The sequence below is a fragment of the Neofelis nebulosa genome, chromosome 12 (assembly GCF_028018385.1).
Source record: "Neofelis nebulosa isolate mNeoNeb1 chromosome 12, mNeoNeb1.pri, whole genome shotgun sequence".
NCBI lineage: Eukaryota > Metazoa > Chordata > Mammalia > Carnivora > Felidae > Neofelis > Neofelis nebulosa.
The window spans coordinates 75,525,420-75,596,596 of NC_080793.1; the positions used below are offsets into that span (position 1 = coordinate 75,525,420).

The following is a 71,177-nucleotide window of genomic DNA, read 5'->3' on the forward strand; positions in this document are numbered from 1 at the left end:
TCAGTTGGTTAAGCATTTGACTTCGGCTCAGGTCATGATCTCACAGGTTCATGGGTTCAAGCCCCACGTCGGGTCTGTCTGCTGTCGGCATGGAACCCACTCACTTTGGATCCTCTATTCGCTTTCACTCTGTCCGTTCACACCTTTCACTCTGTCCCTTCCCTTCTCATTCTCGGTTTTCTCTCTCCAAATACACAAATAAGTTTAAAAAATTCTAAAGACCTGGACTTCAGACCTAAACAGGAAAGACACTTCAGGTAATAAAAGGAGACCAAGCTGAAAGGGTCAGTTCTGGGCCAGGCTTTCAGGCCATGAGAGGAAACTGTAGAACGAAGGGGAATGACAAGAGGGCGTAACTGGCAACAATGATTTCATGCTTTCAGGCTGCACAGAGCCAACAGACCGACGTCAATTGGTTTGGGGATTGCCCTAGCTCAGTTCTGAGAGTCCTTCACACAGCTATAAAGCTCGTTTTTGTACTTCTGCAAAGGTAAAAATGGCGGAAGAGGCCAGAAGGGTGGTACCAAGGATAAGATGTCTTATGCTTTTTGCCTTGGGATGGTTTTCTATTAGAAAGCTTAAACCTTGCCATTTGCAGACCCAGTACCCAAGGCCAGGTGGGTAACAAATATGACCCCAAAATTGGGCAAGGTAGAAGAAAGGCAAATTAGAGCCTTTCTCACCATAACAAGCAGCATCTACTGGTTCCAGACGTTTGTCACCACACCAGGCCGGAATGTTTTACCCCTTCAAGAAAAGACAAGAATCAAGAATGCTCCTTCTCATGATTTTTTAATGTGGCCATTAATTTAATAATAAGTAGTAAATGGTTCAAACAAAACACAACTGAATTTATCACTCTGTATGGGCTTCCAAAACTGAAAAACGCAATCAACATGTATCTCCATGCTTAGAGCTCCTCACCCTGCAAACCTCGGGCAGATGTTGATTCAACTTCCAGAAGCTTCTAGTAGAGAATCAATGCCTAAGACACTTCAGAATCTAGGGAAGCGTTTGCTAATTTGTTCTGGGGTGAAATCTTATCAGTATCAATCAGGCATGAACGTAGGTTATTTTCCAATGGCTGTCAATATAGTCATCCCTATGTTTAGCCAACATTTACTGGATATCACATATGGAAGGTTTGGTGGTCCCTTGACAGTGGGAAGAGGCTAAGAAGAACAAGATACACTCAGGGTTGAAATCCAGCAAGTACACACTCTGCTGCTATACAGTTGTTTACCTACTTATCTACTTCCGTCCTACATAGTTCACTGTCACCATCCAAGCCCCAGCCCTGCTGGCCCTCAGACCCCTGCAGGAAAGGGAGTGCCCCAGGCACCACAGTGGCCAATCCAGGGTGCTCATCCCGCCCCCTGTGGTTGTGGTCACCTGTGGTCAGCTGGTGCTTTCCTGCAGTCGTCCTCATGTGGTCACTCATAGGAACTGCGGCATCATGAACCAACTCTTCCAAAAGAAAATAAAATGATAAATGTTCCCCCCAAAGGCCCAAATGGCTCTTGTCTCTCCCTGATCTCTTTTCTTGATTAACTCCTGCTCTCCCATTCAGATATCAATTCAAATGTCATTCCCCACTTCCCAAACCAGACTGCATCCCCCTGGCATAGAGTCTCACAGGTCCATTCCTTTACTTCATATCTTGTACCCAATTATTTATTTATTGTCTGCCTCCCCTACTAGGCTGTGGGCTCTATGAAGGCAACAGAAAGCAGAATTGATTTGCCAAACCGCACAGGCTTCCATATGGTTTCGGTGTGGTTGGCCACCCACCCTACTATTTGGTTCAGGAATGAGAACCTGACTAGGACAACCCCAGCAGAGCGAGCCTGGACCCTCTCACTGGGGAGGCAGAAACATAGGTCTGTTGTCATCCCCTGGTCAACCTAAGTACTAAGAGCCGATGTGTGGAACTGACATTGCCACAATATTATCATGAAGCAAAGCAGGAAGGTCTAAAGGTCCTAGAAAGGTGAACCCAAAGGCTACACATCATGTACCTCTGGAGCAAACCAGACCTGGTGGGCCTTGCCCTTGAATGTTTCAGTTATGTTAACCAATGGATTCCTTCCCTGCCTTTTTTTTTTTTTTTTTTTTTTGCCAGTTTAGATCAAGTTTTCTATCTATTGTGACCAACAAAATCCTAAATGGTACAATACCTTGATTATTTGGCTTGCCCCTGTCTTCCCAGGAATGCTCATGGAAGACACTGAATTACATATCCGCTGACCAATGTGCTACCAGGAGATGGGAAATGTCTTAAGGGGAAAATGCCTGGGTGATAGTCAGCTGGAGCCTTCATTTGAGCAGATTTCTTTAGAAAGCGTGTAAGATTATCCTAGATTTATTATTTTTTTAAACTTATTTATTTTAAGAGAGAGAGAGAGCACAAGCAGTGGAGGGGCGGAGAAGGGGAGAGAGAGAAGTGCAAACAGACTCCAAGCTATCAGCGTAGAGCCCAATGGAGGGCTCAGACTCACGAACCATGAGATCATGACCTGAGCTGAAACCAAGAGTTGGATGCTCAACCAACTGAGCCACCCAGGTGCCCCATCCTAGATTTAAATGCATCAAAAAGTCAGAAATATTTCCCCCAGTGTATTTTATAGAATGGTTGCTACCTGAGGTTATTAACTTGCTTACCTGTCATTTCCTAAGAACTCCTAAGGATTTCTGCTTCAACCCCTGGACTTTCACCCTAAAGAAAGTGTATTTTTCAAGCGGGGGAAGGGAACAGGAAAAAATATTTAGCTGGCAGCAGCCTTCTACTCTGCTGGATAAGATCATTATTTTTCCTCCCAGAATGACCTATAACCTCTTATGTTTCTTACATTTCAGCTTCAAGTTTTATTTCTCAGTCATTTAAGATGCTTCCGGCTTTTTACCTGCCTAGATGGAAGCCGAGATTTTATTTTTCTCTTGGGGGCTCTTCTGCTAGGCCAGAATCTTCAGAAGCAACCTTAACTTTAGGTTGTTATATGGTATCTTTCAAAGTATAATGAGGCTGTGTGGTTCATGATCCGGCTATTAGATTAAAGGTCTGTGTTGCCAAAGCCCTGTACTTCTAAAAATATTGAGATATAAACAAACTTGACTGGACAGAGAAGAAAAGTTCCACAAGTTGGCCCCTATATCCCGATAAGATTTTTTCCCCTTCTTTCCTGGTTCCCCAAAAAGCACACTTTACCCATACTATTCACATTTCCAAAATACATTTGTTACTCTTCAGGGCTCCTGGGATATATATCCCCAGCTGTTGGCTTCTGACTTCCCAATGTACTTTTTTTTGCACACCTTTGCTTATATTTTAGTGTTTTGTTTTGTTTTTCCCTTTGCGAGAGAGAGGAGTAGGTTGTAGAAATACTGGTGGGACATCAGCAATAAATCACTTTACCTTTTCCATCATGAAGAGCAGAATAGTCGAAATATCTCTCCATGAACTACTTACTAACCACAAAGGGACAAATGATAACTTGGCAGTGGAGAAACCTCATGGCACCACCTTAAGCAAGACACCGGTGAGGCAGATAGACAGCAGGTGCCTCTGGCGAGGACGCACGGAGGACATTGTATCACTTCTGCGGAAACAATCACGAGGAAACAGGACAAACTCAAACCGACACTATCATTTCACACTACACGCAGCTTACACTCTTCACACTCAATAGCATGAAGAACAAAGAGGCCAGACCAAAGAACTGTTCCATATTTAACTGAAACAGACATGACAACTAAGTACAGTGCATGATTGTGGACTGTTTCTCGGGCTAAAAGAAATAGCTATGAAGAATGTGACTAGAATAACTGATGAAATTTGAAATATGGACGATGGATGAGTCAACGGTCTCAATGTTTCATTTCTGATTCAGATCATCGCGCTGTGGGGATAGAGAATGTTCCTGTTCTTAAGAAATCATCACCAGTTGGAGGTAAAGGGGCACAATGTCTCCAATTTATCTTTAAATGGTTTGGGGGAGGGGGGATGTATCTATGGAGAGAGGGGGAATGACAAAGCAAATGAAGCTAAATGTTAATAATTGGTGAATCTAAGTAACACAAGAGTTCTTTGTACTAATCTTTCAACTTGACTGTTTGAAATTATATCTATCTACATCTATACCTCTACAACTATATAGATATATAAAACAAACCACAAAATTCAAAATAAACTCATCACCCAGTGCGGCAACCTAAACTCCAGTCTATTTCTCAGGCACAATTAGGCAATCTGTATAGAAACAAGGACAGGATACCAACAGTGACCAGGTCAGCAGTTTCATTAATTATGGCCCTGTCTACATTTCTAGTACCACAAAGTATGTTTCATTTGAATAAAATGCATAGGACTTCCTTAAACTTAGTGCTAATTGCTAATATGCTTAAACCCTCCAAGTACAAATTCCATACTTTCCCCCAGTGGGGCCCAAGGTTGTCAATATTCTCATGCACTAAATACTATAGCCTAATTACAGAACTTCTGTGCACGCAGAGTTTTTCTAATATGCCCAGGTCCCTATTCTCCTAGAAAATCCAATTTACATCTCTGGGATGTCAAATACCACAAATACCATGCTGTTGTTTTTATCACATCAAATAAACTATTTTATCCTTTACCTTCTTAAGAAGAAATTCAATAAACCTTTGCTCACTGCTGGCTTTTCTACCTCTTCCCCAGTATCTCTTTCTTTTATCAAGCTTTTCCATCCACTCTGGAATAATCCAGAGGTAATTAGAACTTCTTACCTTCTTTAGGCCCAAAAGGAGCCAATTTATCACAAACTGTCATGGATTCCAATTCTAAATTACCGAGAGTCCAATTACCGACAGAGGCAAGGAATCTTCTTTCCAATTAAAGTGATTGATTTCTTCCCAAACCCAGTAGCATTTCACTTTTTAATTATGTTCATTCTGATCAAATGTGAGAAAATTCTTCCTCATTTTATTTTCCTTCCAAAGAACACATTACAACAAACATTAATCATGAAGTGATACGAGGCCAGACCAGCTAATGCCTTCGGCAGAAATGAACATCTCATCTATCAGTGGGTCTTGTCCATTTCACGGGTCTTAGCGGCGCTTTCGCCTCCAAAGGAGGTGGGGGCGACAGAATTATTATTTGTTACATCGCATAGTTCACCAAAGGGCTTGTCAAACCTTCCAGGATCAGCTACATTGTGATGAAGCGGCATTGAATATTCAGATAAACATACAGTAGCGGGGGCATGAAGACCGGGACAGAACACGAATTTTGTTTCTCGTGCGAAGAACAGAACCACAGTGTTGGAGACCAAATCGTGTGCGGAGATAAACACGAAGAACATGGGAACGATTTTTTTTTTTCCTCACTCAAGTGGCATTAGAATGATTTATGTATGGGCAAGAATTTTGAAGGAGAAAAGTAAAACTCCAAGGTCAGTTTGGAGTGAGTAGAATTTGGAGCATCCGGAGGAATGTGAGGACACTATGCCTTACAGATTGACCAAGGCCTGAAAGACACTTGTTTTATCTGCTTTGCTTTTAATCTTAGAGGGAAGACCAGCCGGTTCTGGCTCCTGCAGCCTGCTGACCCGGGAGGCTGCATCCTCAGATCCCCTTTCACCGCTCTCCACGTGCTAAGCAGGTTGGCATCAGTTCATTCACTTGAGACAATACAAAGGGCAAGGTTTTCACTGGACACACACCTCCCAGCAATCGGAGTCCCAACAAGTCGCTACCCTTGGCACTCATACAATGCTATTGTGACCATTTCCCAAAAGCATTCGCAGATTTAGAAGAATGGGTCTGGGAGCCCTCCAAGATTTTAGATCTCCCCATTCAACCACACACCTACTGGATCAGTTTAGCGGAAAATGGAAGTAGGTTGTACCCTAAGCTTTAAAAATAATCCATGTATGTAAGATTGTACCTTTGCCTTTACTCCAGGTTCAGTTTGTGAAACTCGGGAAGACCGATATGACCTTCATTAAGACTTTTCATTCCTTAAACAGACCGTTGTTGGGTCCCTCCTAAGGGGAAGGATGCCGGTGCTGGAAGTAGAGACAAGGCTCCTTCCACGGTGCTCTACGGGGAAAGGGAGATAAGCAGATGTCTCAGGAGAGAATGCAGGTGTGTGATGGGATAAAGGGTCACCCTGGTGAGAACAAAGGAAAGGAGCATTGTTCCAATGGAGGCACAAATAAGGCAGGAACTCTAGGCCATTGTGTATGTGTCACAGCGTGGGAGAACGAATGCACGGACCATTCCAAGAACCATAACTGTAAGAAAGACGAGGCCAGGCCAGATGCTGCGAAGTTACAACGCCAGACTGAGAACCCTGGTTTTTTTTTACCTAGCACGGAGGAGCATGAGGGGAGGTAATACTCCAGCTGGCTGTGCAGGGGTGGGGGCTGGGAGAGAGGAGGCTGCAAAAGCAATCCTCCAAGGGCAGACAGCAGAGCAGGCCACAGCAACAGGAGTGGATAGAAGTGGCCACGAGGGGCACATGGGTGACTCTGTCAGTTGAGCATCTGACTTTGGCTCAGGTTGTGGTCTCACGGTTCGTGAGTTCAAACCCCACACTGGGCTCTCTGCTGTCAACCTGTTGGTGCAGAACCCACTTTGGATCCTGTGTCGCCCTCTCTCTGCCCCTCCCCCGCTCGCACTCTCTCAAAAAATAAAACATTAAAAAAAGAGGAGTGGCATTTGGGAGACTCGGGATTAGTACAAACCACAGGAACTTACCGTCATGAAAGTATGAAGAAGGTGAGGCAGACGCTGAGCACTATTCCATGTGAATACCTGAGTGGCCTCCATGGGCTGGCTGGCTCTCACTATTTAAACATTTCTTATAGTTATTATTCATATCTTGCATTGAGCTCTCGTTTTAAGCTCTTAAACATCTCTGGGACAAGTGGAAGAATTATTTCAATCCTTCTTTTTACAGCTGAAAGAACTAAGACCAGGGAAGCTTAGCCCTGACCAGGGAACCTCAGTAACCCAACCTACTGGTGCAGAGCTGGGATAAGAGATCAGGAGTCCCTATTACACAAACCAACGAAACACAGATCACTCAGAACTGTCCTGCTGGCATGTTTCCGGCCTCCATGTGACAGAGTTCATAGACCTTTATACCAAGAGCTGTGCTGTGAGGTGGTTTCCTGATAACGTCCATTCTAAAAGCCAATGGAAAGCCACCAGTGCATGGAATCATTAAAAAAAAAAAAAAAAAAAAAAAAAAAAATAGACGCACCCAGGTCTCAGGTCTTACACCTACATACCATTGGTGGAACCAAATTACCCTCATCCGATGCTACTTTCACACTCAAGTTTTTCCATCATCAAATTTTTAACAGAACAATGCGCCTAAAAAGCAGGTAAAGTGGGGGCGCCTGGCTGGCTCTCCGGGTTGTAAGTTTGAGCCCCAAGTTGGGGGGCTTGAAAAAATAATCAATAAATAAAAAGCAGGTAAAGAAATTCACTGACGGGGCGCCTGGGTGGCTCAGTCGGTTAAGCGGCCGACTTCAACTCAGGTCACGATCTCGCGGTCCGTGAGTTCGAGCCCCGCGTCGGGCTCTGGGCTGATGGCTCAGAGCCTGGAGCCTGCTTCCGATTCTGTGTCTCCCTCTCTCTCTGCCCCTCCCCCGTTCATGCTCTGTCTCTCTCTGTCTCAAAAATAAATAAAACGTTAAAAAAAAAAATTTTTTTAAAAAAAAAAGAAAAGAAATTCACTGACAAAGGTTTAGGTGTTTTAAGACTTTAATGTCCTCCACATAGTCATGAGAAAATACTGACAACGGATAAACAATAGGGGAAAAGACTCTTCAGCAAAGATCTTCCGAAACTCACAGCATCACTGGTCCAACACTCTAAAGAGAACCGTCAAGTGAACAAAGGAGAACGGAGTTTAACAGAGAATTTTAATTTAACAGCCTCACTGAAAAATGAAGAGCAAAGCCACCAAGCAACCTTCTCTTCTCCCCACTAAAAGGAACGTAAAAGGGAATTTGGGAACTTTGAAATCTTGCAAAGCAGTTTTTTTAAGAGGGAAGAGAGAGGGGAGGGACATACCGTTGCAAGCGTAACGCATACTATGTGAGATCGATGATTCTAAGGTCTCTACATGCATCACTAGGAACCATATTATTAGAAACATGTTGCATAGAATATAAACTATTGGGTATTAAAAAACACACCTTGCTATATAAACATACAGTATATCACTTTTATCTCTTTATGAGAATAACAGTATAAAGAAAGATCCCCAGTTTGCCTTTTAGCCTAGAACCCCTAAACACTCACTACCTGGTCAGTGTGGACTTGGAAGTAACAGGTGCAGAACCCAGGACACCCCTCTGTGTCATTCTGTAAAGGATCAAGATTCAGCACCTAGAGGTCCCCACCCAGCCTCCATGCCTTGTTTTTGTGTTTCCAGAAAAAGTAACTTCAATTTGCATAATTGAGTCCACAGGCGAGTTTGAATACTGAGATCTAGCCAGGAAAAGTAGCAGCAAGGACAAAATCAGCTGGAACTCACTAGGAAAGCAAAAGGTTTTTAAAATGCTTCCAGTTCAAGTCAGAATTAAGGTGGTGGCCATTAAGTCTCCCCAGCTTTGCACAGCTGTGGACATGTTGCTGTTCTTTGAAAAACGAGATCTATGATAAGCATGTTCACCCGAGAAAAATACCGTGTCTGCTAAGTTTTTGTCGTCATTGCCGAGTTACTTTCAATTTTGTACACTGTTCAAGGGCAGAGTACACACTGGTTAAGATGTGTTCACAGCTGATGCATCTCCAGAAAGTTCTTCATGTAGGCAGCCAGCTTCTGCACATCCTCAATCGTGACGGCGTTATACAGAGACGCCCGGATGCCTCCCACAGACCTAGAGGGACCAAAGAGGCCACCATGAAGAACAAAAGCATCCAATTTAGCATCAAGACAACTGTCTTTCCAGTTCCCAGTCACCCGCTCCTGAGACCGACGCAGCACCTGAGGCCAGCATGCCCAACCTGTCACCTGAAAGCCTCACAGATGGCCAGGAGCTTCAAACCTCTCATCATGAGGAAATTCTCCCAAATGCAGTGAAGGACCATCATGCTCACACATGACCTAGATTAACTCAGCTACCCATGGGCCTGCCGGGTAGGGAGGAGGGGGCCAGCAACCACTGCAGGACAGATGTCTCACCTCCCACGTGGCGAGGACACATTTTTTCATAGAGCATGCAGGACTTTCTGATGCCCAGCGGGAGCAAGAGTGATCCTTTCTCACCAGACATGAGACGGCAACCTCTGTGCCGTCATCTAACACATTTTCAAAAGTAATGTTGACAAAAGCCTGTAGATGTGGCTCCACCACGCACCCAGCCAGGGAATCATGCTAAGGGCTCTATAAGCAAGAGGAGAGGGGCGCCTGGCTGGCTCAGCCAGTAGAGCATGCGACTCTTGATCTCAGCCCTGTGTTGGGTGTGGAGATCACTTAAAAATAAAATCTACGGGGTACCTGTGTGGCTCAGTTGGTGAAGCGTCCAACTTCGGCTCAGGTCATGATCATCCCGTTTGTGAGTTTGAGCCCCGCATCCGGCTCTGTGCTTACAGCTCAGAGCCTAGAGCCTAGAGCCTGTTTCCGATTCTGTGTGTCTCTCTCTCTGCCCCTCCCCCGTGCGTGCTCACTCTCTCTCTCTCTCTCTCTCTCTCTCTCTCTCTCTCTCTCTCAGAAATAATAAATGAATAAACTTAAAAAAATAAATAAATAAAAATTAAAAAAAAAAAAAAAAAAAAACAGAACATTACGCCAGTGACCTGAGCTTCTGATCTGGAAGCATACTCACCTATGCCCTTTCAAGGAGATCATATTGAGTTCGAGAGCTTTATCGAGAAATCTTTTTTCTAAAGCATCATCTCCTTTAGCATTGCCAATGCGGAATGGAATATTCATCTTGCTTCTATTCTGGGGCTCCACCGGACATCTGAAAAGCATGTTTATTATTCGCTACTTTTCCAAAACGTGCGACAGCCATTAACAATCAACAGAAAAATTGTTTTAAACATTTTGTCATTACAATAGAAGATTTAAAAAGTCTGCCCCAGGACATTTATAACTTTTACTTAAGGAGATCATTGTTGCATATGGAACAGTGAGTTAGCACTGCCTTGTATGACTTGTACTTACTTTCCATGAGCCTCAGTTTTCTCACCTAAATAATGGAAATAACACCTCCATTTCAGATTAGTTGTGACAGTTCAGTGGCACAACATACAGCCACATGACAATGTGACATTGTTTCTCTACAAGGCTAGAGAGAAAAAATATGTCAGTCCTAAGAGTGGCTGAAAAACTTAATAATGAACAGCTTTCAAATCACTTGTCAACACTGATTGTCCCAAGCCGTGTGACCTTGAGTAAGTTACTAAACCTCTCTGTTGTGCCTCACTTTCCTCATTTATTGAATAGTGGGAAGAGTAATGGAACATACCTTCTAAGGTTGATGTGAGGATTAAGTGAGCCATGACTTATAGGGAGTTTTTGAGGTATACTGAGGTATGTTTTTAAATGGCCACAAATTCTCTAGAGCTCTCCCAGCAAGAACGGGGTGTCTAGCTCTCCACACCTTTTGAATCTGGGCTGGCCTTGTGACTTGCTTTGACCAAGAGACTGCAACGGAAGTGTTGCTGTGCAACTTGCAAGGGGAATGCGGCCTCCATAGCTGTCCTCTTAAAACATGGCCACCATATTAGCAAGCCTGAGCTAGCCTGCTGGAAAGAGGCCCAGGTAACAGCCAGCACCAATTCCTATACATGTGAGTGAGGTCACTGTAGATCACTGGCTCCAGGTGAATGACCAGATGACCTTGAACGAATAAACGTCCCAAGTGAGAGTGGCTGAAGAACCACCCAGCTAAGCCCAGCCCAACCTACTGACCCAAAGTGATGAGCAAAGAAAATGGCTGTTGCTTTGACAACTGTCTTGCCTGATCTGGGATGCCAAAACAGGTAACTGATACAATCCGAAATAGTGCCTGGAACATATTAAACTATACAAGTATCAGTTAAATTCAACAAATTCATCTTTTTATTCCCAGCACCTTGCTCAAGACTTATACAAACTCTCAAAAATGAAATGATGTGTGAATTTTTATCTAGGAAAGTTTAGAAATTTGACTTCGGTTTCAGATTTGAAAAATAAGCAGCCAAGATTAAGTCCCATTGACAATCAAAGGAGACAAATGGAAGAGCTGACATCTAAACCCAGAATAAAGAAGAGTCAAATATGTAATAACCCCTTCTCCATTTTCAAGCTCATCCTGTTTTGTTCTTACACTTCCACAGGGTGTGATTCATTAAAATTAAACAGCAAATAAAAGCAGTGTGAGGAGGCCCCTGTTAAAAGTTATGCTCTCCCCTAAGGGCACATACATAATTCCTGTTAAAGTTAATAAGAGTCAAGTGCACACCCACAGGCAGAAGAGACGCCAAGGAGGGAAACCAAATATCCGGTAATAGGCTTTGAGCCCGAATTCCACGCACCCCCCTTTCACTAGGTGGTAGGTTTCATGGCTGACATTTAAATTAAAAATTCATTGGCTACCCTCTTGATATTCTGCTGCCTCAGGCTCCCAACAGGAGGGTCCAATTATAGCACAAAGCACGTCTAATTTAAGAAGAGAAAAAAATTAAAAGGAGGAAGAATGAAATATCTTATTTACAGTTCACTCCCACCCCAAATCTACCCCATTCTATCGTGAAAGCAGACGGCAGCAGGAGAGCCATGCATTGGCACACAAGTCGTTCCCTCGAGCCCAAGAGGGTCTCTGGCGTAAGGCTCAAGAAGGGAAGCAAAGATTAAAGGGGATTCACTGCCCCCATCTGGTGTGATGGCCGTATAGGGAATTAAAAAGAACAATGGCTCGCAGAGAACAGAGTGGGAACACCAGAAGGTGGAGAGACCTGCTAGAAAGCTCTTACAAAGAGGTTTCCTGCTTGGAAGAATGAGGGCTTGTGACTAAGGCAGGGGCACTGGGGAGCCTCAAGAATGGGGGGTAAACTCAAATGCCAACAGGGGCCCCGCTGTCATATAAATGAGAACAGGTCCGCAGGCCACACCAGCACAAACTCCTTTTGTTACCTAACAAATGTGACTGCTCCGTTCTTTACCTCCCCAGGGAAATATGCTCCTTCTTGAAACACATGGTCCTCCTGACCAAAGTCCCCCCCACCAGCCCCACTCCACTATCAGGGACACATGGGTTATGAAGTAAGAAATCTGGAGTCGGTTGAGCATCCAGCTTTGGCTCAGGTCATGATCTCACGATTCATGGGTTCAAGCCCTGGTCAGGTTCTGTGCTGACAGCTCAGAGCCTGGAGCCTGCTTCGGATTCTGTGTCTCTCTCTCTCCTGCCTCTCCCCCTATCATGTTCTGTCTCTCTCAAAAATAAACAAACACAAAAAAATTAAAAAATGAAGAAATCTGGATTTTTAAAGATCTTCCCATATTCCGATATCGGCTTAAGTTGTGTTTTAAACACTCTGCAAGGTGCGCCTGGGTGGCTCAGTTGGTTGGGCCTCCGAATCTTAATTTCGGCTCAGGTCATGATCTCGCAGTTTTAGGAGTTGGAGCCCCGCGTGGGCTCTGCGCTGGCAACACAGAGCCTGCCTGAGATTCTCCTTCTTTCCCTGTCCCTCCCCCGCTCATGCTCTCTCCTTCTGTCAAAAATGGTAAAATTAAAATTAAAAATAAAATAAAATAAAATAAAATAAACGCTCTGTGAGCTTTACAAAGCACTGTCGTGGGCTACACTTGGCCACTGCTCCCCAGTGTGCAATCTGCGGAGTTACTACTGAATTTCGGAAGCTAGCAGAAGGAGCCAAGGCTGAGAGAGCTAGGGTGGGTCCTGGTAGGCAGGGTGTAATCAGCCGGGTAATCCCAGGACTACAAAGATTTAAGGAGAAACTCTAAGCAGTGCTTCCCACTATGTCTATGGTAAATGTGGATGTGGGAGGGATTACTGAAAAAGCAGTTCCATGGCCTGATAAATTTAGCAAATCCTGGGGCGCCTGGGTGGCGCAGTCGGTTAAGCGTCCGACTTCAGCCAGGTCACGATCTCACGGTCTGTGAGTTCGAGCCCCGCGTCAGGCTCTGGGCTGATGGCTCGGAGCCTGGAGCCTGTTTCCGATTCTGTGTCTCCCTCTCTCCCTGCCCCTCCCCCGTTCATGCTCTGTCTCTCTCTGTCCCAAAAATAAATAAAAAACATTGAAAAAAAAATTAAAAAAAAAAAAAAATTTAGCAAATCCTGCAGTCACAGGGTTAAACCAGTTTCTTGACTCCTACTAAACTTCCCAGAGCCTGTCATGAATTTCATATGAATTTTAAGCTCCCCGCATGATCAATTCCTATAGGGATACAGTTTTCCTCAAATGCATGCAGCTGAGAAACCCTTTGGGTCTCTGGGATTAGAGCTCCAGAATGACCCCTGAGGAACACAAGGACTTCTCAAGGTTCCGGAGCGGACCGGGTGGGGCAAAGGCACTGCTTCAGCAATCACCCACCTCACAGAGGGGGTGAGGGTTGGCAGGGCACAGGACTTGAGCTTCAGCGATGTCCTTCTGTGAGGAAGCTGAGAAGCACAGGGAGCAAGGAAAAGAATGCACCCGGTGGGACAGAAGCCTGCAAAACACCATCACGAGGCCTCTCTTTACTGCCAGATTTTTTAAATGAAGCTAACTTTAGGGGCACCTGGGTAGCTCAATCAGTTAAGCTTCCCGACTCTTGATTTTGGCTCAGGTTGTGATCTCATGGTTAGTGGGATCGAGACCCAAGCTGGGCTCTGCACTGGAGCCTGTTTAGGATTCTCTCTCCCTCTCTCTCTGCACCTCCCCCACTCAGCCTCGCTCTCTCTCTCCCTCCCTGTCTCTCAAAATAAACATTATTTTAAAGTTAATTTTAAATTTCTATACAACTTATGAAAATCTAGAGTCAAAATGCAGACAGCTACCATCCCCTTCCCCAAGACGGCTACCATCAGTAACCTGGTGTGCATTCCTCAGCATCTTTTTAAACATACAAATGTGTGTGCAGACATGTATATGTATGTTCATGTGTGTATATACACACCTATGCAGGGCTTACAAATATACATGTTGTGGTTTTCTAAGTGAAATAATACATGCATCATCCTTTCCTACCCTTACTTTTTTCTTCTATCCCAATGACAGAACGTGGCCAGCCTCCCACGTCTGTTCACACAGACCTCCCTCACTCTTCTCACCGCACGCGTTACCCGATTAGGATGGACCCTAACTTCTTTCGTCACACCCCTCCTGATGGGCATGCTGGTTGTCTACAGATCTTCACCTAACAGCACTGGACTTGCAGGGACCAAATTAGGCATGTATCTGTATCCACAATTAGGCACACCTCTGTATCCACAAAGAGAAAGGACACAGGCATCTACTTAGACGTAAAACTCCTTGGGCAGAGAGCAAGAGTTTTGAATTCTGATGGGTGATGCAAACGTCACTCCAGAAATATCCAAATTTATACTTGACACACCAAGTGCGTTCCCTTGCCTGATGTTATCCATCTTTTTAATTTCTGCTGATCAGAGGAGAAAAACAAAATCTCCTGATTATAATCTGCATTTCTTAAGGAGGTTGGCATTCATTGCCTATTAGCCAGCTGGGTTTCTTCTGGGTCACTGGCTCAAACCATTAGCAACCACCCCATTTGTATTTGGTTATCGTTTTCCACTTGTGGGCTCTTGCTGAGGATAGTCATTTATATATTTTGCTACTACACATCTTTTCTCATGTCTGTCATTTGTTTTTGTTTTCACTCTATTTGTGATGTCATGAACTGTGTAAATTTTAAAGATTTTCACGTAATTAAGTGTCTTTTACTTCATGGCTTCTGAGTTTTATGGCTTGTTTAGAAAGACCTTCTATACTCCCTATACTTAAACTCTCTCCTATATTTTCTTCTGGTATTTTTATTTCAGTTTCTTGCATTTAGATCTTTTGACTAATTACAACTTGTTTTTTGAGCATGGCATGATGCAAATATCTAACTCTACAATTTGTCTCAGTGGATTACAATGCTTCAAATATCAAAACTTTAGAAAGTTTCGAACACTCTTCTCTAATTTAAAATGCAATTCTCAAGTAGGAGCATCTGGGTGGCTCAGTTGGTTAAGCTTCCAACTTTGGCTCAGGTCATGATCTCACGGTTCTTGAGTTGAAGCCCTACATCTGTCTCTGTGCTAACAGTGTGGAGCCTACTTAGGATTCTCTCTCTTTCTCTCTCTCTCTCTCTCTCTCTCTCTCTCTCTCTCTCTGCTAACAGTGTGGAGCCTACTTAGGATTCTCTCTCTCTCTCTCTCTCTCTCTCTCTCTCTGTCTCTCTCTGTCTGCCATTCCCCTGCCCAAGCTCGCTCTCTCTCTCTCTCAAAATTCATGAATTAATTAATTTTAAAAAATAAAATGCAATTCTCAAGCAAACATGGACAGCTTCTGGCCTTGACTCTTCCACGGACAGTAATACTGTCTGTCCCTATCACTGCCCCACTACATTAACATGGATGAGTTTTAGGAGACTGTACATTAACATTACATTTGGTTAATGTAAATATGTTATTTTTAAAACTCTGCAGCGATCCTTTTGCATTAACTTGCCCAGATGAGCATCTGGATTTACTTGTAGATATTTTATCATTTTTGTGGCTACTACAAATGGGATCTTTTTCTTCATCACGCTTTTCATTGTTATTTCTGGAGTACAGCAAAGTAATCGACATTTACATATTTAGCTGTAACTAATTACAATTCTGACCCTGATCATTTCTAAGGTTTTCCACTGATCCCTGCATTACGAATAGAGAGTCACAGTCTGTGAGTTTTGTAGTTTGCCTAGTGTAGTAGTTAAGGACCCCGGCCCCGGCGCCCCTGGGGTCCTTAATGTGCATATCCTCAAGTGCATATCCTGGCTTGCTCCCGCCTCCCAGCCGCCACCTTCACCTTCACCTGTCTGTGCCTCTGGAAAACAGGCTTACTGTCTGCTTCACGGGGCTGTGCTGTCATAAAATGTGTACCTTAAAGCACCAGGGCTCTGCCTGCTTTGTTTTATGCTAGTGTTATCACTAGACCCATCCATGCTCCCCTCTTTCCTAAGGTCTGATTCCCAAAAGAAGGTAACAAGAAAGGGGACCTCAGGTCTGGATACGGATGCCTTCACTTGGACATCTTTATAATATCAAAATTAGTATCTAATATATAGTGAGCACTGTGTGTCAGGACCATTCTAAGGGCTTCCCATAGTAACACAAAATAATAATATTAGGAACTAACATTTTTTAATTTATTTTTTATTTTTTTAATGTTTACTTATTTACTTTTGAGAGAGAGAGAAAGAGAGCAGAAGCAGAGGAGGGACAGAGGTAGACAGGGAGACACAGAATCCGAAGCAGGCTCCAGGCTCTGAGCTGTCAGCACAGAGCCCAATGCAGGGCTCAAATTCATGAACAGTGAGATCACGACCTGGGCCGAAATAGGACGCTTAACTGACTGAGCCACCCAGGCGCCCCAGGAACTAACTCTTAAGGAATTTTCCCTAGGTGCCAAGTACTTCTTCCAGGGCTTTCTATAAGGTAACCCACGCTAGAACCCTTCTTCTGAACCCTTGTTATATATTCTTTATTCACATGGATTTTCATTTACTTCTCACAACAGTCATAAAAAGTATGTACCATTAGGGCACCTGGGAGACTCAGTTGGTTAAGTGTCCAACTCTTGGTTTGGGCTCAGGTCACGATCTCACAGTTTCAAGAGTTTGAATCCCGTGTCAGGTTCTGCACTGACAGTGTGGAGCCTGCTTGGGATTCTCTCTCTCCCTCTCTCTGCCCCTCCCCCACTGCACTGTCTCTGTCTCTCTCAAAATAAACAAACTAAAAAAAAAAAGTATACCATCATTACACCCAATGTACAGATAAGGAGACAGAGTCTGGAGCAGTTAGGTCATTTGCTAATAAGTGGCAAAGAGGGGTTCACTGTCCACATGGGCTCAAGTCAGGGTCAACCAGCACCATGTGGATGGTTAGACTATGTAATGAACTCAGGGACTTCGAAGGCTGACTTTTCTAGTGTCGGAGTCCATGCCAGGGTCACTGGCAGAGCTGGTACAACCCCCTAGAAACTGCCCAGAACCATGTTCAGTAATGGGCTGCCTTATGAGTTGGGGGAAGCCAAAGTGGAGGGGGGGAACAAAAATAAGGAGCTAGAGGTGGTGGTAAGTGACAAAGTCTAATTCTAGGCTATTTGGTATTCTTTAAAATTGCTCACCTCCCTCGGGGGCCATATGTCTATAGCTGAAAAGACAAGTGAAGAAGTTCCTGAAAATCCAAGTTTTCCAAATCCAAGTACAGGAAGAGCTAGTAAGCACCCACTGCAAACACTGAGTGGGGAGCAAGCAAAAGGCTGCTTGACTCCAGTAACAGGGTCCCACAAGAACGTCAGGCGCCAGGATGACATTTTCTGGGCAGGCAGCCCAGGGCGGATGGAAGTTCCCAGAAAGAGGTTTACTCTGAAGATGAAAATTCCGGGTCAAGGTTGTGCATAAGTAAATGAAAAGTGTTAGGTGGGAAAGTGACCTGATTCCTCAGGAGACAACCCGCCTGCCATGTTGGCTTCAGCTGGCTGTCTTCTGGGAAATGCCAGGCTGCGTGCTTGGAGTATAAGAACCTTGGGGGAAAAAGGAATTCTGGGGTTTCTCAGTGTTTCTCTCCTATGCCTTGTTTTGCTTCTAATTCTCTGGATTCTTCCAGAGGCATTATCATTCTTTCTGTCTTCTCATTTCATGCCTACACATCTCCTTAGAAATAAATGAAGCCAAAAGCTAATAGAAAATTTGGTCTCCCTTCCACAACAGCCAAGTGCTTTCACTCACATTCAGGTTCTGAGCACTGTGGGGGTCAGGAAAGATACCTTATTCTTCTGTGTATCCCAGGGCCTAGAACAAGGTTAGCCCAGAGAAGTGCTCAGGAAAATTTACTGGATGGATGGATGGATGGATGGATGAGCGGGCATGTGGGTCATGATGGGATGGATGGATGGATGGACGGATGTGTGTGGATGGATGATGGATAGATGGATGGATGGATGGATGGATGGATGGATGGATGGATGGACAGGTGTGTGGATGGATGATGGATGGATGGACGGATGGGCATGTGGGTCATGATGGGATGGATGGATGGATGGATGGATGGGTTGGTGGGTGGACAGATGGGTGGATAGAAGGGTAGGTGGGGGGGTAGATGTGTGGATAGGTGGATGTGTGGAAGACTAAACAGGCGGACTAAGTGTGTCTTCAGACCTTTCCAGACCTTCCTTCTCATTCCAGCACAACCATCCCCTCTAGGCAACCCACTCTTAGCTCCCCAAACACAATGTACTTTCTCCCCTCAGTACCTTTGCGGGGCTGGGCCCTGTCTTCCTAAAAATTCCTAAAAGTACTTTTGCCCTCCTCTGACTAACTCTACTCATGCCCAAGGTGCAATCAAGCTCATTCAAAACCCCCCCTACACCTGCAGGCAAAGCATTATCATCTTACTGCTCCAAGCTTATAGTAACTATCACTGAGCCCTTGGCTGTGAACTCCTTGGATCATCTACCAAGCCCCCAGTCTGTACTTGGCTGTTGTGCAGAACCAGAGTAGACAGAAAGCACAACATGCACACCTCTCCCCAGACCACATGTGGGGGAGAAGCCTAAAGGCTAAGGCATCCATCCAAACCCAACTCCCCCAGGGCCTGTGGCTAGAGGGTCACTGCATGCCAAGAACTCACAGGAACAAGCCAAAAGCATTTTAAGGACAGAGGGAGCAGTAGCACGCTGCTTTATCCTACCTACTCCACAAGTACACCCACACCCACCACCCATGGGTGGTCAGGGAGAAGTATTAAAAGTTAGGCCTAAAGCATCATCTTGTCCATCTGTCGTGGCACACTGAATTCTCAAAGAAGAGTATACATTCTCTAGTTCCTATCAGTCAGTTACTATCATGGAACCCAAAGAGTAACAGTCACTAAGGAGGTCTCAGGCTTGGTAAATGAGTATGTGTTTATGTACATGCATACAAATGTGTACACACAAACATACGTGTATGTGTGTACATGTACATACATGCAGCAGAAAGTCTCCTACACCTGTATGCCACCTGGAAGGGGGGGGGGTGGACGCAAACAAAAACACCATCTATTAAGCTCCCTGTGTGCCAGGCACTGTGCTAGGTGCTTCACATTCAGCATTCTGGTGAGAGGTCTATGGTAGGGGACTGGATAGTGGCCCCCCAAAAGGCAGATCCATGTCCTAACCCCTGGAAAAAGGGTCTTTGAGGATGTAATTAAGTTAACGGTCTCTAGTTGACAGAAACCATCTGGGATTATCTGGGTAGGCCCCAAATCCAGCAACCAGAAGCGAGGACACACAGCAAAGGTGAGGTCAGAGACTGGGGTGATGCACCATAGGCCACGGAATGCCTGGAGCCACAAAGAATGGTTCTTCCCTGGAGTCTCTGGGGGGAGCAAAGCCTTCCTGACACCTTGCACCTCAGGCCTCCAGAACATGGAGAATGGATTTCTGTTGCATGAAGCCATCGAGTTAGTGAATCTTTGTTCCAGCACTTCTAGGAGACGAATACAAGGCCCATACGTTTTCTCTGTCCCTCACAGGAGCGGGTCCAGTAGTCAACACACATTCATGAATCTTCTGGTCACCAAAATGTTTTTTTGGTTTTTTAAATTTGTTGTTTGTTTTGTTTTGGTTTTTTTTTTTGAGAGAGAGAGAGAGACAGAGTGCAAGTGAGGGAGGGGCAGAGAAAGAGGGAGACAGAATCTGAAGCAGGCTCCAGGCTCTGAGCTGTCAGCACAGAGCCCGACGCGGGGCTCGAACCCACAAACCATGAGATCATGACCTGAGCTGAAGTCGGTGCTCAACCGACTAAGCCACCCAGGCTCCCCAGTCACAAAAATGTTTAACTAGAAGTCTCCTCATTCACAGACTGCAGGCCTGGGATGGGAATATTTGTCCTGTAATAACGGAAGCAGTGAACTTCTAAAAAGGTAGGCGACCTGGCTGAGGGGATCAGGAGTAGGTGTTTATACCAAGAGCCTCCAGTGAAGTCCGTACATAAAGGGGAGCGCTTCCAGCAAATCTGCGTGATTTTTCCCGAGGGATGTACCAAGGATGCAGACAGAGGGAGAAGGGGTCTGCCCCAGGAAGAACTGAGACTCTTCCCCAGGAGAGATCTTTGGTGTGAGAAACATCACCACCCCCCAGGAAACAGGTCCCTAGGCCGGCGATTCCGCAGGTGGGGCCGTACAAGGGGAGAACCCACCTGCCTCCAACCGCTGGGGCCCATGACCACCCAGCTCACTGGCACTTCAACATCAAGAAAGGGAAACGTGTCCATTTCTCAAAGGCACACGTCATATACACGCGTGAAAATTCACAAGAGGCAAGGAGCACCCGGGTGGCTCAGTCAGTTTGGTGTCCGACTCCAGCTCAGGTCACAGTCTCACGACTCCATGAGTTTGAGCTCCACATCAGGCTCACTGTCATCAGCACAGAGCCCACTCTGGATCCTCTGTTCCCCTCTCTCTCTGCCCCTCCCCCGCTTGCGTGCTCTCAAAAATAAATGAAACCTTTTAATTAATTAATTAAAGAAAATAAATTCACAAGAGGCAAGATGTGAGAGAAAGTCCATCAACTTACACGTAGAATCCTTGCGAATTATCAATGATGTCATAAATCATCTGCGATTTGACGGAGCTGAGGTTCTCCATGGCTGCTGCACCGCCGTTGTTCTTGATCCACTCCAGGACCAAGCCCATGACATAGATGCTGAAGTAAAGATTAAAAAAAAAAGAAAATCCATCTAGTTCAGCTTGGCAAAGGTGGAAAGACATTCAAGCCGACTGTTGTTTTGCAGCAAGCATCCTCCCCACCCCCACCCAGTTAACCCTTCACTTCCTACACTCACAGAGCCCATACTTCCCATAGTTTGTACCATTCACTCCTTTATTTTGTATTTCTCTGGGCCCACGATCTGGACTCTATGGTTGTGGAACACCTGAAGCACAGTGTTCACCTTCTCTACAGCAGAGCCCTCACAGGGGGCCCAGGGCCCCCACCTGGAGGGAGAAGTGTGGTATGGCACTAGGAGCAGGGGCTCCAAGTCAGTCTTGACTCTGGTCCCACTGCTGCCACTAAGACTACCCAGGATTAGTCACCTTGGAAATCCAAACCCCGGCTTTCCCATCTGGAAAGACGGACACCTACCACCCTATGCTGGCCACCTGGCATTTCAGCTGTCCCAATCTTCCTAACCCCACGCCCACCCGACGGGCAGACCCAGCAGGGTCCCTTGTCCTCTGGTCTCAGAGCTGGGCAGGGGACCTAACGGGGCCGATCAGAGCCCTCCCTGGGATTCTCTGACCTGGGAGTGAGGACAAAGAGGCAGACCTAGCGCTGGTCAAAGTGTGAGACTTGAGTAAGAACATGTGACAGAGACTCATCTGCTTTCCAGCAGAAAGAAGCAAGGATCAGAAACGGAGAGCACGTGGGGTGGGATTTGTGTCCCTGGTTCCAGGAGGAGCCACTGCACCCCAGCCCCTCCTGGAGCTTGGCAGTGTTCCTCTCTGAGCCAAAATGTCAGCTCGGCCACCTGTGAGACATCGGGGCTCGAGGGGACCTTAGGAGACAGATCGGGTGAAGTGCTTAGTGCAGGGTCTGGCACGTGGCAGGTAGGTGACACAAGTGTAGTCAACAGCATCTTCATTACGAAGTGCTCATAACTGCACTGAACACACATGTTGAAGAGCAGTGGATGGTTTCCCAGTGGCCTTCTGAAAGCCCATCTCTCTCTTTTTTTTAAGTTTATTTATTTTGAGAGAGAGAGCGTGTGTGTGCACCAGAGGAGGTGCAGAGAGAGAGAAAGAGAGAGAGAGAGAGAGAGAGAGAGAGAGAGAGAGAGAGAGAATCTCAAGCAGGCTCTGTGCCTGAGCCACCCAGGCCCTGAAAGCCCATCTCTTAAAGGAGCAAACAGCTCCGTGTGCCCCTCACTGAAAGTTTGTGGGGGCAGGAGCACAGGTCTCCAAGGGAAGAGATACCATCCACTTGAGCTGGGAATATGCAGATCAGCTCTCGGCTGTGCACTCTCCAGGAGTGGAAAAGAGGTCCCCACCAGGGATCTGTGCAAACCAAGTGGCCAGGAGTCAATGCCCAGCAAAGATCTGGGGTGCTAACCCCTGGACAAGAGCTGCCTCGTTCATTAACACCACGGGTCTGTTACCACCGTGACAGGTTGAAGAAGGAGATCACTGGATCTGGAAAGCACTCTAATGGCCAGAAGCTTGTCCCAGAGGAAGCCCAAGGCACCAAGTGGCTCATTCACTGTGTCAACCTGGTAGGTAGAGGACCCCGGTGTTTCCATCCCCAGAAGTTAGCAGAAGCCAATGCTGGGCTGCTCAGTAGGCAGTGGGCAGACAGCAGCCTGCACCCACAGACGTGTAATAGCCTCTCCAGAAGCTTCCCCAGCTTGAGGAGTGAGAAACAGTAGCTAGTGGCAAAAAGGGAAGAGAGAATAGAGTGGAGAACAGCCCCTGAGTAATTTAGAGCCTCAGCTGCAGCTCTGTGGATAACGACTGAGAAAGCAGAGGGACAAAGTGGAAAGAAGAAAGGCAGAGGAGTGTATTCCAACATCTAGTATGGGGCCAGGCAGCCTGCTAGTTGTTCCTTCTTTTCTTGATCACAATAATCCTGAGGTCAGAGCTACCATCATCCCATTTCACAGATGAGGAAACTGACGTTTGGGGAATTTAATTTGGCTAATGTCACCCATGTAGTGGCTGATAGAGCCAGGATGGCAACCCCGCCTGGTCGGACTCCAAAGCCTGGGCTTTTTTCGCAGTAACCAAGGCATCTGGTTTCGTAGGGGCTCCAGGACCCTCAGCCACTACCTCACCGGCTAGTGGGGCAGCCAGGCTGGCACCAAAGCTCAGACACAGCTGCCCGTGCGGCTGCTAGAGCAGCTTCACAGCACACCTGTGTGGATGTGTGTGTGTTCCAGATAGGACGGTGCCCGCCTCTCTCTCTCTCCGAAAAAAAAAAGGGGGGGGAGCCTGGGTGGCTCAGCCAGTTGAGCGGCCGACTTCGGCTCAGGTCATGGTCTCATGGTTTGTGAGTTCGAGCCCCACATCGGGCTCACTGCTGATAGCACGAAGCCCGCTTCGGATCCTCTGCCCCTTTCTCTCTCTGCCTCCCCACCCCCCCCCCCCCCCCACTGCCCCGGCTCTCTCCCTCTCAAAAATAATAATATAAACATTAAAAAAAAACACAGATATGACACTGCCCACCCACTCCTCTGTTCGGTGACCCGCTCTAGAACTCCCTTCTAACCCCAAACTCACTCTCCCATGAACCACAGAAGCACACCCCGCCCCATGACCCAGGCAAAGCCACTGGTGCCTATTCACTGACCGTACCCTTCCAAGGCCGCATTTCGCTTTCACCTATAGCTTTGTTATCCTAGCGTTCCCTAGCTGCTTTCTCGCTACTCAAATCCAAGGCTGCAGCAAGGTCCACAGTCCCAGCCAGTTCTCCGCACCAACACACTGCCCTCTCCGTAGCTGTCATGCTCAGACTCAGTGCTAATCTTAATGGGATCTGAGCAGGCGCTCGGCAGAAAGCCCTCCCGTCTTCCATGCTGTCCCAGAGCCGGCACCTGGAGCCTCGCCTATGAAGCCTCAGCATGAGGCAGACCGCTCGGAAGGAAGCGGGTTCTCCCTGTGGCTTCCGATTCATTATCAACTCAAGCTTCTAGCCCCACACAATCCAAACTCTTCAAACTATAGGGACCCTAAATGTTCGGTCTCAATTCTCCCCATTAACCAATTTAACATGCCTGATTCATGCCTTCACTTCTAAAATGCCACCTAAATCACACAGCATAGGTTTACCATCGAAGCTTGTCTATTAAGTTACTAAATAAATCACAGTAGATCCATTCTGTGGAATACCACTGGAACACCATACAGCAATTCAAAGCGGGGGGGGGGGGGGTGGGGAAGGCAGGTATTTGAGCTTATATCGCATAGCATAGTGTTCGCGGCAGATTGTGGGGTAGAAAAAAGAAATTTACAGAATAGTCTACAGGGTAAAGTCCCACTCACATAACTAAATACAGCTCTGTATATCTGCATACGCCCAGTTAAGGGTCTGTCGGGACCCACAACGAGCAGTGAATAGTGGTTACCCCGGCCGGTTCTGCTCACTTCAGAAATCTTTGCTAGGAACACATTAGGCGGCTCAGTTGGTCAAGTGGCCAACTCTTGATTTCAGCTCAGGTCATGATCTCAGTTTGTGGGTTCAAGCTTCGCACTGGGCTCTGCACTTACAGCATGGAGCCTGCTTGGGATTCTCTCCGTCTCTCCCTTCCTCTCTCTCTTTGCCTGCCACCCCCCGCCCCCGACGCCCTTTACCCGACCTGAAAATAAATTAACTAAAAAAAAAATAAAATTATTAAAAAAAAAGAATACATGTTAACTTTTTAAAGCAATACAAATACTCTCTGTGCACTAAGGCTTAGAAAAGCACACCAGAAATCCTCAGAAAAACTCTCCCTGGCTGTTTGTTCTGAAGATTCTAACTGCAGAAACTCATCTGCTTCTAGGGCTCATGAGGAGCAAGGCTAAGGCCCTGAGCAGGCCCTCACTCCTACTCTGGTAAGAGAGGCGGCCTTGATTAACGGGGTTATTTTCTTATTAGTTACTTTATCTCGTACTACAGAGAAAAAACAAATATATACTTACAGGGTCAGAGAACTATTTGTGGGTACAGAGGGAAGTGTGTGTACCTTCTTGCCTGTGCATTCATTGGGCTTAGCGTGATGTACTAAAGGGTTAAAACAGAAGGCCCACGCGATCCTTTATTCCACCCTAATTCACAGCTCAGGGCTACAGGCAACTATGTGAAGCATTACCCAGCCCAGTTCACACAAAATGCCCAGAGCCAATGGTCATTCAGCTCTGATTTTAAAAGGAAAAAAAAAAAAAAAGTCTTCTTTTCAAACAACTTGGAGCCTTTTCAAGGACTTCTGTGTGATTCAAAGCTCAGGAGTCTTCTGCCTGTATTATCGGCTCACATTCAAGGATCGGGGAGGGCATCTGGCACAAATCTTATCTCTAACTTGGGGTTTGTTCTCACTGCGCAAGCTAAAATTTTCTAACCTTGAAGGCTTAAGTACCAACAAATGGACTAAGTTGGTTTTCCAAGCCATAGATTTACGGTAATTGGTCAATTGAACGGACTTTTATTTCTCTCCTGTTCTCTTCTTTCGGGGTAAGAGAAAGGACGGCAACTTCCAGGGGGTCTTGGTCAGAACACATTTGAAACTGGTCTTTCTCTGCTACGTTTACACTATTCTAATCGAATATTAATGATTCTGCCCCTCGATGGTCTCAGCACTGTTCTGATCTGCCCGGGGGGAAAAGTTTTGCCCCTTTTCTGCCCTTGTTTCTGGTTCAGCCTCCTCTCCTGAGGCAGGAAAGCTCTGGGGAGGCAGTGACGGCCCTCCTCCACCCAATGTAACCCTCCTCCAGGTGACCAGCTGAGGTGACCAGCTGAGCTGACTGGTCAAGGCCCAGGCTGAGGCCTGCACAGGAGCTGGTAGGGGAGGGACCCTACATGAGAGTCACTGAAGAGTCCCTCTCTGTGTCTCTGGGTCTGACTCCACACACTGTTGTCTCCTATCATTTTGTCATATTTATTAGACAGACTGACCTGCTTTCTCACTGTTCCCACTGACTTTTCACCCTAATATTAACAAACAAACAGCATTTTAACATATTCATTGTATGTTTTAGAATTTGCTTCCGGTAACAGTTACCAGAGAAGGTGCCAGAGAGTGTGCCCTCCCCCCCCCCCCCCGCCCCTCCAGGCTGTGCTGTGATCTGAACTTGCCAGCTTTCAGACCACATTTCAGGACAGTGTTCCCCCCACCTCCTCCTGGAGCCCACGGTGGTCTCTGTCTCACCCTGAAAGACCCACCTGATGGTGAGCCAGGCCTTGGCCCCACCTTCTATAACAGGGAGGACAAACACCACCTGTCACCGTGCAGCCTGGCACCTAAGCCCCTTCCCCAGGCCCCCCTGCACCTGCATCCTCACCACTCGGCACTTCCAACTTGTTTCCAACTTGGCCAGTGATCACTGGCGCCTGGAACTGCCTGGAACCCCAGAAATAGGACCGATTGACAAGAGGTTCAGCCCCACTGTCCCCACCCTTAACAGGCATTTCAGAAACATTTTCAACCAGGGTGAAACAGAGTGGAGTTTAGAAGTGACCAGGACAGTAACCACTAGAACACCCCATTCCCCAAGGAAAACAGGAGACACAAATTAGCTGCTGTGCCCCCGTCAGCGGTGCAGAAATCCAGTGGAAATTTCCATCAGAATTTTAACTTTGAGGGGCACCTGGGTGGCTCAGTCGGTTAAGCATCTGACTTTGGCTCAGGTCACAATCTCACAGTTCGTGAGTTCCAGCCCCGCATCCGGCTGTTTGCTGTCAACACAGAGCCTGCTTTGGCTCCTCTGCCCCCACCCCCGCTCTCTGCCTCTCCCCCTGCTCATTCTCTCTCTCTCTCTCTCTCAAAATAAATAAATTAACCTAAAAAAAAAAAGAATTCTGGGGCACCTGGATGGCTCAGTTGGTTGAGCATCTGACTTCAGCTCAAGTCATGATCTCATGGTTCCTGGGTTCCAGACCCGCAATCGGCCTCTGCGCTGACAGCTCAGAGCCTGAAGCCTGCTTTGGATTCTGTGTCTCCTTCTCTCTCTGCCCTTCCCCCGCTCATGCTATGTCTCCCTGTCTCTCAAAAAGGAATAAGTGTTAAAAAATTTTAAATTAAAAAAAAAAAAGAATTCTAACTTTGAGAAAAAAACACTTTTCCTTCCTAGAGCCAATTATGTAGAAGATTTTCTAGAAGCAGCCTCTATCAGGAAGAACTCAGACAAAGTCCCAACTCAGAGGGAAATACTCTCTGCGCCAGCCTGAGCCTGCCTTTCCACATGCTCTTCTGAAAGCACTTTCCCCCCAGAAAATTCCATGAGCGGAAGAGCTGGACTCCAACAGTGATCTCCTAAGACGAATCCTTCAGACACAAAGAAACACACACTGGTAATTTCACCTGTGGAGAACACTTAAGGTACAGGGTGAACCCACCCAAGCTCTGGAACCAGGCTGTCCAGGTTCCAATCCCAGCTGTGCCACGACCTACAAGTATGGCCTTTGCTTCTTTACTTGCAAAATGGGAATAAAAAGAGTATTTACCTCCTCGGGTGCTCGGGAGCACTAAAAGGGTCATACAAATAAAGTATCACCATTCTATATCATACATGGCCTGAAAGGTAATCCATAAATTCTGGCTTTTCCCTCCCCTGCTAAAGCTCTGGGAACTAGCAACAAGGGAAACAGTAATAATACAGCTAACATTTATAAATTACCATGTGCCAACCGCCAAATGCGTTTTAGATGTAAGTAAATCAATCAATCAATCAATCAATCCTCACAGCACTATCAGCAGGGTACTATTATTACTCCTGGAGGAACCTGCTACACAGACAGGTTAAGTGACTTGCCCAAGATCACACAGCTAGTAAGTAGTAAAAATCTCCCAGGCAACTGTTAAATCCTAAGTGTCACAAGATTTTCACAAAATATCTGAGGCTTGGCGTTAAAAGACCATGGGGCAGGGGAGCCTCGCTGTCCCTGAATGTGCTTTAATACACTTTTCTCACTTGGCTAATAGGAAGCCAGGCGTACCGGACAAGCACAGACTGGGTGAAAAGCCCAAGCCAGTATGTTCGCTGCCTGGTGGCCAGCTTTGTGCAGGCCCAGCAGGGAAAGAAAAGAAAGCCGGGGAGGTCTGGCCTTTGAAAGTCCTTTTCCAAAGTTTCGTGGAAGCTTCCAAAGCTTCATGTTTGAGATGCACACCTGCCACTCATTTGCAGAGAGCTTTTGGGTTAATGGTAAACTCCTAAGGCTATCAAGACCTAAAAAGGGCAAGGAAAACTGATCTAACAGTGCACAGGGGATAACAGAGACAGGTGAGCTGGGCAAAGAATCCTGTTAGGATGTCTGAGCCGTTAGGACACTGGCTAATGAAAACATGCTCTACTTACTTCAGAAAGCTACCTCCCTCCGCTTTGATGGGAAAGAGTGAGACCTCCTCCGTCAGTCCCCGAGGCCCCCGAGCCATGCCCCGGAGCTAACCTGAAGCACGGAGGTGTGTTGTACAGGGAGCCGTTTCCAGCCTGCACTTTGTAGTCCAGGACTGACGGGCACTCCCTGAGGGCGAACCCCAGCAGGTCATCACGGACGATCACCACCGTGACCCCGGCAGAGCCTACGTTCTTCTGGGCACCCGCAAAAATGACACCAAACTGAAAAAGAGAAGGCATGGTGTTTTAGATACACTTGGTCATTTTTCATAACTGTATTCAAATTTCCCAATGTCTTTCTAAAGTATGAGGAAGTGATTCTATCCTCATCTTGCTCAAAGTGCATTCTATTCTCTAAAGGCATCTCTGCCTGGGAGAGTTCAGAGGCCTGCAGGTTATACATGTCCCTGGTCCCACTCACCAGCAAGGGGCCAGCCCGAACCAATCACTACAAAGACCTTATACATATTCCTATCACTGTATATACGTCCTTTCTACACCCAAACCAATATTTAAAATGGGCCTGGGTGGCTCAGTCGGTTGAGTGTCCCAACTCTTGGTTTCAGCTCAGGACATGATCTCACAGTCCCATGAGTTCAACCTCCCCGTCAGGCTCTCGCTTAGGAGTCTCTCCCTTTCCTTCCCCACTCACACTGCCTCTGTCTCTCTCAAATAAATAAATAAATAAACCTTTCTTTAAAAAGTATAAAAAAATGGGGCTAACTGTTCTTGGTAACCAAAAGAAACACAGTTTTGAATGCATTCGTGTTTGTATAAAAGGACAATCGGAAGATGTTGAGAAATAATAGACAAGCTGCCTGAAAGAGAAGAAAGTTTAGGCAACAGATGTTTAAAGGAACTTCAGAAAATTTTGTCATGTAAGATCCAGAACCCTCTCCCACATCCTCCCATGAACGCTTTGAATGCTTTATAAATATCAAACGGCATCCCAAGGATAAGGAGGGAAGACAGCCGGGCCTGATAGGGAGTACTTTATAGGTGACACTGTTTAGAATTGCCAATGCGCGGCAACTGGTCATAAAAAGTGGATTATTCACAGAATGTGGTATAACCGCACAACGGAAGATTATTCAGCCTTAAAAAGGAATGAAGGTGCGACCCCTGCTACCGCGTGCATGACCCCCGAGGACATTTTAAGTGAAATGAACTTGACACAAAATGACAAATATTGCCTGAATCCCCTTCTATGAAGGACCCGGAAGAGTCCAATTCACAGAGGGTGGTGGCTACCAGGGCCTGGGGGACGACTGAGCAGAGTTTTGGCTTGGGAAGATAAAAAGTTCTAGAGACAGATGGTGATGCTGTTTGCACAACAGTGTGAATGTACTTAATGCTCCTGAACTATACACTCAGAAATGGTTAAGGTGGTAAATTTTATGTTATGTATATTTTACCATAATTTTTTTTTTTAAAGGCAGGCTACCATTTAGTGAGTTTGTTTTTAAATGCTTTAAAGGGGGCGCCCGGGTGGCTCAGTCGGCTGAGCTTCCAACTTTGGCTCAGGTCATGATTTCATGGTTCGTGGGTTCGAGCCCCCCATTGGGCTCTGTGCTAACGGCTCAAAGCCTGGAGCCTGCTTCAGATTCTGTGTCTCCGTCTCTCTCTCTGCCCTCTCCCGTTCACGTTCTGTCTCTCTCCCTCTCAAAAATAAAATAAGCATTTAAAAAAAAAAAAAAAAAGGAAATTCAGGGCGCCTAGGTGGCTCAGTCAATTGAGCATCTGACTTCAGCTCAGGTCATGATCTCGTGGTTTTTGAGTTCAAGATCCGCGCTGAGCTCTGTACTGACAGTTCAGAGCCTAGTGAGCCTGGTTCGGATTCTGTATGTATCTCTCTCTCTGCACCTCCCTGGTTAGCGCTCTATCTCTCTCTTTCTCTCAAAAATAAAAAAAAGTAAATGCTTTACTTTTTGCACCCCCTGGTTGCATTCAGCTGAGTGCTGTGCTCCCCCATCCACCCTGGTGTGCCACTAGGAAAGGCTATATGCCCTGTTGATGCTCTGGGAGTTGAGATGGGCTCACGGCCAGGTGCAGCTCCTTCACACATCCCCTGAGCTTGGATAATCTGCATTTTCCCTGGAAGACAGCAAGCTACTCCCACTGTGTTGGCCCAAACACTTCTAAGAGGGACCCTCGAAGGCAGATAAACTCCCCAAGGACTCCAGTGTGACCCTGTGAAGCAATCATTAACACGGGGTAACATCAAGATGTAAGCATTCTGACAACCCACAGGAAATAAGCAACTGTCGGCCCATCGCTGTGAGCTGCCCTGGCTTCGAGGTCTCTGCTGGCCCAAGATGCTCTGGGCCTTTCCGTGTCCTGGTACGTATGTTAAAATGCTCTCACGGAATCCGAGACACTGGGGTGCCCCCTCCAGGCCCTTTCACACTCTACCTTGGAAACATCCACTGGCTTGGATAGGAAGTTTGAGGACATGTCACAAACCAGCACTGCTCCCTCGACGTCTGGGATAAAGTCAAACTCCACTCCGTGCACAGTCTCGTTGGCACAGTAATATACATAGGAGGCATCGGGGCTCAGCTTCCAGGTACTTGGATCTGGAATTTCTACCACAGAAGAAAAGGTGGAGACTCTGGACTTTCATTCTGCCTTCCTTGTGTAGATGGGACTGACACACTTCCCCTAGCAGCGAAAGGCTCATCCCAAAGCCCTCCCAAGTGAAACCACCCTATCCATCTTGCATTATAATCCCCATCAACAACCTAAAAAGATTATGAATCCCACCCCTTTGACAGTTATTGGGGGTAACTCATCTTCAAGAATGGTGTGGTGGGTATTTGTCGAGTTTTTTCTCATTACCCAGCATCCATCTATCCTATGTCCACTGAGTTTCTTCTTGGGGCCCCAGCCTCCCCAGCTCAGCCCACGTAGCTCCAGTGTGGCCAATTCCACTTGCAGTCACATGACTGATTGGGAATGGAACACAGGAGATGTCAGACTCTAACTGGAAATGCTTGAGCAAAGGCACTGAAACTTGGGAGAACAGAAGGTCGGGAGCATCTTCTAAAAGGGAGTACAGCTTTTCCGACTGTGGAGCCACCACAGAGACGAGGGGAGACACCAGGACCTGCGGGCACTTGTTGGGGCCCTTGATCAAGCCATTCCTGAAGCCAATCAGTCTCTAGGTTTTCAGGTGAGAGAACCTATGAATACTCTTTCTGTAGCAGCCAGTGAACAATCTTAACAAGTCAACCATCCAGTCTGAATGGTACCAAACCAACTATTGACCAGAAGAAGGAATTAAAAACTGCTGGTTGCCCTTGGCGGGGGTAACCTGATATCTAAGGAGGGACTACCCACCCATCAGCATTTGTCAGCATCTCATTATCACTGTTGAACTCAGATCCCAGCACTTACTCGTGTAACTCCCAAGTTTGGGGTGGACAATATTCACGGTCCCAAACTTCTTGGCTTCTTCGGCGGCCTTAGCTGACCAAGATCCTGTCACCACATAGTCGGCACACCTTCCTGCTTTCAGGCCAATCAGGTTTAAGGGGACAGCACTGAACTGGCCAGACCCACCTCCTTGCACAAAAATCACCTTGTAGTTGTCTGGAACGGCTCTGGGCAGAAGCACATGTGACGGTAAACAGAGACACAAAGGGCGCAAGAATGAGTGATGCTCTCTACCAGCACTTTACCCTGGGTGGATATACTACAAGAAATATGGTAAAATCCTCCTGCGGCTTTGCCTTCCCCAATCCAGTCACTTATCTATTCCCTCCTTGGACAACCATTATCGGACTCTGTGTGGAAGCCTATGGGGAATATTTGGAGGGAAGTCAGTAACACCCTGCTGGTCATCTTGCTACTACTCTCAGACTACGTGGTTCAAGGGAGGCCAACCCTCGCTCCAGCAGAAGGGCACATGACCCGAGCTGGCCAGTGGGGTTTGGTTCTGAGACCTTTGCTCAAACTTCAGGAAAAGGGGAACGCTTTCTACTGAGGGAAAGGATAAACCGGCTAATCCTACAACCCCTGGTGGCCACCTGGTGAAGCCAACACCTAAAAAAGCAGAGCCAAAAGATGAAGATAAAGACCTTCCTGAACATCACCTAAATCACTCCTTCACTTTACAGTTACACACGGTAACACACCCCCTCTTTCACTTAAGCTAAGAGCTGGGCATCTGTCACTTACAACCAGAAGTCCTAAAAATAGATATGTGCTGGTCCTCGCTACAAACCAAGCGGACGGTGATAAGGATCGTAGATAACGTTTTAGGCCTAAGCATGTAATCACATACGGACATACATCAAGACTAACAGGGGGGCACCTGGGTGGCTCATTTGGTTAAGCGTGCAACTTCAGCTCAGGGCATGATCTCAAAGTTTGTGAGTTCAAGCCCTGCGTTGGGCTCTGTACTGACCGTGGAGAGCCTGGAGCCCACTCTGAGTTCTGTGTTTTCCCCTCTCTCTCTGCCCCTTCCTCAGCCCAGCTCACACTCTGTCTCTCACTCAAAAATAAATAAACATTAAAAAAAAAAAGACTAACAGGGAAATTTCTGGACTCCAGCATAGAAAATGAAGATGATGGTTGGAATGGCTCTAGGCACTAAGAGAAGGCCAGCTCCAGAGGGACTAGGCCATGGAAACTGGACCCAAACCTTTGAGTAAGGTCAGAGCTTGGAAACAGGTATATGGAAGGCAGATGGCTACAGACAGGCCCAGCACCAAGGTAAGAACCAAAGGGCAGGGCAACCCGAGAGGGTCCTGGGGAATGGGTGCTGTGCAAATATCTGGTCCTGAACTATGTCTGCCTGTGATCATCCAGTGCCTACTGCCAGGTCTCATTGAGAGGTTCTAAACATGAGGTTCTCAGCAGCTGAGAGGGTTCCAGGTCTATGTTATTCAGATGCCAGACAGATAAGAAGGCCAACACCTGGATGGAAGGACAGCAGATAGAGACAGAGCAGACAGGGGTACAAGGTAGGCACTTGGTTAGGAGAATAAAGGACAGGCCCATAAACTGAACTGAGAGTCCAGTCCCAGGAGGCTCACAGCCCACATCTTCTGGGGCCAAGGTTCCATGAAGCACAGGATTATGCTGTGGACAGGACACGGGACCCAGCAGGCAGACCCGGTGAGTGAAGTCACGCGAACGATTACTGGTTCTGACCACTCACATTGCACTGGGCTTCTAGGGGCTCCTCACAAAAGTGTCCCCAAGCCTGCCCCATCTTGAAGCGTTTCATCAAGGCAATTTAAAAGGAAGTAGTCCATATAATTCCAATCTTGTTAATGAAATAATGCAAACATGAACCCTAAAATATTAATAATAATTACCTCTGACTGATAGGGTTATGGATAGTTTAATTCTATCCATAGTTTAACTATCCAGTAGTTTAAATTCTAGTTTAATTTGTGATATTCAGGTTTTCCCCTAAACTTTCTACCATGAACATGCACCAGTTCTATGAGCAGAACGAAAATGTGGATTCCCCCCCCACCCAAGATTACCATATTCATAACATTTATGTGAATATGTGTAGATAATATATCTCTCATTTAAACAGCAATCTATTTACAAGTAAGGTTTCCTCTGGGTAAGGAGAATGGTACAGATAAGCTAAGAGGGACCACCCGAGAAGTTCCTGGAGTGAAGAACTCTTAAAATTACCCAAAAAGTTTGCAAAAGATGAAGTTTCTACAGAGATTCTGATTCAGCTGGGCTAGAGAGGGGGCCCTGCACTTAAATTTTTTAATACCTCCCCGCAGCCAGGTGATTCTGACAGGTGGTCTGAGACCCACATTTTTAAGAGCCAGTAAACTAACCAAGATGACCATTTCTTTGTTATCTAAATTCCTATTAAGCCTGAAAAATCTTTCTTAGATATAATGATTCCAAATCTTTGGAAACACCACATAAAATAAAAACACACAAACACAGGACAGCAAACAAACAAAAAAAAGCATGATGTACTAATTTAGTGACTTTGGGAGAATCTTTAAAAGATTATTTTTAATTATGAAATATTCTTAACACACAGCAGAGTAAATACTATAACAGACACCCAGGTATGTGGATTATCAAACAAAAGTAACGAATTTGGTCTTTAAAATTTTGAACTTACAACAATTCCCGCACAAGATTCTCTGTGTTGTTAATAATCTTGGCAAAATCTGATGACCTGTGGCTCATTTCTGTGGAAGGAAAGAAAAACAAGAAAACGCAGTTCCAGTTCAAAACCAAATGAAAAGAAGAAACTTTAGAAGCAAGTGCACAATTTGCAAATAAAATAATAACAGGAAATTGCAGTGATTTTGCAAATTGTGGGCCAAGGCTCACTTAGTTTAGGGGAAAAATCCAAACTGATTTTCCAATTGCAAACATTTGAGCCTTACAGCCACAGCAGAATGATTTTTCAAGTCACATACTCATTGAATGAGCCATTTACTAATTCATCCTTCCGTCCCTGTGATTTCTCACAAACACGAACCCATGCACAAAGGCTACCCCCGAGAACAGCAGCACAAATTTCCGCACTGCGGCTCTCATTTCACAGAAACCCAAGTATTCGTCCCAAACCCACAGGAACAAAATTTAATAGCAACAAGCATGCAGTTAACCCTATGATCTCTTAATACTATGTGGCCTTTGGAATTACCTAACAAGAAAAAGGACATTAAATTTTCAAGAGGAAATTTTTAAATTCCAAGGTTCTCTTCCTCAATAATGTAAGGGAAACTTAATGAAATTATTAACGCGCAAGATCTTGAGCAAAGGCTTGTAGACCTTTAAACATTTACTGAGTTCATTTGTAAGTATAGCCCAGGCTGTACAATGAATGTGAGGCAATACTATAAAGGTTCAGAGCATGGTGAGGCATGGGATCTCCGATGCTATCAACAGCAAAAACCAACCATGAAAGGGTAAGCGGAGAGGCAAGAACCCCTCACCAGCATGGGTACTAATTTCAAAACTGCTTCCATCAATCATGCGACCAAAATTACTAAAACTTAAAAATAGATCTACAAAGGCCTAAAGGAAGACCGAGGGGAAAAAATTCGAGGCTTGATGCATTTTAATCAGTTTCCTTTGGAACCTGGATATTCAGAATCAAAAAGTAAATCTTACCAAGAACACTAATCCCAATTCCTTTGTAGTCTAATAATTCCTTTTGTATCTCTAACAATACCTAGGAAAAAACAAGAGAAAATAAAATGATTTGGATATTCTGTGCAGAGCACTCCCTCTGGACATCAAAGAGAGGGAGTCCACCCACAGGGCCTGTGAGGTCCAGAAGCTTCTGTCGTGCCCACGGCCAATCCCCTTCCTCCCACCCAGCCCACAGAGCCCTGCTAATGCAATTTACACACAAGTTAAGTGTGAAATTATGTGATGCGATTGATGTTAAAATACAGCTTTTCTGGGGCACCTGGGTGGCTCAATCAGTTGTGCATCAGACTCTTGTTTTCAGCTCAGGTCAAGATCTCATGGTTCATGAGATCGAGACCTGCGTCGGGTTCCACACTAATGGCACGGAGCCTGCTTGGGATTCTCTCTTCCTCTCTGCCCCTCTCCCAACTTGCTCTCTATACTCTCTCTCTCAAAATAAATAAAAATAAACTCAAAAAAAAAAACAGCTTTTCCAAAAGCATGAATTTATTTAGGTATAAAAATTCACCTGGATTCAAAAAATAAAGTTCAAATAAAGAATTTTTCTGATGACAACCCTCAGCTGTCAAGATAAGACCTTTGGGAAAAAACGGACGCGCTAGAAAATATCCCCTCCACTATCACATTTCTCACTCTGAATGCAGAAACACAACAAAATGCATAAAGTTCTGGGTTCAAGGAAAAACAAAAAAAGTCGGTGAGGCTGAAATTAAACTGATAACTCAATTTTCCATCTTTTTAGTCTAAGGTGCTCAAATGGAACAGGGTGGGTGTGCGGGAATTAGGAAGAGCCTGCTGTGAATGAAGGGGCTCCTGGGTGGCTGTTGGTTAAGCGCTGGACTCTTGATTTGGGCTCAGGTCCTAATCTCACCGGTTCCTGAGATCCAGTCCCCTGTTGGGCTCCGGGAAGCCTGCTTAGGAGCACGTGCTCTCTCTCAAAATAAATGAACATTTAAAAAAAACAAAAAAGAAACACCTGTTGTGAAAGATCAATGGGCAGGGGAGGTAATGACATACCGACAGAGCCATGAGGGGGATATTCCTATCCCCAATGTGCAGATGAGTAATATCAGCCAAGGCTCTGAGGGCTATGCAACTGGCCAGCCCTTTGACCCCTCTACTAAGATTACTGCAGTCCCTTAACCACATTCTACCTTACAGGGACAACTGGGCAGGGGAGACCCAATTTACCACCAATCCCAAAGAGTCAGGAAATGGGGCACGGCTCACCAAACCTTACAAAACACAGCTGGCTTGGGGGGGAGCCCCATTGATGTTTTGTTCCTCCAAAGTAAGTAAAATGCAAGTAACTACACACTGAAAAAAAACAAAAAAACACCAATCCTTTATTTATTTTTCTTAAAGAAGGAAGATAAAATCCTATCAGAGATGAATGTTAAAGTGTGAAATGACATGATATCTGGAATTGGCTTTATTGTTTATTAATTTTTTTTAATGTTTAATTATTTTTGAGAGAGAGAGAGAGAGATACAGAGAGCAAGCGAATGGTGGGGGCAGAGAGACAAGGAGACACAGAATCCGAAGCAGGCTCCAGGCTCTGAGCTGTCAGCACAGAGCCCGATATGGGGCTCGGAGCCTAGAACCATGAAATCATGACCTGAGCCGAAGTCAGACATTCTACTGACTGAGCCACCCAGGCGTTCCTGGAATTGGCGTTATTATTTTTTTTTATTAAATTTTGTTTAATGTTTATTTATTTTTGAGAGAGAGAGAGATACAGAGCACAAGCAAAGGGTAGGGGCAGAGAGACAGGGAGACACAGAATCCAAAGCAGGCTCCAGGCTCTGAGCTGTCAGCACAGAGCCCGACGTGGGGCTCGGATCCAACCAAGAACCATGAGATCACGACCTGAGCTGAAGTCAGACGCTCTACTGACTGAACCACGCAGGCGCCCCTAGAATTGGCTTTAAAATCATCCCAGAGCCGGTGGGGAGTAAGAGCGTGCTGGAGGAGGGAGTACTGAAACAAGCAAGACTGGCAAAACGTCCACAGAATTCAAAATCCTCAGAGATGGGTCCATGGATTTCACTGTATTATTCCCTCTCTACCTTTGTGTATGTGCAAACTGTCATGAAGTACAAAGAAAGGGAAAAAATGCCCTGAAAACATACATTAAACAGGTGAGATAAGCCCTCTGTAGAGGCATCCTGCCATCAGAGGTTTCCTCGAAAGACAGAGGCTAAAACAGGACGGTCATAAAACAATCTAAACTGCAGTGTAATTTGTCTAAAAAAAAAAAAAAAAAACTTTTTGAGAGAGAGAGTGCGCACACGCACAAGCAAGAGTGAGGGGCAGCAGGAGACAGAATCTTAAGCAATCTCCACATTCAGAGCAGAGTCTGATGCCGGGCTCCATCCCACCAACGTGAAATGATGGCCTGAGCTGAAATCACGAGTCCGATGCTCAAGGACTGAGCCACCCTGATGCCCCTGAAAAAAAACAACATTTTAACAATAAAGAATTAAACAAAAGGTTCCTTTGGCAAGGGCGGGGAGGGGGGGATGTCAAGAATTTGTCATTGTTGGGACACCTGGCAGCTTGGTCAGAGAGCATGACACTCTTGATTTTTAGGTCGTGAGTTCAAGCCCCACTTTGGGTATAGAGATTACTTTCAAAAAAGAAAAGAAAGAAATCATAAAACCTAGCATTAGAAAAAAGGATTTGTCATTATTCTGTAAACTACCGGATGCTTATTAGCACTGGCTGAACAAATAAACTTTAGTGAATCCATCTTTGAACTCCTGTTTAAGACTGGATTTCTCACAAAATAGATGAACACCGGAGAAGAGAAATAAAAATAAAACAAGATAAAAACAGAGAGGGAGGCAAACCATAAGAGACTCTTAAATATGGAGAACAAACTGAGGGTTGCTGGAAGGGAGCTACGTGGGGGATGGGCTAAATGGGTGAGGGGCATTAAGGAGGGCACTTGCGATGAGCACTGGGTGTTATATGTAAATGATGAATGACTAAATTCTACTCCTGAAACCAATACTACACTAAATGTTAACTAACTTGAATTTAAATAAAATCTTGGACAAACAACAACAAAAAAGACTGGATTTCTCTTACAGACAGTATCCCCTAAAATGAGGTTATAACCCAAATCATTACAAAGAGTTTTAAAAGACTTCTACCCCAAAAATCATGCCCCTCTACTCCAGTGGAGTTTCTTTAGCTGCAGAGTACAATTGCTTTTGTGGGTCACAACTAACTTTTTTAAAGTTTATTTATTTATTTTGAGAGAGAGACAGTGAGCAGAGAAAGGCCAAAGAGAAAGGGAGAGAGAGAATCCCAAGCAGACTCTGTGCTGTCAGCACAGAGCCCAACACGGGGCTTGAACCCACGAACCGGGAGATCATGACCTAAGCGGCTATCAAGAGTCAGACACTTAACGGACTGAGCCACCCAGGTGCTCCTCACAACTAATTTTTTAAATGAAATAGACTAGAGTGGAATAGAATACAAAACTATGTATGTTGTAGTTATTTAGGCCAAATATTTCATAAGACCTTAATATAAGGCTTTCATTATAATTATATGCATATATTTTGTCATTTTGTAAAATATATTTTTCATTGTGGTCACAGTCAACAGTAAAGTTTGAAAACCTTCTCTAATCCTAACAATTCAATGAAATCAAAACTCATAAAAAGCAACATCTGCCCACTTCCTTCCGCCCACCCCCTCCCCACCCAGAGAGGGCATCTGAGGGCAAAAATCTTCCCAGGGAAACAATAATTACGTTACTGATGATCACAACTGCCATTTTAAAAAATGCATAAAGAAACTGCACAAGGAGGGGTGCCTGGCTGGCTCAATGGGTAGAGCACGGGACTCTTGATCTCAGGGGGCCTGAGTTCGAGCCCCATGGGGGTGGGGAGAGATTACTTAAAAAAAAAAAAAGAAAGAAAGAAAGAAACTGCACAAGGAACAAATAGAAGATTCCAAAACAGAGAAGGGACAAAGGTGAGGCAGGTACAAGAAACGTTTGCACAGCTCTGACAGGGAAGGAATCTCGCCTAAAACCGACTGTAATAGGTGAGAAAAAACAAGCCCTGTTCTCTCAGCTACCGCGAGCCCTGCCCCTAGAAATGCAAGAAATCCTTTCCCTTCTAAAATTGTAAGATTCTCTGTTCGTACAACACAGAGGAGGCTCTATCCCGGGGAGATTTCTACTCTGTTCAACAATAGATAATTGTAAAGCACTTGGCTATGCCTCATGTTGCAACAACATATTATCAGTCATTCTGGTTAGAAAAATAAAAATATAACAGCAGCGATAGCAGTTTGTCATTCAAGGCAAATCACAAACTGCCTTCTTCACAACTGGGGAGTGGAGGGGGGGGTGATGGGGAAAGGAGGAATGGGTGTTGGGGGAGGAGGTGGAAGCTGGCATGGTGCCTAGGAAGGCAGGGAGTCAGTTCCACTAGGACTTGAAAAGTCTGGTTGTGGCCCCAGGGAGAATTCAATCATCCCATTTCCTCCAAAACAAAGTGAAGCTAACTGGGCAAGCAGCCCAAAGCCTAACAGAATTTGAATACTCGAATGCTTTTAGGAAACAAGCCAGTTTAAAAAAAAAAAAAAAAAACCTACGCGTGGAACAGAGCTGAAATAAAGGTGGCGGGGGGGCGGGGGGGGCAGCTTCTCTAGGGGAACAAGGAAAGGGTGGACTGAAGGCTTTCAGATTTACATTTCTGAAAAGCAACGTTCCCAAGTGCCGGCTAAACCAAACACTCCCTACAAGGAGGGGTCATGCGCGGGACTCCAGTTTGCCATCCCCTCCAGTTAACGCGATCCTCATTCACCATTCATTCAAAGTATCCATTCACAGATCCACTCGGCACTGCCTGGCTCTCAATGCCGGCCGGGCAAGGCGAACGCAGAGATGAGAGCTCTTGCCTTCCCGCCGCGCCCCGGGCCCAGCCCAGGAGAAGGCACAGCACCGGAGTCTGCAGGTGCGCCGCACGGGCGAGCCGAGTCGTGCACGCCGCGCCCAGGGCAGTCGGCGCCAGGGGCAGCTGTAGAAGCAAGTCGCCGAGTTTCCTTTCCCCCAGATGCATTCTTCCAGAAGCCCACTTGCGAGGGATCCTGAACTGGGCATGCACTCTGTTGCAGAACGCTCGGAAGACTCCGAGCCGGGAGAGGGGATCCGAGCGCCCCGCCTCGGAGATACACTGCGAACCGCGCGCGCTCCCGCCCGCACCGCACTCTCGGCTAGCGCTCGTGGGGACTTACCGAGCGCGGCAGCTTGGCAGGCCCGGGCCCGAAGTTGACCACCTGCCTCCGGGCGCTCATGATGCGGCCGCGCAGGAGGCGAGGGAAAACGAGAGAACTGACCGCGTGGGCAGCGCAAGTCTACTGCTGGCTCAGACCTTCTGCCTCCTCCCAGCGCCCAGTCGGCGCCCCCATTGGCCCGCGCTGTCGCAGGCCCTGCGCTAATTGGTTCGCGCTACGGGGCTCGCATCCCCATTGGTCATGCGCCTCAGCCAAGGCCCAGGAGCAGTTGCTCCTCCTCTCGTCTACTGCCTCAGCTCCTCTCTTTCTGATCAGTGCAAGGCGCGCGGGAGATTGCACCAGCCGCCCAGCTCGGCAGAGTGCCCGCCCTAGGGTCGTGGGCGGCGGGAAAGGGCTGCCCCTGCCAACGTGGGTTCGTGCTTCTGCGGCCTGGATCCGGACCGTTTCCGCCTCCAACCGCAGCCCCTCTCTCTTGGTCGCACTGGGAGACGTGGAGCAAATCCTTCCCCAATCCAACCACTTCACCCGCCCCTGGTCTGGGCTCTGATGCATGCTTCGGAACCAGCGGTTACTAATTCACGAAACTTTTCTAAGCGCCCCCCACCAGCCCCGGATGCCGCATTGGAGAGGCAGGGCTCTCAAGAATGGAACTACAGGGTGAAGGGTGGACGGACGGGAGGGGGAGTGCGGGGGGAGGGGCAATGAGATTCCCTGCATGGATAGATGGACCAGGAGTTCCTGCAGAATGAAAGGATGGAGCGGCCAAGCACTCGAGGAGGAGCACTGGCCTGGGAAACCTGGATCTCCCCACCCCCCACCCCCCACCCCCCCAGGCAAGTCCTTTCAAGTTGCTGATTCTCCATTTCCTTTTGTGAAAAGAGCGAGTACGAACCTGGCATTAGCTCTCAGGTTGCACCGGTGCTGACAAGCTGTCGGTTTAGAAACGTGAGGAGATATTAACGGCAATGCGAAACCACTAGGGAGTCAGTGCAAGCCTAGGGAGAGGCCCAGAGTCAGTCTGCAGCCCAAGCCAAGCCGGGCGCCAGGCCAGCGCTGCTCAAACTTTTCCACAGACGCATCCTTCTCAAGAGAACTCCCGTGGAGACCCGCATGGTGCTCTGAAACAGGGAGGCCCCCGTTCCCCCACAAGAAAGACATTTCTTTGGATTCTGGAATTTCATTATTTTTTGAACTGCGAAGTCTGCTTTCTACTCCATAATTTAACCTAGTTTCTTTGAATATAAAAAATGTTACCAAATCTTTGAGCAAAACTAGTGCTCCAGGAATACACACTGGGGCTTCCTGTAACACCACCCACAGGGGGACCTACCGCCCCACTTGAAAAGGCTTGTAAGATGACTGGGTTTTTTTGGCTTTTGTTTGTTTTTTGTGGTATGTGGGTGGGATGGGGCTGGGGGTGGAGGTCCTGCTTTGGATTTGTGAGTTGGAGGGCAAAATTTCTAGAAAAAGCTCAAATGAACAAGGTCACTGCCTTCCACAGCACCCTCATTTAAGAAATTGAAAAACTGAGTAAAAAGGTGTGAATCTCAGTCCATAAACTAAGATGTGCAAGAATAGTCACGCATCCATTATTTTATATAAAGACTTATCTATAGACCCTGAGCAGCCAATCCACTGAAGGAGTGGGGGAGCTGGCCTTCCTCCTTCCTGGAGTCCCTAACCACAGGGATTTACATGGCCCTACGGTGTGGGATGGAGAGGGGAGCACCCAGCCATTTGGTCTCCATCCCCCCAAATTTGGCTGAGTTGTCTCCACTATTCAGGTTTATATGGCTGCTTCAGTCAATTAAACCACGTCTATGTCCCACAAGGAACACAGGAAATTCGGGTGGGCTGGAGGTGGCAATCATCCTATCGCCCGAGACAGGCCACGAGGTCATTCTTTCTAGGGCTTTCCAGTTTCTGAGATGATATTACAGGGAACTGAGGCACACAGACCCTCTGCCCAAGCAGGTACTGCTGACCTCTGGCTCTCTCTCTCTGTCTCTCTTCCTCCCAGCCCAAGGGAATCTCTTTTTCATTCTAGAGAGAATCCACTTCTTTCTGTTTCTTCCTCACACGCTGGGCACAAATACCTTAATTCTGCACCACAAATTCCAGTGTATCCTGGGCCACTTGGGAATAGAAAGGTGGTGGTGAAATTGTGGTGAGTTGGAACGTGCACCCGTTTGTGCAGGAGTTGCACAGGCCCACCACACGTTCCTGCTTTCCTTCCATGGAACAGAGTCGTCGCCAGGAAGTGGTGGCCCAGCCAGTCTCCTCATTTCCCAGCGTCCAGGCAGATGGCGTGCCTGGGTCCCATCAGTGGAATGGAACCGAGGATGTCCCCCTTTCCGGGGTGGGGAAATGGTGTGTTTCTGCACTTCTTTTCCCCACTCCATAGGCTGAAATCAGAGACTCTGTGGTCCCCGGAGATGGTGGAGACACAGAAAGGAAGGATCTCCATCCAGTCTCTGTATCACCGACTCCGGGCTTGTTATTCACAATCGAGAAAGTATCTCTTCTTTTGTGTCGTGCCACTGAAATCCGAGGGGCTTTTTGTTCCGGTGGCTCATGTTATCCTAATTAATACCCCACTCTCCACACGACAGCTGCAGCTCAGGTCCAGCTGTTGTTGCCAAACGGGCAAAGTTGATGGAGCTGTCTTCCCATTTATAAGGAAAAACCAGAAACCCAGATGTTGACGTGATGTTTTCCAATTTTTAAACGTCTCCGAATTTAAACTTCAGAACGCACTGTACAGGTCAATATTGTTAAGGGGTCCCGCCTAGATTCCCTCCAGGCCTGATTCAGCTTGCTGGCCACCAGCTCTCCTTCTAACGACTGCTTTACAGTATTCTGCCACATAATTCCCTCCTTCAGCGAGGAATACACTCTGCTCCCTGCTTGAATGAGAGAACGAGAAAAGAAAAAAAACCACTGGGAAATGTAATTTAATCTCAAAATATCCCTCTGTCACCCTTGCCTATCTTGCAGTGCAGACGTATAAAGACAGCCCAGGGGATTCCTGCATTTCAGGAGGGCCCCTCCCTTCTTAGTAGGCTCTCACTGAGGTTAAAAGCAGCTTCTTTATGAAAGATGTATTTTGCAAATGTCAGTTTCACAGGTGTTATTTCTTGAGCCCTTACTGTACATATGTGAATGTGCCGCTATTTCCAGTCGGGTTGGCCATCCCATTTAGAGGGGAAGGAGAAAAGGGGCGCCTGGGTGACTCAGGCAGTTGAGCATCTGACTCTTGATTTCAGCTCAGGTCATGATTTCACAGCTCATGAGTTCGAACCCCCGAGTCAAGCTACACGCTGACAGAGCCTGCTTGGGATTCTCTCTCTCTCTTCCTCTCTCTCTCCCCCACTCAGGCGTTCTCTCTCTCTCTCTCAGAATAAATAAACACACTTTAAAAAAAAGAGGGCAAGGAGAAGAGAACTGAACAGAAAAGAAACCTGTTGGGAATGAGGGAAGAGTATTTCTGTTGCCCTTTTCTGTAGTTGGAGCTGAAGATCCTTTTCTGTTATTACTCCTGGAGGAAATGAGGGACAGGACAAGGGACTCAAACAAAAAGTCAAAATCCTATAACACTCTTCATTCTGACCCCAAAAGGTGGGAAAAGTTACTCACCCTGCTTACTTTACGACCTCAGTTTATTCCCTCTCCCTACTTCACTGCATTTTAAAAATTTGTGATAAAACATACATAACAGAAAAGTTACCATTTTAACCATTTTTAAGGGTACAGCTCAGTGGCATTAGTACATTAAGTGTTGCACAACCGTCACCACTGTCCATTTCCAGACTTTTTCGTCTTCCCAACTGAAACTCTGATTATCCATCAATAAGTCCCCACTCCCCTTTCCCCTAGCCCCCATAAATCACTGTTCTTTCTGTTTCTATCCATGTGGCTGCTCTGAGTACCTCTCATAAGGGGAACACGGTGTGGGAAACAAAGGCAAAAGAAAAAAATTAAATTTCCTTACAACTTTACAAGTCCTTGAGACAGGCAGAATGACCTTGCTCTAGGAACTCAGCAGTCTGGATGTTGACACTTTGTTAAGGGCAAAAGGCAATCTTAGCTTAACATTATCCTGACCTCCAGATTCTTGTAAGTTTCTTTTAACATATACAAATTCCTTTGGAAACTTCCTTTATCTCAAATCCCTCCAAGATATATGTTAGCAACCATTCTCCAAGCATCTGGACCACTGATATACATATGAATGGTCTCATGACTGAGGTTTCATTAGACAGTAACAAATGACCTTTTCCTAACAGCTCTAGCCCCCTCAAGGTCCTGGAAACATTTCTTCCAATATTCCTTAGAGACTTACGCTATCCCTAACCCTCTCCCAACTTGTAAGTATATAATCAGTCGTTCCTCACAACCCCAGTGCAGCTCTTTCTGCCCATGAGTCCTATCCCTGTGCTTTTAATAAACCGAAGACATCTCAAGAATTCTTTCTTGACCGTTTCTGCCAAACCCCAATATTTCCACATCTGAACATACAGAATTTGTCTTTTGTGACCAGCTTATGTCACTTAACACAATGTATTCAAGGTTCATCCATTTTGCTTTATTTATTTTTTTTATATATCTTTTTTAAAGTAGACTTTATCTTTAGAGCAGTTTTAGGTTCACGGGAAAATTGAGAGGAAGTTATTTTTCCTCTACCCCATCCCCTACGTATGCATAGATGGCTTCCTCTATTATCAATATTCCCCACCTGAGTGGTAAGTTTGTTACAAATCAATGAACCTCTGTTGACACATCACTGTCACCCAAAGACCAGAGTTTACATTAGGGCTCACTGTTGATGTTGTAAAATACTGTGGGTTTAGACAAATGTATAATGTTGCATATCCACCCTGATTAGTATCATACAGAGTAGTGCTCTATTCATCCCTCTGTCTCTCTCTCTTTTTTTTTTTTTTCATTTTTTTAAAGTAATCTCTACGTGTGGGAGCTCACTTACAACCCCAAGATCAAGAGTCACATGCTCTACTCACTAAGCCAGCCAGGCGCCCCCTTTGTCTCCCTTTTTGAATGATCAGTATAGAGAGCATTCTACAGCAAAGTTTGCACCAGTAAAATCTCTAAGGGAGTCATTTTAAGAGAAACGCTCTGTATGGACCACTGGGCATCCCCCACAGGGGACTGCACACTGCTTAAAACTCCTGACATCCTAAAAGGATTCTGGTATGGAAAAGACATCAGGATTTTTTTTAAACCTGAAAATGTACTTATGTCACTACTTTTTTGTGTGTGTTTTGTTTTGTTTTGTTTTTAAGGAAGAGAGCAACCCCTTGACACCATCTGTCTGATGTGTAGACACAGTATTCACCACACCCAGCCGGGCTGCCCCTGGTCATGTACCTGTGCAGTTTTGGATTAACACTCTTCACCTGGGCTGCCTCACCTGAGTTCCACGTGGAAGCATGAAAATGGGCCACGGAGCACTTGTTCAATCAGCTGTCCAGAGTCTTCATGTGCCTATTATAGAAACCATCAAGTGTCTTTTAGAATGGCTTTTGCAGGGGCCCCTGGGTGGCTCAGTTGTTAAGCACCTGACTTTGGCTCAGGTCATGATCTCACGGTTTGTGAGTTCAAGCCCCATATTGGGCTCTGTGTCTGCTTTGGATCCGTTGTCTCTCTCTCTCTGCCCTTCCCCCTCCATGCTGTCTCTCAAAAATGAATAACCATTAAACAATAAATTTTTTAAAAATGTAGAATGACTTTTGTAGTGTTAATAATCTGGTGGTGGTTTTATTTTTTCCTTTTATTTTTTTTATTTTTTAATATTTTATTTTTAAGCAATCTCTACACCCAACATGGGGCACAGACTCACAACCCCCCCGATCATAAGCCACACACTCTACCCACTGAGCCGGCCAGGCGCCCCTCATTTTAAATTTGTTTTCCTCTTCGGGGGCCAGAGCAAATACAAAGATAAAGGAAGGAGCTAGAGCAAAGCCAGGGATAATGGGGGCAGAGTCAGTGCAGGACTTGGGACTTCCTGCTTCTGACCCTGCTTTTTCTTATACCTCAACTAAATCCCAACTCCAACATACACTGCCTCAGAAATAAATGATGACCATCATCTAATTTATTTACTGGCTTATGTTTGGTATAGAAAGACAGCAAAGATTAATAAAAAATATGGGGCGCCTGGGTGGCGCAGTGGGTTAAGCGTCCGACTTCAGCCAGGTCACGATCTCGCGGTCCGTGAGTTCGAGCCCCGCGTCAGGCTCTGGGCCGATGGCTCGGAGCCTGGAGCCTGTTTCCGATTCTGTGTCTCCCTCTCTCTCTCTGCCCCTCCCCGTTCATGCTCTGTCTCTCTCTGTCCCAAAAATAAATAAAAACGTTGAAAAAAAAATAAAATAAAAAAAAGATTAAAAAAAAATAACAAGAATTGAAAGCTGCATAGGTGAACCATTTCTGTAATCCTAGAGATGAAACGGAGGAAAGGACAGGTGGGCAATGTGGCTGGAGGGAAACAACTGGAAAACATGGGAAGGCCAGTTTAATAGATCGTGGTTTATGCATGTGGTGAACTGCTATACCACTATTACATGGAATGCACACGAAGACTTTTTATTTTATTTATTAAAAAAATTTTTTTAATGTTTACTTATTTTTGAGAGAGAGAGAGAGAGACAGAGCATGCGCGGGGGAGGGACAGAGAGAGAGAGAGAGAGAGAGAGAGAGAGAGAGAGAGAGGTAGAGCTAGAACAGGAAAGGGGCAGAGAGAGAGGGAGAGACAGAATCTGAAGCCGGCTCCAGGCTCTGAGCTGTCATCACAGAGCCCAACGCGGGGCTCGAACCCATGAACCGTGAGATCATGACCTGAGCGAAATTAGATGCTTAACCAACTGAGCCATCCAGATGTCCTGAAGACTTTTTATTTTTGAGAGAGAGAGAAAGAGAGAGACAGAGCGCGAGCTGGGGAGAGGCAGAGAGAGAGGAAGACACGGAATCTGAAACAGAATCTGAAGCAGCCCAACGCAGGGCTCACAAGATCATGACTTGAGCCAAAGTCAGAGGCTCAACTGACTGAGCCACCCAGGCGCCCCGCAAGGACTTTTTAATAACACAGGAATACGCTCAGTAGGAAAAATCAAATGAAAACAAAAGCCACTTGATATTACTTCAACCATTAACCATCTCCATTCTTCAAACATAACAATGATTCCCCCATTAAAAAAAAAAACAACAACAACAACAAACCTGCCTCCTTGAGGGGGTCACAATTCCTACTCAAATTTATACAACAATTTATAGTCCCAAACCAGAACGTTAATAAATGCATTCAGGTTCATTTATTCATTCCACAAATACTGTGTTCCTACCATGTACCACAAACAATGAGGCATATTCCCTGCCTCCTGCAGCTTCTGGTGTTTGATAAATTTATAGAGAATCTATTTATATTTGGCAAAAGTCATCAGCTCAACAAGGCCTTCCATGATCACCCTGATAACATCGAAACCGCCCCATCCACACCTGGGGCTCCTGCTTCCTCTTACCTTGTTAACATTTCTCTTGTTTCCAAAACAAGAATCACCTCTAACATGCAATAGAATTCATTCATTTATTATTTATTTACATGGACGAAGGGAAGGAAAAAGTCTCTGTCCTTCAGGATCTTCCAGCTGGACTAAGAATTGAATGGATGTGAGACCAATTAACAGAAAAAAACCCAGAGATTTTATTTTTTATTTGTTTTACTACATGCTCATGGAGGACCAATAATGAAATTGAGATCTAAGGAAATGACTGAGGCATGCAGTTTTTACATTTTCTAGACAAAAAGACAATACATCTGTGAGGAATTGACAGGACAAAGAAAAGTTAACTTTGGGAGCTTCGGTTAGTAGGGAATTCTAAACAGAATTTGGGCTGGGGGAGTAAATTAGTAGAGTAACAAGGTTGTTTATTCAGCCTCCTCTGCTCTGAATTGCCCATCTCTGGTGAAAAGGATGTCTCTTTCCTTCATGGTACAGGGAGGGTACCTTTCATAGGGAGAGTTACTTCCTGCTTTCAAGGGGACAGAGGGGGGGTCTGAGTGTCTTCTGGCACTTAAGAAACTTTTATTTATAGGGGCGCCTGGATGGTTCAGTCAGTTGAGCATCCAACTCTCGGTTTCGACTCAGGTCATGATCTTATGGTTCATGAGTTCGAGCCCCGTGTGGGGCTCCAAGATGAGCCTGGAGCCTGCTTGGGATTCTCTGTCTCCCTCTCTCTGCCCTTCCCCCCTGCTTGTGCGCACTCTCTCTCTCTCTCTCTTTCCAAGTAAATAAGCATTTTTTTCAAAGAAACTTTCACTTCTAATAATCAATATTCCACAGTGGCACATTTTGGGGCAGGCCTACCCGTGGCCCCTACATGTCTAGTCTGTGTGGTAGAATCCAAAGTCTGTGAATTTGCTAATACACCTAGATCAGTGCCTAGTCTAGGGTAAGCTACAAGGATTTGTGCACTGAGAAACTGAATTTGTAAGTACTCCTGCATATACTGGGACTCCTGTGTGGCTCAGTCGGCTGAGCATCCGACTTTGGCTCAGGTCATGATCTTGCAGTTCATGAGTTCAAGCCCCGCGTCGGGCTCTGTGCTGACAGTTCAGAGCCTGGAGCCTGCTTTGAGTTCTGTGTCTCTGTCTTTCTCCGTCCCTTCCCCTGCTCACACACTCTCTCTCCCTCTCTCTCTCTCTCTCTCTCAAAAATAAATAAGCATTAAAAAAATAAATACTGTATATACTATGATAATTTTCCTAAAACAAAAAGGTCTGTTGAGGTCTCTACCTCTAGAGACAGAAAGCAGCTTGCCTTTAGTAATGAATTATTCCTCACCCCATTCTTCAAGGTTTCAGAGAAGGTTATATCTTCCCTCACTGTTATCTTCAGTTTCTTAGCAAGTCTATTGGACCTCCAAACTTATCTATTCCATCCACTTCTTTCTGTCTTCACTTGCCTACCCAAGCTCCCATGCTCTTTTCCAGACCTCTAGACCTGGGCCCCTTGCATTCACTTTGCCCCCTTACAGTTCATTCCTCAGACAGAGCAACAGTCATCTTTGAAAAACATATATGAAGTAGATCATGTAACTTCCCTGCTTAAAGCCCTTTAACAGCTGGCCATTACCTTTAGAACAAAGACCAAACTCCTAACAGGCCCACAAGGTTCTACCTGGCCTGGTCCTTGGTCACCTCTTGACTCAGCATTTGACTTGCTTCAACCTCCCTTTCTCCGTCAGTCCCAGGACCCCCTGGAGCTCCTTCCCTCCCTGGCATTCTCTGGCCTCCCCCAGGCTGGCTCTGCCTGTCCCTCGGTCTACAGTTCAGACCCCACCTCCTCAAGTCTTGCCTGGCCACCTTATCAGCATACCCTCCAGTTCCTTTATAAATCACTTTATTTCCCAGGCTGTCTCTCTCATAACTTGCCAGGCTCTGAAATACTCGCATACTTACTCATTGTACCCCCACCCCTGCCGCCGCCCCCACTGGAACACATATCCTCTGAGAGCTGAGATCACACCCACTGTGTTCACGCTGTAGCCCCAGCATTAGCATTAGTACATGCATGGTAGGTATTTTCTGAGTGAATGTCTGGGGCAGGAAGAATAATTAACAATGATGCTGATAGTCTTTGTCACTGGGAGAAAGAAAGGATATCTATTATAGCTCTAGAATTTTCTATAGTGAATATTAAACACTTAATCATTTTTAAGTGAGTTATCTTTATTTTTTAATTATTTATTTATTATATTTTAGAGAGAGAGTGTGTGCAAGCCAGGGAGAAGGGTAGAGGGAGAGAGAGACTCTTAAGCATGGAGCCCAATGTGGGGCTTAAGAATCTGAATGTGGAGCCCAGTGTGGGGCTCGATACCACAACCCTGGGATCATGACCTGAGCTGAAATCAAGGGTCTGACATTCAACTGACTGACCCACCCAGGCGTGCCAAAGTTGGTTATTTTTAAAGAGTGGGTGAGGAGAGGCATTAGACCACGAGAAGGTCTGGTGAGCCTGGCACACCACTTTGCAACGTGGTGACTGCTGAGGCCCATCCTGCCCAAGGCGTGTGCAGAGACTGGAAGGCTCCTTCTCTGCATCGAGTATTGACATGTCACTGTGCAATTAGAATTCTAGGTTAGGGTTTTCACTGGTGAGCAAAGCTGCAAGTGGGAGATTAGCAAATCCCTCGCTCCTGTCCAACAGGCACTGGATCTGACTGCACTTCTCTACCTGGACACAAGTAGCCAAAGTTCACAGCAGCCCTTGGTGAGTTGCAAGTTGTGGAAGGGATGCGTGTTGTGGGGGAAAAAGAGGGGATAGGGGAGCAGGGTGGCAGAGGGTGGAGACAGAGTACCCACAGAGCTGGAAGGAATCTTGGAACGTCATCTAGAATTATCCACCCACACATTCTGAGAGCCAGCCTCTCCCAAGCATTGTCCTGGGGCAGCAGAGAGGAAAATTACTTCACCTATAAATCGCACAAAGTCAGTCCCAGATGGCCTGCACAAGGATTGGGGTGGAGGCTGGCAGAACCCGGGAATGGGATAAAAGAATAAACATTTTTTAATTAATAATAATCTCCATATTGATGATGTCTGTCCCAACGTCCTGGTAACTTACAGCACCAAAAATCTTCTCAGGTAACATAGAATGACGTGGTGCCAGGCTGGCCCCATGAGTCTCAAATCTCTAAACGTGACCAAACTTGCTTGGGCAACGAACCAGTAGACTGACGATATGGAACTCAGGGGTCAAAAGAAATTGCATTCTAAACTCTAAGGTTACAGATGGAAGAAAATGACCAAGGGGTGCCTGGTGGCTCAGTCGGTTAAGCATCTGACTTCACCTCAGGTCATGATCCTGCAGTTCATGAGTTCAAGCCCTGTATCAGGCCCTGTGCTGGCAGCTCAGAGCCTGGAGCCTGCTTCAGATTCTGTGTCTCCCTCTCTCTCTGCCCCTCCCCCCACTCACACTCTGTCTCTCTCAAAAATAAATAAATAAACATCAAAAAAAAAAGAAAGAAAGAAAAATGACCAAGTGTGTTTCTGAAGAATAAAACGAAAAGTATCTGCCCTCTTCCAAACAACATGGGAGCATTCTCAGGCATTACATATGAAGCGTTTCCAGTGTGTCTTATGTCTATTCCGGGGACGTTGACAGAATTTAAATCATAGATCTCAGGATTTAGTGCCGCTTTTCCAGTTTCTGATGAGAAAAGTGATACTGTAGGGCTAGTCCCGCCCTCTGTGTCTCCAACAGCTCTTACCTCCTGCTGGTAACCAATATTTGTTCCCATTTGGTGGAAGGAAGGCTGAAATCCAGATGAAGGATTTGGCTAAGGTCACCAAGAATCTGGTCAATCAAACCAAGGAGAGGACACCAAACTATTGCATTTCCAGCCCAGAAAATATAACCCTTTGGTCTCATGCACACTTCCCTGCTTTTAAAAATGATTTCAAGGTGTCTGCAAGGTTACTGGAACTCTCCCAGAAGAGAGCAAGCTTCAAGAAATACAACCTGAACCTGAGCAATCTGAGATCTAGAAAGCGAAGGGCGTGTGCGTGTAGACAGATGCAGAAGCCTGGCCCCACCTGGCCCCACAGCCCCGCCTCGCCGCCACTCCCTCAGTAAAAGCCTGTGTCCTCTCCAAACTGCAGGCAAGGGCTTCACGTAACGTTCCTGTGCCCCTTTACAGGCACTGCTCCCTTGTTCCGCCGGCCCCAGGGTTGATCCATTGTATCCCAAGTAGCCTTGGTTACACTTTTCCGTTTTTCTCTGTAGGTGGGAAGTCCCTTTCCATCCTAAGCTAACTATCACCTGCTTTCATCCATTTATCACTAAGTTAGCCGTTGCCATCATGCTGGTTTTCAATCTTTCTGCAGTTGCTGAGTGCCAGAGGGACATTATTAACTATCCTTAGAGGTCTGGCACAGAGGAGAAGCTTTCTGACCGATTTGTGATGCACATTTAGAAATGTTCATATTAGAAGACCCAGTGGTTGGGGAAGTCCCTCTTCTTCCCTACTTTTTGAACTTGGCGCATTTACATACAGTCTTGGGACCTGGAGAAATCTCTGGTTCTTTGCCTTTGTTTTCCTAGAGCTCCTTACACAGGAAAGATGTTAACACCATGTGTTGATCCCTAACAGTTTTCTCCCTTTTTCAGTTTTCCGGAGGCCAATGTAACATGATCATTGTTGAAATGTTCAAACGTTATGGACATTCAGAGGGTAGACAGGGAATATCCAACCATGGAGACAAGTTTAGCTTAGGGACCAGGTCTTTTTTTTTTTTTTTGAATTGGCAATACATTCACCTGGTTCAAAAACCACACACGTAAAAGATGTACAATGAAAATTTCCTTATCCTCCCCCCAGCTAGCTTCCATCTCACCTCCACTAGCAGACACTTTTGTCAGTTTCTTTTGCATCTTTCCAAGTTTCTTTAGCAAATCCAGGCAAAAACATATCTATAGTTATTCCTTCCCTCCCCTTTACATGTAAGGTAACATACTGTGAGCACTGCTTTGCATCTTGCTTTTTTATTCTACATAAGAGATATTAAGCAATTTTTGATTCAGAACGTAAAGAACCCAGAAATACAAAGCCATGGCATATGTGTGCACGCACACACACGCTTTTCTTCCTTTCTTTTTTTGGCCTAAGTAAGCAGGATAAATTAATTGAGCCAATAATTGTTCAGCCTGCTCCTCTCCATGGGCCTTAGGAAGAAATAAACCAGGGATAACGTCTGATGAGAAGGTTCTGTTTGACAGGTAGTAGCGGAAGGTGGGAGGAGGTAAGTCGTAGGAGCCAGAACTGCTCAGGTTCCTGTCTTGCTTGTTCAGAAGACACCGTGAGATCCAGCTATTTTAGGGACAACCAAAACTGGGGATGCCTCTCCTCTTGGAGGCTTTCTACACTTTGTTTTTATCACCAGAAACAAATATTAGAGCATCCCAAGAGACAGTAACTAAAGAATGGGCTTCATCTTCTTTATTCTTTATTAAGTACGATGTCAATGTAAATACAAAACTCACCATCGGTCTGAGAGTAAGACTTTCCAACAGTGCAGACTGCCCCAGGGTCCAGAACTGGTGAAGTTCATTCCTTAGCGGGTGGCCAACCAAGGACTTTTGCTGAAAAGTTCAGCCAAGCCTCTGAAAGTAGAATTATTCCAAGAAATCCTCTGACCTATTTTTTTTTTTTTAATTTCTCTCAGCACAAAGAAAAACTAAAAGTTCCTGGTATCAACCAATCATAATCTTCTTCTTTAACTGCTCTTGTGCTTGTAGGAGCACGCACGCGCGCGCACACACACACACTTCAAAGGAACAAACAAGCAAGCATGTGTTTCGGAGGGACTTAGCCTATTCAAGGGACGCTGCATTATTCCCCTTCCTCACAACGCAGACAAGATATTTCCTGAAAGGAACACAGAAACCTTAATGTATTTTGCTTAGGAACTACAGTCCCAGGCTGTTAAAAGGATCTTACATGAGGATGTCAGGGGAACTCACACCTACACAGGGAATTTTTCCAAGTCTTCCAAAATAGCAATTGGAATCACTGCTCAGACAGCAGAACTCAACCCTGGGTACATACCTTCTGCCTCTTTGGCCACTTCTGTCCCACCGCAAATCATCAGCTTGTGACAGCATTCAGCCTCGGGAACAGAAAATGCTGAGGACTCCTCTTTCTTCTGCCCTGTGCTGCCAAGTCCAGAGGTCTTGTCTTTATTAAATATCTGAGTACTCAACTGGGGAGATACAGGGTGTGCTATTTTTCCCTCTCTTAGTCCTTCTAGGCAGCACAGGAAGGATTCATTTTTTTAAAATGATTTTTTTAAATGTTTATTTATTTTTGAGAGAGAGAGAGAGAGAGACAGAATGTGAGAAGGGGAAGGTCAGAGAGACAGGGAGTCACAGAATTCTAAGCAGTCTCCAGGCTCTGAGCTGTCAGCACAGAGCCCGACATGGGGCTCGAACTCAAGAACCACGAGATCATGACCTGAGTGGAAGTCTGATGCTTAACCGACTGAGCCACTCAGGCGCCCCAAGGATTCATTTTTAAATCCTGTTAAAAACTGAGCAAGTCAGCAAAGAACTGAAGGCAGGGTTGGAGTTAAAATGAAGAGAAGACTGGTAGCATAAATTGACATTTAAATATTTGAAAGAAGGGGCGCCTGGGTGGCTCAGTGGGTTGAGCATCCAAATGTTGATCTCGGCTCAGGCCACGATCCCAGGGACATGGGATCAAGCCCCAAATCAGGCTCCACACTGGGCTTAAGATATTCTCTCTCTCTCTCTCTCTCTCTTTCTCTCTCTCTCTCTCTCTCTCCCTCTGCCCCTCTCTCCTGCTTTAGGAACTCTTTCTCTCTCTCTCTGAAGTTAAATAAATGAATGAATGAATGAATGAAAGAATATAAGCAGAAATGCTGTTTGGATGGCACTATCTAGCCCCCTCGTTTTACAAGTTCTAGAAGGTAACTCATCCAAGATGGCAGTTAATAGTGGGAGCAGAAGGCAGATTGCTCTTCTGAGTCCAGTGTTCAAGTCCACTTCCTGTCACTGCTGGTTTTCTCAGAAAGGGAAGGCAGTAGTCGAATCCTGCCTTAGTTTATCTCTGAGGGACACCTCCACACCCTGTGAGTGCTGAGTGGCCTATGCTGACGTGCTGGGCTGTATCCTGGGACTCACTCAATTGCGAATGACAGAAACTCAACCTTGACCAGCTTAGGCAGAGGGGAAACGAATCCATTTCTGGAGCCTGGAACCAAACCTCAAGGTGGTGGACATGGGTGAATCTTTGCTTCAGGGACAACCTGGACAGAACCCTCATGTGCTGTAAGGTGTATATTTGCATATGTCTTTGTCCCCCATCTTTGCTTCTCTCTTCACATCATTTCATTCTGTCAAACTGGATTTCTCCTCAGGCCTGAAACCACAGCCAGGGATTGTCCCATCTTTGCCACAAGAGAAGACAAGAGAAGGGACTCTCTTCCTTTGTTTCTAGTTTGAAAACAACCCTGAAGGGCTCCGGGACCTTTGGGTCACATACTTACTCCTGCACTCAGGGGTGCAAAGGGGTAGGATTGGTAGCACCCCAATACTGAAGAGAGGTGGGATTAATTCATCCCACAATGGGATGGTCTCCACAGAAGAAAGGCAGAGGGCTGGGAAGACAAACACTGGATGGCCCCTCTCCTTCCCCTCCTTTGCACAGCTTGGCCTGACGACCTCATCTCAAATTCTCAATACCCAGAATTCTGAGCTGTTTTGCTGATGTGCGCTGTCTCTCAGACATTCCACTTCATCACCCATGTGGGTAGACCCCTCAGTCTGAGGGACTAGCCCAGCAGAAAACCAAGTTTCCAAAAAAAAAAATAAAAATCAATGATTAACATTTTACCCTGAACCAAAGTGCTAGGTGACATTACAAAAGAAAGACTTTTTTTTTTTTTTATTTTAAAATCACTAAATCCTTACTGCTGCAAATTGCACACGACCTTAAGTGCCTGAACTCCGAAGATCATACATCGTTGGGGAAATACTTCTCAAGCAAGAACATTTTATCCTAGGGCTTCAGCAAAAAATCAGTCTTTCCTGCCCTCCCTGTCCTGGCATCTCAGATTGAACTTCTGAGATGTATTAGCTTTATTCTTCTGAGCTTGGACAGCTTCAGAAAGAAGAAATATTTCACCCTTTCCTTTTGCCTGGTAAAAAAGCACAAAACTACAGAGTTGTTTCTTCTGCAAAAATTTCAATGACTCCTTCGTTCTATTTATGATTTTCTTTGCCACAGATATCTTTCAGCCACAGGATTCCAAAGCCTTCCAGTGGCTCACTAGTTTCAAGTTATATGAATGCCAGCGGCAGCAGGCACTTAGTGCTCCTCTCTGTAAAGGAGCGGACGCTCAGATGTTCTGAGCTGACCTTGCCCATTGGCCACAACTGATGGCTTCAAGAACAAAGCCCTGATCCAAGACGCATTCGTCACAAATCTTCCCCAGGATTTAAAAAAATTGTGGTCAAATCCACATAACTAAAAAATCTACGATCTTAATCATTTTTCTATGTACAGTCCAGTAGCGTTACGTACGTTCACATTGTTGTGCCAGCAACCACCAGAACTCTTCCAGCTTGGAAAACTCAAACTCTTAACCCGTTAACTCTCCATTCCCTTCTCCCCCTCCTCTGAGCCTTGGAAACCATCATTCAACTTTCTGTCACTGTGAATATGACTGTTGTACGTTGTATTAGGAAAAAAAAAAACAAACAGTCGTCCCCCTGTGTGTCTCCTTTACTCTCACACGACTTCCACACTTACAGCATTTCTGACATTGGAGTTGTGGGCATTTCCCCCACCAAGCAATTCTGCAACACCAGCTGACTGTCCCACAAGTTAACTCGCTTTTGACGCTCTCTGCCTGGAATTAGCATCAGATCCAACAGGGTAAGGGCTCAGTCCCTTAAGACTTCGTTGGACTTCAATGCCAAGAGCAAGTAGTAGGTCCCTAGGTTACCCACATCTTCTGTCTGACTTGGCCACAAACCAGAGGTTCCCATGACCTCCCCCTTGGATTTGATTATTTGCTAGAATAGCTCACAGAACTCAGGGGCACTTACTTATATTTATCAGTTTATTAAGGGATATGGTAAAGGATATGGATGAACAACTAAATTTGAAAAATACATAGGGCGAGGTCTGGGAGGGTCCTGAGTTCAGGAGATTCTGCCCCTGGTGTGGCATACATCACTCACCTGGTACCTGGAGGTGTTTGCCGACCTGGAAGCTTTCAGAACCCCATACTACTGGAACTCTAATGAGGCCTCCTCACATAGGCACGATCAATTATTAACTCCATTTCCAGCCTCTCTCCTCTCCCTAGAGAAGCGGGGGCGGGGGTGGGGGGTGCTGAAAACTCCAAGCTCTTCTTTATGTCTTGGTCCTTGTGGTGACCAGCCCTTATCTGGGAGTCATCCAGAAGTCCACCCAGAGTCACCTCATTAGAACAAGAGATGCTCCTATAGTGCCCTGACGACTTAGGAAATTACAAGGGTTTTAGGAGCTCTGTGCAAAGAATCAGGAGCCTCTATATATATATATATAGTTACATATGCATAAAATATATGCACTTTCTTTTGACAGAGACCAACATATCTAGTTTCTATTATCTCGCATATGCACATACCACATTCTGTTTATCCATTCATTTATCAATGGATACTTGGGTTGCATCCGCCTTTTGGCTACTGTGAATAATGCTTCTGTGAACACAGGAGCACAAATACATATTTGAGACCCAGCTTTCCGTTCTTTGGGGTATATGCTCAGAAGTGGAATTGCTGGATCATAGGGTGGTTCTATTTTTAATTTTTTGAGGAACCTCCATACTGTTCTCCATAGTGCCTGCATCATTTCATATTCCCGCCAAGAGTGCACAAGGGTTCCAATTTATACACAGCCTCACCAGCACTTGCTATCTTCTGGGGTTTGTTTGTTTTTTAGACTAGCCATCCTAATGGGTGTGAGGTGGTTTTGCCAGGATTTCTAACTGATCATTCTCTCCTATGACAGACGCCATGGAGGTGGGACTCCTGAGTTAATTGTCATATTTTCTTGACATGTGGAGGAACACAGTCTGTGTTGTTTCTAGGGTGCTAGTTAATCCTACCATTCTCCCCTTCAAAGTTCTGAACCCAACTGAGCCCTCTTCACAGAAGCCCAAGAGGCTCCAATGGGGACTGAAGTAGCCACGTCAGTACTTTTCAAGGTGGACCGCGGACTCCGCCTGGAAGTCATGTCCAGGCTAGTCTTTCTATTCCTCTTCCCTCACCAAGTGGAATTTATTTACCAGGCAATGCAATGGCAGGCCTGCTGTGCCACCCCTCCTTACCCCTCCCTCCCCTGTCCCACAACAGTGGCAGAGAAGGCTCTGATGGATTTACTGCAGAGAGTGGACAGGATGACAGAGAAGACCACATCCTGCCTGTCCCCAGAAGGAGGAGGCCATGCCTGTGTAAGGAATAACCCCAATGCCAACCTCAACAGCGAGAAGAAGCCATTCCCTCATCCTGGGAGAAAGAAAGGGACCTGACAGGGAGAAGGAAAGCTGAGTGTCCAGAAGCTCTGAGAAAGCCGACTCACCTTTACGGTTGGTGACTTACGCTGACGCTTGAAGGGAGGGGAAAATGTCTCTCTCCCTGTGTCCCCAATATTTCTAACATTTAGGTTTCTTAAATGCAGGGCTCAGCACCGCCTGAGTGCATCTATACCTCCTGAGAAAGGATGCTAAGTGTCCTCAGCCGTGATGAGGCTGCTCCCCGGGAATTATCACCATCCCCTTGCGATCCCTCCTGAGGTCAGCCAGGGCACCCTGAAGGCTGTGAAATGGGTCTCAATGAAGCATTGATTAAATTCTCTCAGGGCTCGGGGCACCTGGGTGGCTCAGTCGGTTGAGCCTCCTACTTTGGCTCAGGTCATGATCTCACAGTTTGTGGGTTCGAGCCCCGCATCAAGCTCTGTGCTGACCGCTTGCTCAGAGCCTGGAGCCTGCTTCAGATCCTGTGTCTCCTTCTCTCTCTGCCCCTCCCCTACTCACGCTTTGCCTCACTCTGTTTCTCAAAAATAAATAAATGTAAAAAAAAATTTTTTTTTTAATTTCCCTCTAGGCTATCCCAACGCTCTAGCCGAAAAATTCCCTCTGCAATCTATTTTCCATCTTAGATTTTCCCAGGTAGGACATTCAGTAGAGCTCACTGGAGATTATGCGATGAATTCAAATGAAGGCATAAATCTATTCCAAATAATAAATGCCAGCAATATTAAAATGCCCTGATTTGAACTATATGAAATGCCTCACATTATTAAATTCTCAGGGAGGAATTAAAGTCTAAAAAAAATTAATATCCTTTCTCTTGAAGGTTGAGCTCTAAAGAAATTAAAAATCCACAATTATTTCCCGCCCAGTTTCTTCTCGGTTCAGGGTCGGTCAGAGGGGCCTCGTTCAGCGATGGGGGTAGAGTCTGGCTCTTTCCACAGCTGCCTCCACTACACAACAATCTTGGCTTCAGGTTCTCCAGGATGTCACTCCCTTGGCCGGTTGTCTGGGGTCCATGACTCGTGAACTACAACTCCACCAGGAGAAAACCACCCTCGTGGCATCAGTCCTGCTGCCACAGAACCCTCCCCACGGCTGGCGGATGTCCAGGGCTGGCTGAGGCCCAAGTGCAGTGGCAGTAGCTCTCCAAAGTGGCTTCTCCTCAAGACCTTTATGTATTTTTAAAATATTTATTTATTTATTTTTTTAGTTTTTAAAAATATTTATTTTTGAGAGAGAGACAGACAGTGTGAGTGGGGGAGGAGCAGAAAGAGAGAGGGAGACACAGAATCCGAAGCAGGCCCCAGGCTCTGAGCTGTCAGCACAGGGCCCAACGAGGGGCTCAAACTCATGAACCGCAAGATGGTGACCTGAGTTGAAGTGGGACTTTTAACTGACTGAGCCACCCAGGCGCCCCTCCTCAAAACCTTTAAAAGGAAACCCACCTCAAAGAAGTATCTCTGCCTGCTGGCCGGTAAGAGGTTTCTCGTTCTAGCAAGCACCTTGTCTCTTCCCCATGGGACTTTGAAGTCCCTGATGAAATGAAGCTGTTTCTAATTTCTCTCAGAGTCTGTCCTGAAGAAAGGCGTGTGGTGCTGAAGTCACTGGCAAGGACTGAAGCAGCAATGTAAGCTATTACAGACACACAAGACCAACAGCCTTCAAGGCCGATCTTTTTTTTAAAGTTTACTTATTTATTTTTGAGGTGAGGGAGGGGCCGATGGAGAGGGAGAGAGAGAATCCCAAGCAGGCTTTGTACTGTCAGTGAGGAGCCCGACTTGGGGCTTGAACCCATGAACCGAGAGATCAAGAGTCTGGTGCTCAACAGACTGAGCCACCCAGGCGCCCCTGCAAGGCTGATTTCTAACCCAAGGCCTGAGGCATTTGACCCTCCTTCAAGGAAGAATGGGGGAGATGGAGAAGAAGTCAGGTGGAGAGATATCTTTTTGTTACAGAGAAGAATTATGGGTTTCAAATTGACCAGGCAGGAAGGAACCCTAAATGATTAGAAATTTCTCTGTACATATTGTAGAACAGAGTTAACTCAGGTTAACGGAAAGTTCAATTCCGGTCTTCTTTATAAAAGGAAATACTCCACTGCTTGCTTTGGCAGCACGTATACTAAAATTGGGACAAAAATGAAATACTTTTTTTTTTTTTAAGTTTATTTTTGAGACAGAGAGAGAGAGCGAGAGCGCCCGCACATAAGAGCAGGGGTGGGGACAGACAGAGAGGGAGGGAGAGAACCCCAAGCAGGTTCTACATTGCCAGCGGATAGCCTGATGCAGGGCCCCAGCCCAACAAACTGCAAGATCATGACCTGAGCTGAAATCAGGAGTTGGACACTTAACCGACTGAGGCACCCAGGCACCCCAAGAAGGAAACACTTTAAAGATAAAGCAAAATCGGGTTGTAGGCCTGAAGCTTTATGTTAACCTAAAGGTCTAAAATGTTAACCCCCTGTAAAAGGTTCAGGGTAAATCTGCTCCTATTAGTGCAGAAAACGCCAAACTTTATCTTATCAGTTGTATTCAAAAGCGAGGCCTTGAAGACTACGGACTTCACTCTGTTTAAGATGACTGATTTCTGAGGTGCCTGGATGGCTCAGTGGGTTGAGTGTCTGACTTCAGCTCAGGTTGTGGTCTCATGGTTTGTGAGTCTGAGCCCCACGTCAGCTTGCTGCTATCAGCATAGAGCCTGCTTCAGATTCCCTGCCCCCCTTTCTCTCTGCTCCTCTCTCACTTGTGTGCATTCTCTCTCTCAAAAATAAATAAAAATTTTAAAAACAGATGATTGATTTCTGCAAAAAATTATTTTGTTAAAAAAGTTCTAGTATTTAATATTTAAAAAAACAAAAATGAATGGAAAACTATACCAAAACTTTTTGAGGCATTAGCCAATTTAAACTTATTATATAGCTATGAGGTTATTACATGAACTACATTGGAGCAGAAAGCAACTGTAGGAAATGATAGAAGCTTAACTGTCCATAAAGGAAAGGAAACAGGGGTGCCTGGGTGGCTCAGTTGGTTGGGTGTCTGACTTCGGCTCGGGTCATGATATCGTGGCTCCTGGGTTCGGGCCCTGTGTCGGGCTTTGTGCTGACGGCTCGGAGCCTGGAGCCTGCTTCGAATTCTGTGTCTCCGTCTGTCTCCGCCCCTTCCTTGCTCATGCTCTGTCTCTCTCAGAAGTAAATAAATGTTAAAATAAATAAATAAATAAATAAATAAATAAATAATAAAATGAAACAAACAAACAAACAAAAAAAACACCATGTTCCACAGCTTCAAATTTCCTGTTCTCACCTCTCATCACAAAAACAGGCTGCGGTTCACTTGACTGTAAGTAGCGTGTACCAGGGTATGACTGATAGAAAGGGTATAAAGATAATACTTCTGACCCCTTACAGGTTTTCAAGTCTTGGAATGATGTGTGAAAGCATCTGCTCTCTGGTATACAGCAAGGTACCTCGATTCTTAGGAAAGATTTAGGTGAAGTTGGACTTTGGTGTAAAGATAGGAGAGCGACTATTTAGTAAATTGATTTTAGTGTGTGTGTGTGTGTGTGTGTGTGTGTGTGTGTGTGTGTGTGTTTTATTGAAATATATTTGACATACAACGTGTTGTAAATTTAAGGCATACAACACGTTGATTTGACACATTTGTGTATTATGATTGCCATTGTGGCGATAATTTAGCACCCGCTACCACATCGCACAAGTATCATTTCTTTTTAGTGGTTAGAATAACTCAGATCTAGTCTCTTAGCAAGTTTGATGATTTTAATACACTATTGTTGCCTATATTTACTACACTGTACATTATGTGTGTAGGCCTTCGTACTTGTTGCAAATTCGTAGCTTTATACAACACCTCTCCTATCCTCTTTCCCAAAATTTTAGTGTTTTCACACCACAGTCAAATTTTACCATTTAAGATACTGACCTGGGATTATCTATAGTTTTAAGATTTTGTAAAGTTTTGTTTGGTTTTTCTGGTTTAGAGATAAAAGCCTCCTCCACAGGTCAAGGACTCTGAGGACTATCTTTCTAAGACAGTAAGTAAACCAACTAACCCTCACCGGTCACTAAGGAACAAAGTTAACGCTTATATAATCTATAGGAGGCGTACTTAGCTAATTCTAAACTGCCTGGTTGTTGTTTTGGTTTTTGTATTTGAAATTCACACTGGTTTACAATTTCTGAACTCAACTAAGAGGACTCGGGTATGGAGCCCTTTCAACCCTTACAGTACGTTTTGTGCTTTGTGAGCAACCACGCATAACAAGGGATTGCCTTAAGTCAGGGGGCATTTGCCTTGCTTTTTTAACTGACAAAGTTATATTTCAGGATTCTGCCGTAGATGCGTCAATTTGAAAACTCGGGCTTTCAGGGTAACAAAAGGACTTTTAAAAGGGGAATCGAACCTAAGATACCTTAAGCCTACTGAGAGGGAAAGAGATGAAGAAAGCTGGGCTTTGGAAGCAATGTACAAACGGAGAAGGACTTTGACCCATCTCGTAACAAAGTGAACGCAGGAAAGCTTTGCATTCTACATGCACAGCAATTCGGTCAGGAGTAGCAAGCAAATGTTTGAGACATTCTACCCAGCGTTTTCAAACCATAAGTCATCACCCAGTAGCGGATTGTGAAACCTACTTAGTGCGTTGCAAACAGAATCTTCAAAGGAATGAAACAGAACAGGACACACCAGAGTCTCACTAGAAGTACTGTGAGAGCAGTTTGATGAAATTTTCCATTCATTACGTATGCACGCAAGGCAGGTGTGGGCCAGGACAATTACCTTGTGCTTTGCACAAAATACAATTTTTACCGTGGGTTGCGATTAAAAGGAAAAAACAATAGTTTGAATATGTAGGGAGCCATCCAGTGGTACAAAGATCTGCGAGGTTACCTGGTAAAGCTCATTTTCCACACAGATACTAGGACAGATTTTGAAAAATCAATGGACACAGGATATACAGGATGACAGATCATACATATATTTGTATTTTCTAAGTTTTCTGTGATGAAGAGAATTTAGAAAATTATTTGTCGAGCACAAAAATATACTTATTAGAAAACAAAATCAAATTACCTAAAGTAAATGGAGTCAAATACAAAAAGCCCCCTTCCATCCCTCCTCTCTATCTGCCCTCTGCAGAGTCACCGTCAACAGCTTGATATGTATTATGACTGAATATTTTCTAGGCAAACACGGACACACGCAAACGCTATATACCTGTAAGCAGGTTTTTAACCATATACATGTTAACGGTGTGCGATAAGTATTAGGTTGGAACTCGTTTTTCACATCAGTATACCTTTTTTTTAAAGATTTTATTTTTTTAAGTAACCTCTACACCCAACGTGGGGCTCAAATTCAACCCTGTGATCAAGAATTGCACTCTCTACTGGAGCACCTGGGTGGCTCAGTCGATTAAGATTAAGCGTTCAGCTTCAGCTCAGGTCATGATCTCAGGGTCTGTGAGTTCGATCCCCATGTCAGGATCTGTGCTGACGGCTCAGAGCCCGGAGCCTGCTTCAGATTCTGTGTCTCCCTCTCTCTCTGTCCCCACGCCCCACGCTCTGCCTCTGTCTCTGAAAATGAATAAACCTTAAAAAAATTTTTTTTTCTCGATGGAACTGGAGAGTGATATGCAAAGTGAAATAAGTCATACAGAGAAAGACAGATACCGTATGTTTTCACTCTTATGTGGATCCTGAGAAACTTAACAGAAGACCATGGGGGAAGGGAAGGAAAAAAAAAAGAGAGGGAGGGAGGCAAACCATAAGAGACTTTTAAAAACTGAGAATAAACTGAGGGTTGATGGGGGGGGGGTGGGAGGGAGGGGAAAGTGGGTTAAAAAAAAAAATTAGGAATTGCATGCTCTACTGACTAAGCCATCCAGATGCCCCACATCAGTAGGTCTTAAAAATACATACATGCCCATACTACAGAGTATTGCATGGTAAGAATCGGTAGGTACTAATTCAATAATTTCCACATTTGTGTACGATCATGTTGTTTCTAATTTCTCATTATTTTAGAAAGCACTTGAGTACACATTCTTACACCTAACACTTAGGACACTTGTATGAATATATCTTTAGGCTGGCTGCTTAGAACCATGGCTGTTAAGTCATGACTGGACACATTTTAATTACTGATATACAACACTGAATTGTCCACTCAAAAAGCTGCATCAACTTACACTTCCTTCAACAATAAGAGTGCTCTTTACCCACATTATCTCCAGCAATAGCTATTACTGGTCTTTTCATATAAACAACCTCTCATTTCAATTTTTGATTTCTTATGAAGTTGAATGTTTAGGTTTCTTTTTCTTTACAAAAATATTTTTATATCCTTTGTCCATTTTTTTTGTCTGGTTTGTAGGTGCTTTATATTAGGGATATTTAACCTTCTGTTATGTTTCACGTACTTTGTCTCCTATTTATGTTTACTTTGTATATAGAAGTTTGATATTTTTAATGTAGTCAAATCAGTTTTTTTTTCTTTTATGGATACTGGATTTTGAGTCTTGCTTAGGAGGTCCTTCCTCACGCCATATTTATTCAAAATTGTTTTCCAATATTTTCTTCTACTTATTCTTATATTTTAATGTTTAATTCATCTGGATTTTATTTCTTTCCCATGATATGAAAGAAGGAAGTGTTTTCCAAGTAATCAGCAATCCCAGCATCATTTACTGAATAGTTCAACTCTTCCTTACCTGTTTGTAATGCCATTTTTCACATATTAAATTCCCGTATATACACATTGTCTTGCATTCTCTGTTCTGTGCCTTTAACCTGTTTTATTGTTGCCAGTACTAAACTATTTCATTTACTCTGGCTTCCTGGATTGTTTTGATTTCAGAATTGTTTTATGTATATTCTTCCAGATGAGCTTTGTAATCACGCTGTTCTATCCATTTTTAAAACCTTCCTTTGATTACATGAAAATGGTTCGAATTTGTAAGTTTATTTGGTAGAACGAACTTATTTACTGTGTTTGGATCTTCTTTGAAATGTGGCATGCCTCTTCATTTTGGCAGTCTTTGTTTTTTATCTCTTTCAGCATAGATTTTTTTTTTATTCATATGGGCCTTAACACTTCTCTCTGAAACTTATTTCTACATGAACGGGATCTTTTCCTCCATACATTTCCTAATTGGTTATTGCTGGTGTATAAGAAAGTTTTTGTTTTTTTAATTTTTTAATGGTTATTTATTTTAGAGAGACAGAGTGTGAGCAGGGGAGGGGCAAAGAGAAAGGGAGACAGAACTTGAAGCAGGCTCCAGGCTCCGAGCTGTCAGCACAGAGCCCGATGCACTTGAACTCATGGACCACGAGATCATGACCTGAACCAAAGTCAGCCACTCAACCGACTGAGCCACCCAGGAGCCCCTGTTTTTTTTTTTTTTTTTTTAATGTTATTTACTTTTGAGAGAAAGAGAAAGACAGAGACAAAGTGTGACTGGGGAGGGGCAAAGAGAGAGGGAGACACAGAATCTGAAGCAGGTTCCAGGCTCTGAGCTGTCAGCACAGAGCCCGATGCAGGGCTGGAACTCACGAACTGGGAGATCATAACCTGAGCCGAAGTCAGACGCTTAACCGACTGAACCAACCAGGTGCCCCTGAAACGGTATTTGAAAAAAAATCTTTCTGCAAAACTATACCTTCTATTAGTCAAAAAGAATTTCTTTCTGTGTCCCGTTTAATGGTTTCCATCTTGGATTCTAATTAGCCAGAAATCAACAGAGCCACATATACTTTTGTTAGCACCTGGTATACTTTTATCTATTTCTTTATAATCCGTGATGGTTTTTTTAGGTTTGCTTTTTGTAAATAGTGCGTAGTTGGATTTTATGTTTTTACTCAAGCCTAAGGAATTTGAGAATTTAACCTACTCGACATTTACTGTGAGAAAAGCATCTAGTCTTACTTACTACCTTTTGTTTTCTATGTAACTTGTTTCTCTTCCCTGACTTTTGTGGATTTTTAAATTCCATCCCCCATTCCTGGTAGCTTGAGAGCTATTAGTGACATGTATTTGCCTCTCTCTCCTTGTCTTGGCACACAGGAAGTCCACCCTGTCCTGCCCTGTTGAACTTGGGCATGGTCATGTGACACTCTCTGGCTAACGAAACGGTCCGTGTGCAGAAGCTTTAAGTCAGTGTGCATGACTGCATCAGTCTGGTTCCTTAGGTTGCAATCAGCAATATTCTAAATAGTGATGCTTCATCAGCTGGCTCCCAGGTCGAGGGTGAGGTGGAGTTCACTTTGTTTTCCCATATGCATTAATATTCATTTAGACTTCTGATTATCGGCATCTCATGATTATAAAGGGGAATTGGCAGGTGACATGGCAGCATCAGTTTCTTTAATTTAAAACTTTTCATGGACTCACTGTTCCGTTTGCTTGGTAATTCTTAGAGAAAAATGTCTTTTTGTTGCTGAGAACCCTAATACCAAAATCTGTGTCTCATTCATCCCACAAGTATCTGTGTGCTTGTGCAATTACTCTATGCCTGTTTGTGGTGGGCTCTCACTTTTCTTTCATAATTTTTATCTTTTATCCCTTTGCAGGGCATGAGTGGGATCTCTCAAAGCTTCTAGTTCACGAATTTAAGCTTCAGCTGAACCCATTCTGTGATCTAGTCCATCTTCTGAGTGCATTTTCATAATCGTATTTTTAATTTCCGGAAATGAAAGCCTTCTTTTTCCTAGCATCTTACTCTGTATGGATACCACATCCTTGGGACTCTCTGAAGATCATAATCATATTTTAAAGTTTCTTCTGTTTTTCCTAGTAACTACTTTAACAGGTCAAATTGTTTTAATTTGGAGTCTCCTCTTATGTTACTGGTGTTCTTCAAGTCTGATGATTCTTGGCGTTATTTATAGGTGTGGACCTAAGGTTTACAGCTTGAAGTGCTTTTCCTAGACCAAATAATTGTGCCACTTTCAGTGAGCACAGATTCTGATCACAGGCGCCTCTGGTGACGTAAAGGGAGTGGCTGGTCACCACAGCCAGAGAGAGTGCGTGGGCGGCTTATCTTCAGTTCCTCCTCGTAGTCACTTGGGCGACACCCTCTCCAATCTCAGTGTGTCCTGGGCCAGAACTGCCACTGCAGAGAGCTGCTTTCTTAGCCTCAGCCTGGTGGTCACCTCCCTAATGAGGTGCTTCAAAGATGCACGGAATGGAAGCTTAGCTGTTCTGCTCCTAATAACTAACTGATCCTTCGATAATATGTTTTTTATCTTCCAGAAATCCCACATTGGTCATTTTCTGGTTTTCCAACTCTGCTATTAATCTATTTTTGTTTTAATACTTCTCCAATCATCTTGGTGAGATTCTGAAGAGTCAAAGAATGTGTTCAGTCAGCTCTGTTAAATGATAAGCTCCAGCATGTAGTTTATAATCAGAATCTTAAAAAAAAAATTAAGATCTGGTATTGCATACCAGATAGGCATGCAATAGTAATTTTTGACCAAGAGTAATTATGTGGACTTAGGGCAGGATGACAAACTCTTTGCTACAGTATCACATCTGACACTGTTTTAAAAAACCTCAGAAAGTCCTCTTTGCATAGACTTCATATGCTCTGATAATCACTCAGCAAAGGTACACAGTAGCTTCTCAGTAAAGGAACATGCTTGTAACTTTCTCTAACCCAAATGAAAATACTGTTTTTCAAGGAAGTGACATTGCTTCAGGTGCAGTGTTGGAAGTCTAACATCAAAGTGCTAAAAAGTATTAAACAACAAAACATCCATATTGATGATTTTAAAATTTTTTTTAAATTTTTAATTAAAAAAATGTTTATTAATTCTTGAGAGACAGAGCAGGGTAGGGGCAGAAAGAGAGGGAGACACAGAATCGGAAGCATCTGAAGAATCTCAGCGGTCAGTACAGAACCTTACATGGGGCTCAAACCCACAAACCATGAGGCCATGACCTGAGCCAAAGTCAGATGCCCAACCAATGGAACCACCCAGGTGCCCCCATATTGATGATTCTTAATGAAATCATTTCAAATTATTAAAAAAACACATAAAATAAGCAAGAATTTAAAAACTGCAATGTGTATGCATGCATGTGGTTTTTTTGTTTTGTTTTTTTGAGAGAGACAGCACGAGCAGGGGAGAGAGAGAGAGAGAGAGAGAGAGAGAGAGAGAGAGAGAGAGAATCCCAAGCAGGCTCTGCACTGTCAACAAGGAGCTGGATGAGGGGCTTGATCTCACAAAACGTGAGATCATGGCCTGAGCCAAAGTCAAGAGTTGGACACTCAACCGACTGAGCCACCCAGGTGCCCCGGCACGTATGTCTTTTAAAAATGTGTGGTAAAAGAAAACTGAGGCTATCAGTATAAACTCATTTAACTTCTACCTCCTCCCAATGCTCTATTCCCCAAAACTGCCAGAATTTATCTCACTTGAGGCGTACAAGTTATTCTTCTGTATTTTGCAGTATGAATTGTATCCGTTTTCTCACTGTATGTCCATGTGTTCCCAACTCTCTACATTATCATTTTCACTGTATGCATATAGGCGAGACACCGCAAATTTACCGAGCATTCAAGCGATCTACAGCCCCACCTGCTCACATCTCTTTCTTCCAGTCCTACGAGCATGAACGCATCTCACACTCCCGCCTCCTGGGGTCCCGAGGTACAGGTGAGCCGCTCACTGGGCATCTTCAGTAGCTCCTTTCTTCGGTTCCTTCCTTTCAACCTATAAACAATTAAGTCACTCTCATTCTAAAAAAATTCTTTTTCAGCTCATTGCCTCCTCTTCTCACCCAAACTCCTTCGAGGAGGAGCCCATACCCACTCTTCACTGTCCCCTCAACGTGTCTAATCTGGCTTCACCTACCACTTCACTGAATTGCTCTCGATAAAGTCACCAGGGCCCTAACCACCAAATCCAGTGGACACTTAACACTGCCTGCAGCATGACACTGTTACCTACTTCCTCCTTCTTGAAACAGGATGATCGCTGTCCTCCAAATCCTGTCTTTGCTTAGGACTTACGCTTCTGACAGTCTTCACAGTTCTGTGACCTCAACCATTCTCGTGATTTTAACCATTGCTCATACGTGCTGACAACACCCAAATGTGTCTCTTCCCGTGTCTTCACACGCACGTCCAGTTATCTACCGGTCATCCCCTGAATTCTGCAGGCGCTTCAAATCCGAACACATCCAAATCTAAAGTCTTCTCCCCAGTACAGTTCTTCACCCCCTATTTCCAACCTCAGTCACACAAATGGGAGTCTGGCCTCTGCCTCCTATTTCTTCGTTACCTCCCACAACCGAGTCTTGCTTGTTTTATTTCCTAAGTAAAATTCCAATTTATTTCCTCCCTTCATAGATTATCTTATTTCAGACCATTTTTCCATTTGCTATCGCCTAATTCAGAAGTTCCCAAACTGGTGTTTGGTAGAATTGGTTGTTAGACGCTCCTTTTTTCTTTTTTTTTAAAGCTTACTTATTTTGGGGGGGTGGGTGGAGGGGAGGGGCAGCAACAGGGAGAGAAAGAGAGAATCCCAAGTAGGCTCTGTGCTGTCAGTGCAGACCTCAATCTCGCGAACCATGAGATCATGACCTGAGCCAAAATCAAGTCAGACGCTTAACCGACTGGGCCACCCAGGCGCCCCATTAGACACTCCTTTTAAAAATGGATTCTATAACCAAATATATTTGAAAAGGGATGTGTACCCTATGCCTGTCTTGGAAATCCAGAATGACCATTAGCCTGCACAAGTCCCAAGAAATCATATAGTAAAGAAACCTGCTTAACTTTATTTAAAGCTAGAATTGACCTTACTTTTGTTCATGGAACCCTTTTAGTAAAGACAAGGAAGTTTTTAATTTTTATTAAAAAAATTTTTACATTTATTTATTTATTTATTTTATTTTATTTTTTTTTTTAAATTTTTTTTTTCAACGTTTTTTATTTATTTTTGGGACAGAGAGAGACAGAGCATGAACGGGGGAGGGGCAGAGAAAGAGGGAGACACAGAATCGGAAACAGGCTCCAGGCTCCGAGCCATCAGCCCAGAGCCTGACGCGGGGCTCGAACTCACGGACCGCGAGATCGTGACCTGGCTGAAGTCGGACGCTTAACCGACTGCGCCACCCAGGCGCCCCCATTTATTTATTTTTGAGAGACAGAGTGAGACAGTACATGAGTGGGGGAGGGGCAGAGAGAGAGGGAGACACACAATCCAAAGTAGGCTTCTGTGCTGACAGCTCAGAGCCTGACGCAGGACTCGAAACCACCAACCGCAAAATCGTGACCTGAGCTGAAGTTGGACACTCAACTGACGGAGCCACCCAGGGGCCCCTTTAATTTTTATTTAAAAATAAAAA

General features: G+C 45.2%; 1 protein-coding gene across 1 annotated transcript; it reads right to left on the reverse strand.

Annotated features, from left to right (window-relative positions):
• Positions 1-7,734: 7,734 nt before the first annotated feature.
• On the reverse strand, positions 7,735-40,831 carry LOC131492035 (phosphoserine aminotransferase). The gene is made up of 9 exons (XM_058695642.1): positions 40,677-40,831; positions 35,376-35,436; positions 34,372-34,441; positions 31,656-31,861; positions 30,672-30,844; positions 28,312-28,481; positions 20,755-20,883; positions 9,825-9,962; positions 7,735-8,876 (listed from the first exon to the last, which is right to left on the reverse strand). The coding sequence occupies exons 1-9, from the start codon at positions 40,734-40,736 to the stop codon at positions 8,771-8,773; spliced, it is 1,113 nt and encodes a 370-aa protein (XP_058551625.1). The 5' UTR covers positions 40,737-40,831; the 3' UTR covers positions 7,735-8,770.
• Between the last annotated feature and the right edge of the window lie 30,346 nt (positions 40,832-71,177).

What these genes read in the sequence shown, in the direction of transcription:
- LOC131492035 (XM_058695642.1), bottom strand. Translation starts at nt 40,736, where the DNA reads ATGAGCGCCCGGAGGCAGGTGGTCAACTTCGGGCCCGGGCCTGCCAAG. An exon ending in CTGCCAAGCTGCCGCGCTCG is followed by an intron (nt 35,437 to 40,676) that starts GTAAGTCCCCAC and finishes GTTTTTTCCTAG; the next exon opens with GTATTGTTAGAGATACAAAA. An exon ending in CAAACTTGGGAGTTACACGA is followed by an intron (nt 30,845 to 31,655) that starts GTAAGTGCTGGG and finishes CTTCTGTGGTAG; the next exon opens with AAATTCCAGATCCAAGTACC.